Genomic DNA, 72,089 nt, shown 5'->3' with positions numbered 1-72,089 from the left:
TGCAAAGCATGCCCTGTGACCATACAGACTAAAGAATTTATTCATAAACAATTACGAGTCACACTCAAATCGCACACCAACTGCAACACCACCAACGTGGTATACTGCATTATATGTCCATGCGATTTACCTTACGTTGGACAGACACAGCAACGTGCCAAAGTGAGGTTTCTCCAACATTGTAGCAGGATCAAATGTAAGGTACAAGGGGCCCCAATGGTAGAACATTGTACTGAACAAAACCATTTTAGAGCAGGTCAAACTTGGCCCTAGGGGCGGTAGTATAACCCCTGTTCTGAATGTCAGGGAACTGAAATGGATTAATTTCTTCGACTCTGTAAAAAATGGGTTAAATGAGTCTGAGAATACCTTCGCCCAACTGGCCAATCTATGATTCTCATAAAATTCAAAACCTGTTTTCCAGCATTGACTATAAATCTGTGCAGCTGTCATGCATTTAACCGCCCTGTTGGCAGGTTCATGCCGATTAGTAAAATCTTGTCCAAATTCTTTTTAACTGTTTACCTTATCTTTTTCATTCGGACAATTGCAACGTATAATGGTGTAATTGGTGTAGCTGTCATGCATTTAACCGCCTTGTTGGCAGGTTCATGCCGATAAGTGACACCATTTTAACTGTGTATCTTAGCCTTTAGCATTTGGACTATAACAACGTGTGCTTGTGTAATTTGAAATGTTGAGCTATTAATGCAGCCAGGCGATCTAGATTTACCCTTGACTGTTTTCCGTATTAAGATTGGGTTATGCATCTAAACCGCTGTACTGAGTTGGTTCGTGAGTACATTTGCCCACCAGCATTGTTCTTTCAAGCAACTTTCAGAATCCGCTTCACCGTATTGGTATCTGGCTCGCCAACCCGTTTACTTTGTATACCAGGAGGGTTGCCTGGTAACCGTGTTGGAGTCCTTCCTCATTCTCCATTAGCTGCGTATTTAAGGGTCACCACGCCCCCTCCCAGGTTACTTCCTGGTTACGGGAGACGCCATCGACCGCGAGATACCCCGGCCGACTCGGAAAGCCTTGTGCTTACGGGTAAGCCTGTCTACGAATCTCATATTCGTTTTGTGTCCAATTTTGGACGTTTATCTCACTGGCCCTTCAATTCCCTTTCCAGATACGGACTGTTGAATCTGTCCAGCCCGTCCCCCCTCCCGGCCTATTTCCCGATCACAGGAGGCGCTACCTACTTCGAGACACCCTTCACAACAAGGCAGGACCTGTGCCTACGGGTAAGCTTGTCCTGAAAATCAACGTCAGAGCAGCAATCGCTCTGGGACGTTTAACTCATTAGCCCTCCGTGTTTCTTTCCAGATACGGACTTTTGAATTAGCCCAGCCGTTTTTGAAAACAAGGTAGCTCCCTCTCGGACCCTTAATTTGTTGCAACTAAACGACCTCGAGATATCCATCATAACAAGGTAGGACCTGTACCTACGGGTAAGCCTGTCCAGAAAGTCAACGTTAGAGTTGTACTCGTTTTGGGACGCTTAACTCATTAGCCCTTCATGTTTCTTTCCAGATACGGATTGTTTTTGAAAATAAGGTAGCTCCATCTCGGACCCTTAATTTATTGCAACTAAACGACTCTGATATCCTCAGATTGCAACCTACAGTTTGTGTTTGATCATTCCGGTCACACCCCGACCTGCAATACTCAGCAGGTAAATGTCTCACAGATAATATGCTCTCACGGTTAGCCCTCAGTGTTTTTTAACGTTGTTCCCGGGCGGCATTTTCCCGCTACGGTTCTGTTAGGGACGTACAGCCCTGTAATAAGTAATTTTGATTTTTAAATTTTCTCTTTAACCCTAGGAGGTTTGCCCACTCCCCCACCACCCCCACATGTCCTGAAGAAGACCCGCACTGTAAGGATCAACTATCCTACAACACCCTGGGTCGAAACGTAGACTGCTATCTACCCCTCCTCAACTCCTATCACCAGCGTGATTTGTACGGCTTCATAGGAGCTTGACTCTTTTGAAAATTTCCAGACTTTTTGTATATTGTATATGACCCTGTTCAGATAGGGATCATTCAGAATTAATACTTGAATCTCAATGTATGTTTTTTTGTCTTTATTGAATGTAAAGTGAGTCACAACTTTTTTGTTAACTTTACTACTTCCCCTTTCCTTTTCCTTCTCTCTATGGGCACATGAACCAATTACAATCAACTGTGTAATTTGATCTTCCTTATTGAATAACTCGACTATGATGACATGAATGCATGGTGAATAAAACACTGCATTTCTAGAACAATTTTGATTTTTTTCCTTTTGATCTTTTGAAAAACTTCTTGAATTTCCTTGTTCTTCACCTACTCCATATCTGTTGGGGACCCCTCTGTTTATAACAATTAAATGCCCAGGTCCCTTTGACTATTTGGGTTCAACCCTGTTTTGTAATATAAAAATTGACTATGGCAACATTATTTACAACGGAGCCCCTGCTTATGCTCTGCAGCGCCAGCAGTTGGTACAGAACCAGGCTGCCCGCCTGGTTTTTGGCTTATCCAGGTCCCATCATTCGACCCCATTGCTCAGGAGCCTACACTGGCTCCCTATAAAACAACGAGCTAGGTTTAAGTTAGGGTGTCTAACCTTCCAAGCGAGAGCGGGTACTGCCCCTGCCTTCATCAACTCGGCAATTTCTCCCTGTGTTCCCTCTAGGGACCTCCGCTCCTCTAGCCTGGCCTTACTAACTACGCCCCGGTTTAAGAAGAAGCGGGCAGGGGGGCAGAAGTTTGCTGTACTTGCACCTACCTTTTGGAATGACCTCCCTCTATCATTAAGACTCGCCTCCTCCTATATGGAGTTTCGGAGGTCACTAAAAACGCTACTATTCCAGCAGGCCTTTGGTAATTAGTTTTCTTTTTGCTCTCACTCAGGGACCTCACCAGCGCCATGAAACTGACTCAGTGTACGTGCACTTTATAAGTGTTTTTAAATTCAAATTCAAATTAAGTGGAAGAACCTGGAAAGTCCATCTGCATTGGCATGGACAGTCCCTGGTCTGTGTTCCACTATGAAGTCCATTCCCTATAGAGAGATGGACCACCTCAACATTTTAAAATTTTCAGTTTTCATTTGCATTAGTCACTTGAGAGGTCTGTGGTCAGTTTGAACTAGGAAATGAGTGCCAAACAGGTTTGGTCTCAGCTTCTTCAGGGACCAAACCAAAGCAAAGACCTCCCTCTCAATGGCACTCCATTGCTACTCCCTGGGGAGAAGCCTCCTGCTTATAAAAGCAACAGGTTGGTCTTGGCCTTCATCATTGGTCTGGGATAGGACCACTCCTATTCCTATCTCAGAGGCATCAGTCTGCAAAATGAACTGCTTAGTATAGTCTGGTGCTTTGAGAATTGGTGCTGAGCGCAATGCCTCTGTCAGGGTGTCAAAAGCTTTTTGACAGCTAAGTGTCCAGGTTACCTTTTTGGGCATCTTCTTGGAGGTAACTTTTGTGAGAGTAGTCACAATGGACCCATATCCCTTCACAAACCTCATATTGTTCCCAGTCAAGCCAAGGAATGTCCGGACTTGTGTCTGGGTTGTTGGAGCTGCCCAGTCCAGGATGGCCTGGATCTTAGGCTATAAGGGTTGCACTTGGTCTCCACTAACAAGGTGGCCAAAGAATACCACAGTCCCTGTCCTATCTGGAATTTGGATGCCTTGATAGTTAGGCCTGCAGTTTGCAGGGCTTTTAATACCTTCCCCAGGTGGATCAGGTGATCCTGCCAGATGGAGCTAAAGACAGAATATCATCTAGATATGCTGCACCAAAGGACTCCAATAATAATAATACTAATCAAGTTATTAAAGCGCTTGGTTACACTAGGCTAGTGTGTTCCTGCACTACGGTACCAGCAAAAAAGAAGCATATTTCCAACACCACCCCTAAACAGAATAGGTCACCCATTAAAACGAATCAGTGGGGAATAAGAAGGTTTTCAGCTTCTTATGGAAGGTCGTCTCCGAGGCCTCAAGCCGAAGCCCCCACAGGAGTTTGTTTCATTGCTGAGCTGCCATGAAACAAAAGGAGCGACCGCCCTTCCTTGCCCTCCTGACTGCGGGTATATTGACCTGGCCAATTTCCACTTACCGGTTGCTTGTTGCTGGAGACACCTGCTTCTGCCACTGACTCTTTGGGACGCCTGCTTTTGCCGCAAAACCACAGGGGCACTGTTGTGAATGCAAGATGTTTGGTGCACGACGCTGATGGAGAAGAATGTAGGATGAAACAGTGAATTGATGAATGGTATGTGGCCTGAAATGTCATGAAGTTGGACTACTTGTGCACAGAGGAAGTGCCAACAGACATAAAGGAATACAAGATATTATATCAAGGTTTAAAAACTATTTGAGAGTCTCTGAGAGCTGCTTACACGGGCCAAAGACAGACAGGATCTAGGACGTTTCCGCCCTATTCAAAACATTTAAGTGTGAATCTGGAAAGAACCAGGGTGGCTAAAATCAGGATAGGATTGGAGCTTCTTCGCCTCCCTTACAAGATATCTAAGGTAAAAAATCTGTGGTTGTTGCATCACTAGAATCTGGAGAGTTTTGTGAAACCTTTGGAGGGTCATAAACGTAATATGGAAGATCCAACTATGAGTAATTCCAGGGTATAGAGAACATAGAATGACATATCTGGAGGGTCCTGATCAAGGTGGTTTCTATGGCTGTTACCTTCCACCGAAACGCGTTGACCAAGTCCTTTTAAAACCCCACTGACTATAGTGGTTATATATTGGGCAATAGACAAAACATCAACAAAAGTGTTAATGTGTCCAGATGTACGAGTTTGTGATTGCGTATGAGTGAGAGAGAGTGTTGTGTTTGGTTTAGTTCTCTACCTGGTGATATGTGTATTTATATGTGTATTAGTATTGGAATAATGAATTGTGTATTATGATCTATTGACAACAGCAATGTATTTTGTGGTGATTTTTTTTTTTTTTACGGAAAATAATGTTATGAAAAGAGTTGTCCTAAAAAAGAAAAAATTATTTCAATAAAAAAAATGAGAAAGTAAAACAAATGTGTGATTGCAGTATGGTTATGCCCATGTAATTAGAGGTAACCCGAAAAATTAGGAGGTCACAAGGGAGTTGTTTCATTGTGTCTGCTTTCTTTTCCCCTCTTCTCCCTGACCTAAAAGTGATTGCTTTAGAGGGGGTCCCATAAACTTTACTTGACACCTGCTTCTGCCAGTGACTCTTTGGGACGCCTGCTTTTGCAGCAAAACCACAGGGTTACTGTTGTTGACAGGCGCGAGGTGCCTGGGGACTGCCATTGCTGCCCGCCCACCCAGAACTACAACACACGGCATACTGTGCATCGCGCATGTCTCGCACCGCATCGTTGAGCCCCATGAGGCGTTCAAAAGGGGGCAATTTCCACTTACCGGTTGCTCGTTGCTGTAGACACCTGCTTCTGCCACTGACTCTTTGGGATGCCTGCTTTGCTGCAAAACCACATGGCACTGTTTTTGACAGGCGCGAGGCACCTGGGGACTGCCATTGCTGCCCGCCCACCCAGAACTACAACACCCAGCATCCTGTGCGGCGCGCATGTCGCGCACCACATCGTTGAGCGCCAGGAGGTGTTCAAAAGGGGGCCAGGGCTCCCACAGTGCGGGACTCATGCGGGCGTGACCGGGCAAAGCCTGGGCCAAGGACGGGCCCGTCTGAGCCCATCAGAGACTGGCAGAGGCTGGGCTGGGCCACCTTATGTTCATGTGTCCCTCATATTAACTTTTACAAGGTACTGTGTTTTTATAACTGACTTTTGGCGATGCCTCCCGTGGGTGCTGGTTCGATTAGTAAATGCAAGGCTGCGATGGGTGGGGGACGTGGTGGGAACGCTCGATGCTTTCCTGTCAAGGGCAGAATCCGTATTGATCCATGAGATTCAGTTAACTGAAAGTAGGCTTTCCTCAGATCCTCTGCCGCCTTCGTCCAGCAATTGTACGGGTTCTTTTCCCGGCCTAGTACATGCTGATATCTCCCCCGCCCCACCGCCCTCTCCTTTAAGTTAGCCCAGCCAGGGCCCTTGCACTTCACCACCAGACATTCCAACTAGCACAGACCTTAGTTTATGTACATCGATGGTTTCAACCAGGGGGAGGACTGCTAAACATGCAGAGAAAGGGGAACCACCATTGAAGAAAAGGAAAGCCCGGAGACCCACTAAGGCTACCCCACAACCCCCCGGTGAGGTTAAATGGAAGGTAGTCGCAAGGGTAAATGAAGGTAGTAGACAAATCATTATGGCACCAGCCGACTCTGCCAGCCCACCCACATCCATTGAGGAATCACTCCACACACGGATAGTTCAGGGAATCTCTAATCTCCTAGACCCCCTGATGCAAAAATTGAGCCAAATAGAGGAAAGACTCACAAAATTGGAGCAAGCCTTGTCCCTCCCACACCAATCTGTGCTGGAGTATGGTTGGATGTTGGGGCCAGCACCACTCAAGGGGTATGGGGAGAATAGAGGCACGGATTCCCAACTAACCAGCCCGTATTGGTAACCCTTGTGTACCCTTGATCCAGGGAAGCATCAGTACCGAGAGGCTGCAGCAAGATATGAGAGAAACACACACACGTTCTCCCAATTGATCGCGCACCAAAGGTGCTCAGTGTGCCCCTAACTACTTACATCTACCACCGGAAACAGTCCCTTACACTGTAGTTTTAGGTAATGTCCCCGGGCTCGCCCCACAGGCAAATGAGAAATAAGGCACTCCATCTACTGAGTACAAGGATGGGGATCAAGAATCGAATATTTAATTAATTTAAACTGGCCCGTAGAATACCCTGGGTAGTGAAGTCCGGAAAGTCATGCAAGGGTGATTGTGTGGTATTAAGTTTCCGTACTCCTGGCCTAGTACGTCAAATTTTGAAGCGAGCTGGGGATCTTGATGTTAGGGACAAGATCTCTGTTCTCCCCTTGGGTTACTTTTATCGACCATGTAACGCTCCCTGTATGGTTGGAAGGACCGAGTTTTCTCACACATAAGGTCATCCTGTTCACCCTGTTCCCCTTAACAATAGTTTTGATGTTCTAACCTCCTTAGAAGACACTAACTGACTGATCAAGCCCAACTGTTTGGCCCCATCTGGGGCCCTCCTTGTCCAGGGAGTCTGAGGCTGCTGGTAATTGCTCCCCCATATGCATGCCTCCTATCTTGGAATAAGAACTCGGATTGACATGGCAGAGGAGGATGCCCCACATAACAATCTAAGTCACCTCGGAGGAGTTTGCCTCCCACAATTGAAACATAGAATGGAAGGGTGGGATAACTTGGGCGATGTCCATTTGCAGGCCCAGCCATATCCAACTACTATTATGGTCCCGAAGTGCAGGTGGGCAATACAGCCTTTCCCCTTCACTCCCCTTGTGGAAGCCTGCGCCAAGGGCAGGTCATCTCTGTTATGACAGTGGGCTCCTGGAACATACCAGGGCTTCAGCAGAAAACAGTATCCTGCGACTAGGCGGGGTTTATAGATCAGTTTGATCTTTTGGCTTTTCAGGAAACCTGGGCTACTGACCCGGTTCATCCATAGGTGGCCTCACTTGCTGGGTGAGACAGCAACAGGGGTGTAGGTATGAGATGGTGCCTATTGATAGTCCTGACATAATGGCATTACGGCTATGTACGGACCATGACCGGGACACGTTGATAATTAATATCTATGCCAGAGGGCAACCTGGAGGGAGGCGTTCGGACACAGTTGCACTTCTAGACAGCTTCATAGATAGAAAGAGGAATGGGTATAATTTGATTATTTTGGGAGATTTTAATTAAACCTTTGAACCACTTGATCAGGAGGTCAGTAATTTAAGCTCCGATGAGGACTAGAAGTGGCACATTCTTTCCCTAGATCTATGCCCTTTAAAAAAATGGACAGAAGCCGCCCTGCAACTCAAGGGGCTAGGCCTGGAAAGGGGTATGCAAGAGGTTAGTGGGAGATCTCAATCAGCTAGGAATGGGCACATACATTTAATAATGGGCTGAGGAGTAGCCGTATTGATTTTATCATGCTTAATATTGAATCGTGGCATTCCCTTCTCGACATGAAGGTACAGAAACACACAGAAAGTGACCATGACCCCCTTATTATGACAATTAAGGCCCCAGGCACACTAAACATCCCTAATAAGGCAGAGGAAGGCATACGATCTGAAGTCCTGCTTTCTAATGACATGATGAGAGTCAGATGGTCCTGGCTTATTGAGAAGGAAGGGGATCTGGGTACAATGAAGGCTTTGGTAGCCCATTCAATAACATGGCTCCAAAGCTGTTCCTCCCAGGGAGAAATTAACCAGATTATCCCCCAGGTTCACAAAGATCTGTTTGTAAACCTTAAAACCTTTTTCATTAAGTCCAGCAAAAAGAAGGCAAACGAAGGGGTACCGTTGGCCTCTTGGTACAATAAAACCTGTAGAGAGGCGTACCAGCAACTGACGAGGGCTATCAGGTCGAGGGATATGGGAAAAATCAAACATACCAGGGCCAATTATAAATCAACCCAACTGAAAGCAAAAAAGGAGTGGGACAACAACCGCTGGTAAGATCTGCTTTTGGCAAGCAATGATAAAAATATGGCCAATTTTTGGCAGTTAGTGAAGTGGGTAAGTGGTGGGACACCTAGCACACCTACAAATTACGTCCCGCCGGATCAGTGGGCCCAGTTTTTTAAGGCCCAATTCTCTTCGCCCACTAATAATCTGGAAGTTTTCAAGGTCTCCACACCAATACTCACCTTAACATTTAACAAAACGGAGGTTGCGCAGTTCTTTCTCTGGCCTCGATTGGAAGGGCCCCGTGCCTTGACTGTATCCCTGCGGACTTATTTGCCCATGACAAAGACAATTGGGTGATCTATATTACCTACCTTGCAAATGCCATTGCTAGTGGTGGGAGCCTTTCTGATACCTGGTCTGGTGCTATTATAATTCCGGTGTATAAAAAGGGGGACCGTGCACTACCCGGTAACTATAGGCACATTCGCTTCATATACTCTATCCAGAAAATAGTCGCAAGGCTAGTACTCAGCTGAGTGCAGAAGTGGATAGAGGAATTTAACACATTATTTATCACCTATGCAGGCAGGGTTTCGACCCCGTACCAGTACAATCGAACAAGTGCTCAGATTTGTGATGATATTTTGGCGGGTTGTTACTCTAGGTGGGGGTAGGCTATATGCGGCCTTCATCGACTTGAAGTCTGCATTTGACCTTGCCCCTCGAAACAAAATGTGGAGAGCCTTCTTGGAGGTGGGGATGCCAACGGAGGTGCTAGCTATGATAGTTAAATTGCATGATCATAACTATGTTCAGGTCTGATGGGGCACACACGGAGATGTTACAGACAGATTCCCGGTGACTAAGGGTGTGCGACAGGGTTGTGTCCTTACCCCTACCCTGTTTTTCTTTTTTATCGACAGGGTGGTACAGTATTATTCCACATGCACTACCGAAGCTCAACTTTGGGGGACCTGAAAACCCACCTACTCATGTTCGCTGACGACACCCTAATTCTATCTAAGACTCAATCTGGTCTACAGGTAGCCCTGTCACGATTTGAGGAGTTTTGCTGCGACCAAGAGTTGGTGGTCAACGTGGATAAGACAAAGTTTATGGTGCTCCACTCTCAAAAGGTTATGAGGGGCAAGGTCCACATGAATAGCATTTTTCTAGAGCAGACTGATGTATTTAATTACCTGTGGGTAACCTCAAACAGGAAATTGCATTGAAAACCCAAAATTGATGTGCTCGCCCTGAAACACGCACAGCTGGCAGATGCTCTTTTAAAAGAGCACAGGCTTTCCTTTACCAAACTCCTAGCTCCCGCTTTTAAAATATATAATTCTAAGGTCATGAGCGCAATTGTATATGGTGCAGAATTGTGGGGCCAAGAAGACATCACACCTATAATCACTGCCCAAAACAAATTTATGCGGGCACTGACAGGTCTGCCGCAATCCACCTCCTTGGTGCCCTTGTTTTTGGATCTGGGATGTATTAGCATCGAGCACCTGGCCCGATTTAGGCTGATAGCACTGTGGAGAAGGCTGTAGGCCACCCCTGAGCTGTCCTTGTATGCCAATTCCCTATTGGACTTTAGGTGGGGTTGAATGCCTAAGCAAGATCAAGTGGCTAAGGCATATAAAAATACCTTGATAGATATGGGGATGGGTACACTGTGGGAGAACCCAGAAATGTCCCCCCTCCAAACCAAAAAAGAGCTTAAAGCAGCCTACATGGACATGGTGAAGTCCAAGCGGTTTTCCTCCACCACCAGGCCTACCTTGATTAGGGATGTTTTGTCAATCAAACATGAGGTTGGCTTTAAACAATTTTGGGACACCATTTCAAAACCTTTGGCTAGGAAGCTTTACCACCAGTTTAGGGTAGACTCCCGTCCTATCAGATTTTTTTTATAGCAAATGGCTTAGGCCAATGTCTGATCTATGCCCGCTGTGTTTAGGCCAGTCAGAATCAGTTGCCCCCATATTTTATTTGTATGCCCAGGTTATAAGCCACCAAGAATGAAACCCACTTGTTCCAACTTAGGTACGAGAGACCCTGCAGTTGCTCTGAGGATTCTACAGACCTGCAGACAGGAACCTATTGTCATTGTCATGGCAAAATTCTTGAGCTGAGCATAGGTGATACGGGGAAATAAAATCAAGGGCTTATCATCATGACTTATCCTCCTTCGAATCGATTTGTAGTGGGATGTGTGACAGCCCTGTCTACTATGTTGTTGTGTACCGAGGGGGGGGGGGGGGTTGATTCTCGATAAGACCTGGATAGTCCCTTCCCTGGAGTGTAGGTCTCTTGGTTTTATTCTTTCTGCTCCCTCCATGAAATTGCAATTGGGAGGAGATTTTATTCCATAACATTTTAGTTAGATGTTTTAATAATCATCAGTGTTGTGAATTAATGGTTTAATGCTCTTTTTAAATAATTTATTGTGGCGATCTAGTTTTGTGTAATTTCAGTATCGCTCATTAATTATGTTACCAAAGTTTGTATCCACTTACTTTATGATAGTATATCTTTTATGGTTTTATAATCGAAATAAATACTGATGAAACTGAAACTGACCTGCCCCATTCCACTATATCTAAGTTGGCGGTAAGGGGCATACAGAGTCAGAAGGGTATGTAGGTATGTGGGTCCCTTCCTGTGTAGAATCCTATGGCTCACACAAAGAGCCTTAAACAGGATTCGCTCCTTAATTGCGGGACAATACAGGGCGACCGAGACCTTCCTGGAGGAGGCTCTCTTGGGTAGCATTAGAACCAGGCAGTTTGCAGAGTTCTGGATACGTTGAAGCCTCTGTATGCAACTGACATTAGCACCCAGGTAAAGCACATTTCCATAGTCCAGCCTCGATGTTACCAAAGCATGGACAATGGTTTTCTGGTTGCGGTAGGCAGAAGGTCCAAGGTCTTCCGGAGTCTGTGCAAGACTCCAAAACATGTACCTACCACCCACCTTGTATGGTGCTCAAACGAGAGCTTGGGGGTCAAGCCACACTCCGAGGTTCTTAACCTGTTCACTAGGCACAGGGATAGGACCCAGGGACTGAGGCCCCCAAGCCGATGTCCACACAGAAGGTGCTTTACCAACAACCAGCACTTCCGTTTTGCTCCCGTTCAATTTGAGGCAGTTGTTGGCCATCCATAATGCTAGTTCTTGCAGGCATGTATTAAAATGAGTGGCTGTCTTCACATCAGATTGAGTTACGGACACCACCAGTTGCGTGTCATCAGCGCAAGACACAACTTTGACCCCAAACTTTTCGGTGATCTCTGCCACAGGGGTGACATAGAGATTGAATAGGGTCGACCCCTGAGGTACCCCCTGTTTCAGCCGGATGTTCTTAGATAGGTAAGGTCCCTGTGCTACCTAAAAACGGTGGTCCTGCAGGAAAGATTCCATCCATTCCAAAGCCTTACCACCCACTTCTCCCTTTCTGAGACACTGCAGCAACGTATGATGAGCCACAGTGTCAAAGGCGGCAGTCAGATCTAGTAAAATTAAGGCCGCCGTCTGTCCCTCATCGACGTACCTCGCAATGGTCTCAGTGGAGAGGAGCAGAGCCGATCCGGTCGAATACAATGCTCGAAAACCCGATCTGAGTGGGGTGGAGAAGATTATGTTTGCTAATATGAGCAGTCAACTGGATGTTCACTACTTTCTCTGCAATTTTCGCAAAGTAGGTTAGTAAGGAGATAGGACGCAAATTATCTAGCTGGTCCATGCTCGCATATGGCTTCTTTTTCAGCGGTAAGACCACAGCCTCATTCAATTTTTTGGGCACAAAAAAAAGAGAGCTCTAACAAATGCCTGATATAAGGTTCAAAGCACTCAGTACTCCCACTCAGCACCCTGGGCCTTGCAGGGTCTCTGGGAGAACCAGATTTAATGCTACTAGCTATCTTCTTTAAGGTTTCATGGTTAGGGAAACAAAAAATATCCAGACATTCACCTCCCTTTATGTTACTGGGGGCAGCAACATCAGCGCACCCCTCCCTTGCAGAGACCGGGAAGGTGGAATAGATTTTCTCTACCTTCTCAGCGAAAAACTCTGCTACCCGGTTACAGGATTCCACTGAACCTGTGATCGGTGCTGCGATATTGGCCAAGGAGGAGATCTATTTGTGGACGGTAAACAACTCTTTAACCGAGTTCTCAGCTCTCTCGATCCTCTCCTTATAATAGGAAGCTCTTGTTTTCCTAATAAGGGCATGATAGTGCTTGAGACTAACTTTGTATTTATTCATACTTGGAGTCGAGAAATCCCTTCTCCATCGTCTTTCAAGACGTTTACAGGCTGCTTTTGCTGTTCTGAGTTCGTCTCCAAACCAAGGGGCTGATTTTGCTTGCCTTCTGGACGCTTTTGCGGCCCAGGGTTCACTACTGTCGAGCGCTTCTGTAATGCTCCTATCTAAGGCCTCGCAGGCCAAATCAATTTTCCACCGCCTGGGAGCCCGCCCTGTAAAAGGGCCTTGTTAAAATTCTCTTGCGAGAAACTCGCACATCTCCTGTGTTTATTCCTAAGTTCCTCTTTCGCTTGCACCTTTTGAACCAGCATCCGCACCTTAAAAGAGATCACAAAATGATCCGACCAGGCTGGACTGTTCCCATGAGGCACAGGGTCAGACTGATTTGTATGACATTGTTCTGCATTTGTCCATCAACTGTGGTTTTTGCATTTGTCACCCCGAGTGGGATGGGTATGCTCAGACGTGAGTCCCATGAACTCCACACCACTGGTTTCAAGCAAGCCGGGCTGAAGACGGCTAGAATGCCAGAAACCGGTCCTCGGAAGCTTGTTTCCGGTCCAGGGAAGACATGGCTTTGCAGTTCGGGCTGGACTGTTCCCATGAGGCACAGGGTCAGACTGATTTGCATATGGCCATGTCTGAACTGGGGTGGTGTGGAGTGCAAAAAAACGATGGATTTGGGCCCAGATCTCTGTACTGGGGTGTATGTATGACATTGTCCTGCATTCTGTCCATCAACTGTGGTTTTTGCATTTGTCACCCCGAGTGGGATGGGTATGCTCAGAAGTGAGTCCCATGCAGTCCACACCACTGGATTCAAGCAAGCCGGGCTGAAGACGGCTGGAATGCCAGAAACCGGTCCTCGGAAGCTTGTTTCTGGTCCAGGGAAGACATGGCTTGGCAGTTCGGGCTAGACTGTTCCCATGAGGCACAGGGTCAGACTGATTTGCATCTGGCCATGTCTGAACTGGGGTGGTGTGGAGTGCAAAAAAACGATGGATTTGGGCCCAGATCTCTGTACTGGGGTTAATGTATGACATTGTTCTGCATTCTGTCCATCAACTGTGGTTGTTACTTTTAGTAGTTTACATTTCTGTGTGCTATGTGTCTGCCTGCCTGATGTGAATTGCATGTCTGGCTTGTGAGTGACAGGGGCTGGGAGGTATGTGAGGCTCCAGGAGGGGCAGGGTGAGTCAGCACTATGCTGAGTAGGACATTTACATTTGGGGTAGTGGGAGGAGTAATCTCCTGACCCTGAGTGTGCCTGCCCGTACAATGCTGGCTCCGCCCCCCTGTGGTGTGTCTGATCACCTAGCACCCACCTGACGAAGGGGAAGAGGAGCTTGGAAAACAAAGTGCTCCAATTCCCCCCTGAACCAGTTGCATCAGGTTTCCCCATGCCCTGTACTACAGACAAAGGAAAATGTGGTATAAATGTAGGGGCTGTGACAGCATGAAATTGTTCTGTGCTTGTGCTTACTTGGATGATACCCTCTGCAAGGAGGAACAACCGGGGGACCCAGCTGCTGTCTCCTCAGGGTCCTTGCGTGCTGGCCTGCCTGGCTGCGCTGTGCTGTGGTATCCCCAGCACCATGGATTCTTTAGCCTGCCTGCTTGCTAGTGCCCCATGAGCACTTTTATTTTAATTTGCCCAAGAGGAGAGGGCTGGGGCTTTGCAGCGTGGAGCTTCCTTGCATTTAGGGGAAATCCTGAGTTGGGCAATCCCCCGTATTTCTGCCCAACGGAGCGAGTGCCCACCCCGCATTTGTGTGCACCAAGTGGGTGCCCACCCCACATCCTTGTCTTTTTTTTTATATACACATAGCAGGTGCCCACCCTGCAATTGCCTAATTTGAAGGGAGAGCCCACCCAGTGTTTCATTGTACAAAGTCAACGTTGTGGCCCCAGAAGTCAGGCAATTTGCCTGGTTGGGGGAGAGCTTCCCGCAGCCAAGACCCGGAAGCCAGAAGGAGGAAGTCCTGCTGCTGCCGAGGGCCGTCCGGAGCCTGCAGCGTCATGGAGGGGAGAGCCCCGCGTGTCCCTTAAGGCAGGAGGACCAGAGAAGTGAGGAGAGGCCCCAGGAGCAGGAACCCGCTGAGGCACATTGTTGGTGCCTTCCTGCCACTTTGGTCCAGATGGAGCCTGCTTAGCCACTGCTCTGGTGAGTGGGGTCTAAGCGGAGCAGAATGAATGCTCCAGAGGCACGATAGTGCCTGTGCCTGGTCAAGCCCCACAGCTGTCCCCAGAGAGCAGGTAGCTGACGCAAAGGGCACCTGCTGATTCAGAAGTCCCAGAGTGGGGCTTCCGTGGCCCAGTGAGTGCCAGTGATTTGCTACAGCTGCACTGCCCTGATTATGGACATCCCATCTCCTTTTGAGTTTTTTAGGAGCCCCATAATCATGCCTTTCAATGTCTTGTTAAACCTCTCAACAAGACCATTGGTTTGTGGGTGGTAGGGTGTAGTAAACTTGTACTGCACTCCACACTCTTTCCACTTGTGCTTTAGGTAAACAGACATGAAATTTGACCCTCGCTCTGAAACCCCTTCCTTAGGAAATCTTACCCTGGTGAAGACAGCAATGAAGGCTTTGGTTACTACAGGAGCTGCAGTGGTCCTAAGGGGAATTGTCTAAGGATTCCTAGTGGCATGATCCACTACCACTAGTAGGAATTTATTTCCTGATGCTGTGGGAGGTTCAAGTGGACCTACTATGTCCACACTACCCTTTCAAAGAGAACCCCAACCACTGGTAGTGGAATCAAGTGGCCTTTGGGTGTCCACCTGTTTTGCCACTGGCTTGACAGGTGACACAGGAGCTGACAAACTCCTTTACTTTCTGAGACATCTGGGGGTAGTAAATGTGGCTAACTAGCCTTTCCCAGGGTTTGGTTTGGCCCAGATGTCCAGCTAGGAAGATGTCATGAGCTAAAGTTAGTAGGAACCCCCTGTACTTCTGAGGCACTACCACTCTCTCAGTGGCTACATAGTTGGGGTCACTCACCTTAGTATACAGTAACCCCTCCTCCAAATAGACTCTGTGGGTACCACTGACATTTCCCCTTTCCTGAGTAGCAGCTTGCTGCCTCAGGCTTTCAAGAGTCCTGCTGTCCAAGGCACAGCTCTTCCCTAGAGGGTCCCCCTGGGCCTAAGAGTTCAACCTGGCAAGGATCAAGCTCCTTGCGCTCAGTTGCCCCTGGGGTGCCCAAGACCTCTCCTTGAGGAGAGGGGTCCTGATCCTTTTTGCTGTATAGAAACTGGTTCCCAGTCTTCTTACCTACTTTTAGGCCACAAAACACTTTTTTCCACCCTGCTTTCGGCTCTGTGCTCTTGTTTTGACACACAATCTCACAGATGTCCTGCATTGCTGCATGAGTTTTTCATTCTAACTCAGCCCATGCTGAGGTTGCCAGGTAATTCCCAAGCAGGCATGCAGCTGGAAGCTTTGGAGAGACAACTACCTGTTTCAGGCCAGTAACCTCTTCCCCCAGTCTAATGTCACCCTAGCCATTGCATGGTTAGTAGTAACACTGTCAGCATTGGTGACTGTGTACGTTTTCCCAATCAGGTACTGCTCTGGGGAAACTAGTGTATCTTTCACCATAGTAACACTGGCTCCTGTATCCCTCAGGGCTTCTATTCTAGTCCCATTGATCCAAGGGTATTTCAAGTACTTCTATAAGTAGGGTGGCCACACAGCTAAAGTGGAAAATTCAACTGAAATGAAATGAAATTAATGAAACTTATATAGCGCACGACTTACCCTGGGGCATCTCCGCGCTTGCTTAGGGAACCCGTCCTGGTATTCCCCTGTGAGATAACCCTGGCAGGGTATCCACAAGGTGAAAGCCAGGCATCCCACCGCGAGGGGCCGTTGTGGAGATTAAGCAAGCTATTGCCCAGAGTGGCAGAGTGTGAACCCGTGAGTCGGGAAGGCACCGGAGCGAGAATTAACGAGTCCGTGGAATTTTTGAGCCCAAGACCCGCCGAGGTGGGGAATTGAACCCTGGTCCAGGGCCGAACTCAAGCTCCAGGTCTGCCGCCTCTAACCCCTGAGCCACACTTCTCCTTCTGTGACCAGAACTGCTTCAGTGTGTAACCCGATTTGCTCTGGGCACACTGCTGATCCCATATGGAGATTGGCTACACCAGCAGTAGCTGTAGGAAGACTGCGGGGCTTCTTGTAAGGACAGGTAGCATCTCCAGTTAAGTGTCCCAACTATTTACAGTTGTTACAACAGACCTCTAAAGGAAAAAAGGTATTTCCACTGAACCTATTATTCGACTGGGAAGAGTTTTGGTATCCACCCCCCTGTGCAGGTTGTTGGGGCCCTTTTGAAGACTTGTGCTTTTTATCTAGGGATTCTCGCCACCTTTCCCCTGGAGGGGGGGTTTGTAACCCCTTTCTTTTGGTCACCCCCAGTGGCTGTTTTTGTCACCCTTGTAACCTAATATAATATACTCTGAAATTCTAGAATCATGATGAAATTGTCCTGATGAAGACACATTGTATGTGTCGAAACCCGTCGACAGTCAACAGCACTTTTACTAAGTTCTGGGAATCATCAATGCTTTGAAAAAACCTTTTTTCTCTCCCCGAACATTATATATTGTCATGATTGAATAATTGTTTCATGTTTTAACTTATTTTAAAATACAATTTTTGTATGATGTACATGTCCATATCAATTTTTATCATTATAATTAATTACATTTTCTATGTTATCATAATATGTGGTTACTCTTATTACTTTTTTCTTGTGTATGTTTTATTACATCACACTATATTCTTTGCCAGATATTTATGTTGTTTTTGCCTGGGTATTTACCTTTGCCATAAATCAATGTCCTCAGTAGCATCTGATCCACCTGTGTTGAGTCTTGGTCCTGAGAGGCGTATTATTGGAGTCAGGGCCACAGGGGCCCTTCTCTCCCTCAGACAACAGATCCAGGAGCTTTTGTTTAATGGGATGGGGCCCCATGGTTATATTTAAAATGTTGCATAGGGACCTTAACTCCTTGAAAGCTAAGTGGAGGTAAGGGGTGAGATTGAGCTCCTCAATTTGGTCCTCTATGCCATTGTGGTTATCTTCACGAACAGCTGGGTTCTTGTTAAGAAACATTGTTAAAAAAACTTCTAACCCCTCTTATCCCTGGTTAAAGTCAACTTGTATTATCTAAAATTCTAATCAAGGTCCAAAGAAGACTTTTAGTAATTTGGAAAAATGTATCAATTAAAACCAAAATCTGAACTTTAAAGACAATTTAACAGTTCTGTCAGGTTAGGCCAACAAATTCAAAGTTGTATATCCCATTGCTCCACCTATGTAGAAAGCTGGCTCTGTATATGCTATACCAAAGTGAGGTATATGTGCACAGAATCCAGTGGAACACCAAAGGTAGGCAGAGGTAAAAGTAGATAGCATCTTACTCTCTATTTGTGGTAGTGTGGGTGAGCAGTTAGGCTTTATCAGAGGGTAGGGTTAAGCATTTGTTGTACACACTCAATCAGCAACTTATGTCACACACACAAACACTGCATTCAGACCAATTTTGTTTGTATAAAAATTGTGTTAAGTTATTTTATTTCTAGAACCAAGCCAAGTCTGGCACAGGTAAGAGAAATAAATGCTTTCCAAAATGTTTGCAGTGTTTGCAAGTAAATGAAAGTTCAAAGGCAGTTTTTTGAAATACAGGTAAGTCAATGTATTGAAATTACTCAACAGATTACTTTTTTATTACTTTTTAGATTTCTTTTTAAGTTACTTTTTCTACTCAGTGTGATATGCCTAGATATTACTCTGGGACATGTCCTAGAGAAAAGCTAAGTAAAATCAGTTTTGCACATTTGTAATTTTTCAGGTTTCCATACAAATCAACTCCATACAGACAACATTTTTCAGAGAAAACCAATCAATAGGTTCCTAGGGAGAGAAATTAAGTTAACAGTTACCAGGTAAGTGCTCGGTCTATGGGGTTGAGTTTCTGGGGTAAGAACAAGGGTTCCCCTGGGGTCAAGGATGCACTCTTGTTACACCCTCAGTGGCACTAGGGCGCCGTGTGCAGAGTGCTGAGGCCCAATGTTATCCAATGGGGAAAGGAGGCTTCCGATTGGTGGCTGCCTACAAACATTCCACTGGGTTGTGGGAGCAAAGCTCCTGGTGTTAGACTCAGGGCAAAGGGGGATCCTGTTTAGCACAAAAAGTGCAGCAGCGCAGAGGCAGCAGGGTGCTGGATTGGCGTCTGGTGCCCTGTTGATTGCAAAGGGGGTTTTCCCGTTTCAACAAAGACTGCAGGCTCCGGAAGAAGATCTTCTGGAGGTGACCACTGGTTGGAGAGTTAACTTGAGATGCCTGGGGATGCTGGGACACCGTCGGTTGGGCCACCCAATGGTGTATTTAGGCGTCAGGTTTTGCTTACCAGCTTCGGTCGCAGTCAGGGGTAGTCTCCAGAAAGAGGCTGCAGGCTTCGCTTGGAGTTTTGAGGCAGGTCAGAGATCACTAGATCTTGAGTCCGAATCACCGGGGTAACCTCCTTGTGGTGTTTGGCCACTCGAACTCGGGCCGGGGGAGACAGGAGCAGAGTGGTGCAGACTTGCAGATTTTGCCGGAGCTGTAGTCTATGGGTGAACAAATCCGGTGTTCACAGGAGACAAAGTATTTTCTTTGGAAGGCATGGCAGGTCCTCAGTGTTCTCGAGGTTGCTGGCTGCAGGAGGCACCAGAGTTTTGCTTCTGCAGGTTTGCGGTGAGGACAGGCCGGTAGGGCTGGGGCCAAGTCACTGGGTGTCCTCCTCTTCTTAGCTTCGGCACAGCTGCTCGGTCCTTCTTCTTTTCTTCTTGGTCGTTGTTTGTCTGAGGAAGCAAGGTTCAAGGGTGCCCCTAAATTCTAGATTTAGGGGCATTACAGGTAAGTAAAAGGTTGTGACTAATGGGTCCCTTATTTGGGGTGAGTACATCCCCTATTATGCCACCCTCTAATGGGAGGGGGGATATGCCCCACTCTGGTTGGCTGGGTCCCCCATCTGCAAGATGGGGGGACTGAGTGTTGTGCTTCACCTCGCCTCCTCTACCTGAGGTGTGGGGTTGGCAAAGGTGGGCACACCTCCCTTCCTCACTTGGTTTTTCCGCTGGTTCTCTAGCCCAAAGTGGGGTCAGAACCAGTGCGGATCAGTTACTGGAAATAGCAAAGGGCCTGGGGAAGCTCACAAAGTTGGCAAGGCTTTGAAGCTTCCCCTTCGTGGACCCTGCCCATCCTGGGGGAGGAGGCTTGGCACCTTGTCCCTGGATGTGCATTGTTTCAGACCCGCAAGAGCCGCAGGCTCTCAACCCAGGGCTCCAGAAACATGTCTGGTGGTGGCAGCTGGGCAGCATACACTCCGCCTGGACCCTAGTGTTAGGCTATTTTTCAGGGGGCACCTCTGAGATGCCCTGTGTGTACATGTTTCATTGAATCCCACACTGGCACCAGTGTGGGCTTAATGTGCTGTGAAGTTTGATACAAAGCTTCTCAGTTTTCAGTAAAACCATTAGTGACAAACTCACAGTACCATATATTTTTAATGGCATTACTGCACTTACAATGTCTAAGAATTGGCTTAGACACTGTAGGGGTACAGGGCTCATGCATCTGTATCCTCACCACTGGTTTGGTACACCCAGCTAGAGGGGTAGCTGATCTATGCCAGGGCAGTGGGTTGTAGGAATGGCACACAGAGATGTGTGAAAAAATTGAAATAAGCGGTGCACACCAAAATTTGACGTGTGATAAATAAAGATTAAGTGTGTGTTTTTAAAAAAAATAGTGAATGTTCTAAGTGTGCTACACAGTATTTGTGGGCTGCCTGTCCCGCATCTCTATTACCACAGGGATGTGTGCCATGTCAACTCTTCATTTTGTTCTGCACCAAAACATGCAGCCTGGAAAGGCAGTGTGTGAGTGTAACAGTACAGGGCCTCTAAGGGTGGCTCAATAAGTGCTGCAGCCCTTAGAGGCCTTCCCTGGTCACAGTGTCCTGGGTACCTCTTGTACCATTTGCCAGGGGCTGACCTGTGACCAGAGAGTGCCAATTGTGTTTTGTCTTCAATGCAGGTTTAGGGAAAGAACATAGACCCGGGTACCTGATTGGCAGGAGACCAAGGCACACTTCGAACACATCAGCAGTTCAGCAAAACGTGGGGGCAACCATGCAGCAAGTGGGCACTTTCTTACACCCTCCTGGGCAGATTAGGGCCATGTGTCTGCCTCTTTGGGCCAATTTTGGTCCCTGGGACCCTAACCTGCAGACACAGTGCATTTTTTTAGGGTGAAGGTATGTGGTCCCCCTTCCCAGGCTGGTTTTGGCCAGGGTACCCATTCCGAGTCCCACCACTGTAATTATGGGGCAGGGGCATGCAGTCGCCCTCACAGCCCCATTTTGGTCTTGGGGACCCCATCTCCTGGGACCCGGCCATATTGTAAAGGGGGAGGGTTCCACACAGCCTCCAAATCGGCCCTGGGTACCCCATCATCAGATGGCCCGGCTAATTAGTAAATGTGGAGGGGGGCACACAAACTCCCTCCAAAAGGCTGATTACAGTCTGGGACCCCATCCCCCAGTGTCCAGCACCTTTTCAATTGGGGAGGGGGACATGTAGCCCCCCTCCCCAGGCCCCTTGCCCCATGGCCTGGACAATGATTAAAGGGGTGCCACATGGTCCTCCCGGAGCAATTTCAGTACCAGGGACACTATCTCCGGGACGCAGTCAATGATAAAAAAGGGAGTATTGCCGCCACCCCAACCAATTTCAGTCCTTGGGACCCCCCCTCCCTGCGCCTGCACAACCAAGGGTGGGTGTCATGGTGCCCACACCATATCTTATTTTTAGGCCGTCGAGGAAGACTCAAGGACCTCGCGGCCCGAGTTGGCTCACAGCATCCAACGGGATATGGCATTGCTTGCACTAGCAGGGAGTGCTAAATATGCTCTCCCTGTGGGCAGAAACAATATTCAGATCTCTGTTTCCCTGCCCACATCACTGCAGGCCGGGAAACAGATCTGAAGTCAGATCTGGAGCATTTTTAACGCCCCTGCCAGCTGGGAGCAGACTTAGTGTTTGTTCTCCCTTGGTGGGAGCTTTGAAATTGCTCCCACCAAGCAAGAACAAACACAGGTTTCCCTGCTCATGCCATTGCAGGCAGGGAAACCACTATGGCCTGGAAGGCACCCAAGGACATAGCAGGAGCCGACCCTGGGAGATCACCAGGGGCATTATTGGCCTGGGAGGGGTGGGCTCGCGGCCCCTCTCCCTTTTCAAATTGCAGACGCACCCAAGGGGATGGGGTCCCTGAGGCCTACATCATTGTGGGGAAGGAGCCAGCTGGCCCCCCTTCCCATTAAATTGATGGGGGATAGAATCCCCTGGGCCAAAATCAGCCAAGGAGCGGGGCCTCGAAGCCCCATTGCCAATCTTGTATACAGTTGGGTCTTGGGGAATCAGGTCCCCAGGTCAAAATCTGCTTGGGGAGGTCGCCATGCTCACACCCTCCCCTCATTTTATTAATAAATCCACCTCCCAGGATCTGGCTCTCCTAGATGGCATAAAGAAAACAAGCTTGTTTTTTTAAAAAACGTTTACTGTGGATTTATAGGTCCGTCAAGAATTGGCGATAAAAAAAGAAGGAAAAAGTTTTTGGCATCAGGCGGGACCGCCAGTCGTATGGGTCAGAATATTCCTACCCTGCCCTTTCTGTTTTTTTCATTTTTTGGGAACTCAAGCTTAGTCCTGAGTCCCTAAATGGCTGCCACTACTTCTTGGTTGAAGTGGTAGCAGCCAATCAGATCTCATTTTGAGATCTGTCAAATCCGCGGACACACATCTCTAGATATACAACAATATTCTTTCTTTAATACCTTCAAAACTACTGAATGGATTTACACCAAATTGCAAAAAGAGATCTTTTTGGACCAAGATCTAGCTTTATGCCAAATTTGGTGTTATTCAGTTCAGCGATTCAGGCTGTAGTCTTGTCTAAAAACCCTATGGGAAATAGCATTTGGAAAACACGTATTGGACCCTCCCTTTTCTCGGCCCGCTTTAATAAATCATCTCAAAACTTTCCGCACAGCAGCTGAACTAAGTGATAAGCTAGTTTTGAAAATGTTGTTAAGATTTACTAAACTGCGCCAAAGTTATTATCAAAACAAAAAACGATTTTCCTATGAAAAATTCATTCTAACTATAACCACTTACTGGTGTCTGCCAGTAGGTGATATATATTTCACTTCTTTGTAGCTCATTGATGAGTTTATTTGGGAACCACATACTGTAAATGTTAAATGAGTGATGACCCGAGAAATGCATCAAGGAATTTTCTGTGGAGTATTTTATTATAATACATTCTGCTTCCTTTTAAAGTCTGTGACCTGAAACCCTACCTTTAAATCTCCTGACCTGTTTTAAAGCTGCCTTTTAAAGATGCCAAGTGCTTTCCTGAAACCCAATCAAGATGGGATTCACCCTTGATAGATCCACAATGGCCGCCCCATCCAGCAGCATCATTTTCAAGGCCACCAGCATCACAAACTGAGTAGTGATGAAGAATGCAGATACTCCCCCGTGAAACATGTGAAAGTTTTCAAAAGACAGCATAGAACAAGAAATAAGGACATCATTAGACTAGAAGTAAAGAAGAGAAAAAAAGACCAATGACCAAAGCCCTTTTTAGTCAATTGCCAAACTTATGGAATGGAACTATGGAAATGCCACACTGGTGCTTATCATAAAATAATAAAGTTGAAAATTGGGGCGACTCTGATGTCTTGCTGGCCCTTGTCGCACTTAGATGACAAAGCCTTCTTTCTTCTTTCAAGACTATTGTACACAATCATGTCTCATCTCCTCTCCACATTGTACAGTGCTCTGTAGCACAGTGGTTGAGTTCTCACTCTAGAAATACCTTGACTTACTGATATACCTAAGTATTGTAAGTGAAGTATATACAAGTTCTCATTTGACTCGTTACTGAGTTATATGTGTCTGTTTTTAACAAACCATGGTGTGTTGTTGTTCTTTATCAAGTGACTAAAATGGCACTCATCAAACTAGGTGTATGTATAGGACCAGACTGAGAACACAAACCTGCCCTGGCAATTAAGTCGGACTGGCCCTGGAGGGGGTAGTGCTGGTGGGAAACACTGCTGCTGCTTTTGTTACAGGCAGCCGATATTGCAGAACTGCTGCAAAACCGTCCCCCAGGAACAAAAATGGCCACCACCGGTCCAAACTGGCCCCCACCCTTCCGGCCCACTGGGAAGATGGACGGTGTCAACTAAGGCCAGTCTGCTCCTTTTATGTGTCACATTTCAAGGATGTGGCAGCAATTTCGGTGAGCGATAATGTGTTTCTGTTCTTTCTTCCCTGGCTATCAGCTTCTTTTGAATCTGCACATTTTACGTGTGAGAGTGTTAAGCTTACAGACGTAGGAAGTGCTGGAAACAGCTGGCACTCATTACTTAAGACAACTTGAGCCTATAGAGAAATCCCTGGACTCAAACTATATATATCTTCACACCATCCTTCCATTCATCATATTCATTAATTACAGCCTGCATACACTGACCCTATAAAGCCCACAATTATCCCAAGTATATTCTCAAACTAAAATGTAATGCTTACACTATTTTATTTATGCAAATTCTTTTTTGTCTCATAATTTTAAATTTCGGAAAAGATTCCGAAAGGTACAGACAATAAATGTATTAAAAATCTTTAACACATTCCACATTCCACTGTGCGTGGTCATAAAATACTAAAAAACACATTAATAAAAAACACAAAACATGATCATAAAACAATACATCAAATAACACCCCACTAGGAAAACAGTTATAATCGTCTGATTAAACATCAGTCTGATCCAATAGCCCTATGTACTTTAAATGGAACCATTTGTACAGGAATATCCCTTGAATCTGAGGGTCCCCTAGGCTTTTTTCGGATTCCTTGTTTTAGCTCAGGCGTCGACGCGTTTCGGTGGTTGAAACCAATAGATATAGGGCCACCTTCTTCAGGACAAAATTTCATATGGGGTCACTTCTTTCATTGCACAAAGTTATATCTATGTACATAAACAAATGAAAAAAGGAAGTCAGCTATATGTACATATATAGTTTGACTCCAGGGATTTCTCTATAGTCTCAAGTTGTCTAAAGTACCCTGTTCCCTGGAACAAGTGGGGTCATCTCTCTCTTTTTCACACTCATTTCTTAAGCCCCTCATTGGTCGCAAATGTTTTTAGAACTGTATTTATCTTTTTGCATAACATGAAATAGTGTAAATATGGCTTGCTTCACTCCACATTAGATAACAATGCGATGGATTGATAAACACATATGAAAGAAATACAGTGTTTTTCTGGCAAACCAACGTATGAACAAAAGATGGCCTATGATCTTGTAATTATTTCAGTCTTTTTCATCAATTTTGCAATCTTGCTAATTATTTCTATTTAAAGTGAAATGAACATAGATTTGTATTCTGTGTGGAGTAGTTCCAGTCTCATTACAAATGCCTGGATAATTTCCAATAAGTATCTGTTAGCACAAATATCGGACTTATGAATTTTGTGTGTTTTTATTGCACCTGGCACATGCTCCCTCAAAAGGAGATACAGGGCCATTTGGATTTTGGTGCAGTGAATACCAAAATCTGCATTTATGCCTAAATTTAGGAGAAAAAACTTGGAATATGTGTATTTACTGTACCTGGTAAATAATGTACCTTATGGTGAGGATGTAATGCCGGCCCCTTCAACCCCTGTGGCCCAGGTAGGCCTCCAACCCACCAGGGGATCGCAATCATTCAAGGTGGTTCCCATTCAGCTCAAGGTCAATGAATATGATATGGGAGACTAAGAGTGCTTTATCGTGTTCTGTTGGGGGGGCGTGTCATTAGGCGTGAGGCCATTGTCTTCGGTTGTACCTTACATCAGGCGACTCATAATGAGGAACTAAGCATGCTCAATAGCTGGATTCATACACCATAAATATCACAAATCGAATGCTACTGGGAAGTCATTCTTCAGTGAGTGAGACCAAGTTTAGATCAGTACCACAGGCTGTGTTTCTGATTTTTAATGTTAAAACCAAAAGATATGTTCCTTAGTGCTATTTTCAATGAAGAGCTGGGAGGAATGACGAAGAACCAAATAGCTAATATCAAGTCAACAAATCCACGTCTCCATGACCACTTGTGCAGAACAGTAATGATGAAGCTGGCAATCAGAGATGTAGTGGGTCATTCTTGAGTTAGTAGTCGACTGAATGGCGCAGTGAAAATTTACTGAAGAAATGAGTATCTGCTTATTTTATCCTGATTCTTGTGTCATTTACGAAGACTTGTAGACCTGAGTTTGCACCAAAATGGTGCACCTATCCTTCCTCGGTGTAATGAGGAGAAATATCTTTATTTCTCGTTACTTCCTCTTTCCATGCTTGCTGCATTCTACAGCACAAATAGAAAGATGAATATGCCTTGTAGGGTTGTTTTGTGCAGGAAAGTGTAGTCTCTGGCACAAAAACAATCTTGCCCATAACACAGGCACCATTGCTCTATGGTGAAAGGATGCCTGCATTGGTGCTAGGCTGCACATAGTGCAGCAGTGCAAGGAGAGAGCAGAGATGTGCTATATGTTTGTAAATATGAAGCATTTCTGCTCTCTCCCTTGCACGCAACTCAAAGCAGCTGTGTTCCATGAAATAATAGTAAATGTACCCCTTACTTTTGAAAACACCATCCCCAAGCACATGGAGGATTTCCTTTCCAAGCTTTGTGTGCAAAACCTCGTAGGAGACCAGAGTTCATACCGGGTATGAACGGAACAGCGAACTAGTTCTTATCAGTGCTTTTAGTATTGCCCTTTCGTCACAGGATGTAAATCATCGTATTACAAAGTCCAAATTAAATAGAGGGGGGGGCAATGGGCAGATTCATGTTCTATCATGGCGGGCGCCAGAATTTTACAACTGTCTTGATACAATTGGCGGCAAGATGTCGACAAAAGGAAGAGTGAGAGATAACAACCCATGCAACACCTGCCGCCAAGGGAAGCCAGTTCATTTACGTTTATATTCCCTTCCCTTTCTCCCGCCAAACCCTCGACACCTGGCAGGTCATCACTACAGTGACGCTAACGTATGCCAAAAACTGTACATTGGCACTGCCAGTCATGTCCTGCAGAGCAATGAATCGGCAAGGAGTCCTTATCTTGCAAATGCCTTCCTTGTACGTGAACTCACGCAACCCCCTGATGTTTTCAGACTAAAAAGGTAGATGAGTTATGAGTCATGAGGCACGGAAAGAGAAACTCTCGCACCCTATGGAATCGATACAAGTCAACACGGAGCACTGCTCGAATGGGACAAAGGCGTCAATGAAACGCTCCCGTGTGGTGTCAATTACACAGAACTGCAGAGAAGGCACAGCCTCAGCTGCGACTATGCAATTCTTCTTTAAACAGCCTGAAAGAGACGGTAGTCCACTTTGGTCCAGATTTAAGTTAGAATTCTCATTCTAGATTATATTGTACTGTATTTATATAGCGCTTACTACCCCTGACGAGGCGTCGAATCGCTTTTTTGGCGAGTAGCACGCTACTATGGAACCAATAAAGGATTAGAAGTGAAAAAGTATAGTGAAAAATGAGAGTAGTTTGAGTGCAGATTGCTTGGTCAGTTATTTGGATGGAGAAGGATAACGGAGGGATAGAAGAGGGAAAAAGGTTTGAATTCATATAGCGCTTGCTACACCTGATGGGGAGTTGAAGCGCTTTTTCGGCGAGTAGCACGCTACTACAGAGCCCATAAAGGATTAGTGGTGAATTAGTATAGTGAAATATGAAAATGTGGCTCCTCAACCCTTTAAAAAATCATGGCAAATTCAACAACCACTGGCAATGCTAATAGGTTCTGCTTATTATAGGAAGTACTTTTTGTGCCATTAATGGCTTAAGGCACTCAAACAGTCCTCATACTTGCACTCTGTCACTCACATTTGCACTCACACATCTATCCATTCATTCATTCATTCATTCCTGAATTCGCCTTCTCACATAACTGCGATAAAACACACGCAAACTCAAAAACCTATGCAAGATGAATTCAAATTATGCAAATCTTCTGCCATCTAAACACAATGAGCATGTGCTTGTGACATCGAAACTAAACATATCAGAGGGCGTCCATCTTGCATAGGTATTGTAAATAGTCTGTCATTGTTTTAAAGGTCCAGCATGGCCGGCACAATTTTGAACCAATGTTTTGTCAATCTTAGAATGGTAAAACAATGATACACTATAGACACCATCATTCCATACCCAGAAAGCTATAGTATCCTCTTAAAAAAACATTAAAATGAAAAGAGGAGAAGCAATGAAATTAAAGGGGAAATATAAACTGAGAACATTGAAAACTACAGGACTGGACAACCATTGATGAGACTGAAGTCAACTCATTTTCATGTGGATTTATGCATGATCAGTAAATGATGTCACAGGGCAAAAGAGCCACTGACTGATGTGGTGGAAATACAAACCCATGTAATACGCTCTCATAGATGGAAGCTTGGCGTAAATGACACTCAGACAATAACAGAACAGAGCTGACCCAAAGGCTCTCTATGGGTATATGATTATATATATGGATGGATACATTATTTCTTGATTTTTGTTACAAGGTCCTGGCACACAGCTTCAAGGAGATTCTAGCAAGAATTATTACAGTGCACATCTTCTACCACAAGGGTTTGTCAGAGGCAGGAACCACTATGGTAGCCTGTGCCATTTCATATAACAAAGTACCTATCTGTAGGCTTTTATTCAGAGAAATACCAATCCACCCTTAAATTCCCATGGACTTCAACATATGCTTTTCACAATCAATATTTCTAGCATACTGATTTCATCACAACTTCTCATTAGAAACAGATCAGACCTATGGCATCACAAATATAGTTTGTCTAGTGAACCAACTTATTACCATTTCCAATTGAGGCCTGCTGATCAGGCATACTCTCATAAAATGTCTTAATATATAAAATTATAGCTGGCAAAGCAAACTACTATCTCTCCTAAGAGGGCCTAACAACGATCATGTAAGGGGCCAATCTTAAATACTCATTGTTTGTCAGAAGGGGTAACCAGAAATAAAACCCTTATCGACTACAGTAATCTGTGATATTCCACAAATCAAGTTCCTATCTATAGGCTTTAATGCAGAGCAATAACAATCTATCCTTTAATGCCTATTTACTTAAACATATCCATTTCACTATCAATATGTATGGCTTACTGCTTTTATCAGGCCTACAACATTTACCTTTTACTTGCCACCATGTTCCACTCAGACTCACTGTGTTGATCATACACTTTTTCACAAGGCAAATGTCAGGTATTGTCAGGTCCGCAGTGGCTGCAACTTATAATGCGAACACTAGAGTAAAGGTAAAACCACATTTAAAAGAAAAGGCTAGATACCTGCGATGGAGAAGAAAACACATTATTTCTTTATTAATTCTAAAACAATGCTTGTCCGTGTTGAGGAGACCCTGGGTGTTAAATGGCGGAGCTGGGTAGACACAACTGAGGTCAGGTTACCGTTCTAGCGTCTCAGGGCACGAGAGCGGCAGATCAAACGAGGTGCGTGTTCCACAGGTGAACTGCGCACTTCAACTGTAACACCTAAACTCACCTGGTGTAATCAGAGCCGTGAGGGGAACGGCGACGCAGCAGAACGCGCTGCAGAACGCCGGGAGGCAGCGCGACCAGCGGACCACACTCCCCAGCAGCCCCTGGGGCGGGAGCACGCCGGTGACGACCGAGGAGCGCCCGGAGGCGCCTGTAAAAGGCTGACCCCCCGGGAGCTCAGTGGGGGAACACCTAAACTCACCTGGTGTAATCAGAGCCGTGAGGGGAACGGCGACGCAGCAGAACGCGCTGCAGAACGCCGGGAGGCAGCGCGACCAGCGGACCACACTCCCCAGCAGCCCCTGGGGCGGAAGCACGCCGGTGACGACCGAGGAGCGCCCGGAGGCGCCTGTAAAAGGCTGACCCCCCGGGAGCTCAGTGGGGGAACACCTAAACTCACCTGGTGTAATCAGAGCCGTGAGGGGAACGGCGACGCAGCAGAATGCGCTGCAGAATGCCGGGAGGCAGCGCGACCAGCGGACCACACTCCCCAGCAGCCCCTGGGGCGGAAGCACGCCGGTGACGACCGAGGAGCGCCCGGAGGCGCCTGTAAAAGGCTGACCCCCCGGGAGCTCAGTGGGGGAACACCTAAACTCACCTGGTGTAATCAGAGCCGTGAGGGGAACGGCGACGCAGCAGAACGCGCTGCAGAACGCCGGGAGGCAGCGCGACCAGCGGACCACACTCCCCAGCAGCCCCTGGGGCGGAAGCACGCCGGTGACGACCGAGGAGCACCCGGAGGCGCCTGTAAAAGGCTGACCCCCCGGGAGCTCAGTGGGAGAACACCTAAACTCACCTGGTGTAATCAGAGCCGTGAGGGGAACGGCGACGCAGCAGAACGCGCTGCAGAATACCGGGAGGCAGCGCGACCAGCGGACCACACTCCCCAGCAGCCCCTGGGGCGGAAGCACGCCGGTGACGACCGAGGAGCGCCCGGAGGCGCCTGTAAAAGGCTGACCCCCCGGGAGCTCAGTGGGGGAACACCTAAACTCACCTGGTGTAATCAGAGCCGTGAGGGGAACGGCGACGCAGCAGAACGCGCTGCAGAACGCCGGGAGGCAGCGCGACCAGCGGACCACACTCCCCAGCAGCCCCTGGGGCGGAAGCACGCGGGTGACGACCGAGGAGCGCTCAGAGGCGCCTGTAAAAGGCTGACACCCCCTATCGCTTCCTTCACAAGGTACTCTCTTTTGACTTATCGGTCCACTTTACTGTTTTGTCACCCCCAATTTAGGGACTGTTGATACTGTAAATACTGTTGTTCACTGCGGTTGGGACTATCTGCCCGCTGTCTCTAACAAATCTTGCTCGCCGTACTGTGTAGTTACCCATTCTCTTGAATAAGGGTAAGCAATTTTCAGCATGTCTCCAAGGGGTACTCGCAGTAAAACAGCCGCCACTGGGGCTGGCCCTGTGACCGGCCCCATTGACCATTTCATAACTAAGGCCAATGATGCCATCAATCAGGGCATTTGCCTCTTAGAACGCAGGGTATCACAAGATCTGGCTCACGCCAAACGCTCTTCACTTGGCCTTATTGCCGCTGCCACTACACCTGCACAGGCTATGCCAAATAACATCAGACCCCTACTTAATGTATGTGCTGACATTCACACCATTCCTAGTGAGGTTAACCTCTCAGCTTCCATTCCCCTGTTAGATTCAGACACTGATATCAGCACGGATTTAGAAAAAACCCCAGATCTACCCATCAACCGCTCCCCTAAAGCAATATCTGCTGACAACACCAGGCAATTGAGAGGCAGACGCGAGGGTGCAGTTCAAAAACAAAAATTACATGCACCGAAGTCCCGGATTACAAAGGTCAGGAAATATGGCCGGGTACAAAGAAAGTCTGGGAAAAACACCAACTCTGTCCCTAACCACAATGCGAGCAGGGTCACGGTAATCTCTCAAGGGGATGAAAGTGAAATGGTTCAGCAGGGCAGAACAATGGATACCAATGATAACACTGACAATGCACACGACTCTATGTTGGAAAGGTTGGGGGAACTATTAAGTATTTATTTATCCCCCATTGAAAGTAGGCTTACTTGAATAGAAAAACAATTAGCCGAACTGAGTATCCCTATTAAGAATTTTCTGAAGGAAGGTCCTGCAAAGAGTATAAATAATAGCAATACCACTAAAACAGCAGGCACCAAATCTAATATTCCTCAGGCACCTCCAACAAACACAAACATTGTACACAAAGCTTCACCTGCCATATTGGTTAATTCAAATGGTCCAACCACTAGTCAGAAAAAAACATCAACATTGCATACCAATAATGCAGCCTCAGACAAAAGGAAGGACCCTGGCACTAATACCAATATTAACACCAAACCTCCACATGGGACTACCATAGGTCAGTCTGCAATTTCCACAAGTAGCCCTACCACGGCCCAACCAATATTAAAAACAGTTAGGCAAGTCCCTGCCCGCATTAACCTTCCACCGGAATGCGGCGCATATGTATTAGTGTTAGTAAACGTTACCAAGTTAAGGAAGGATCAGGACGAAAATCCGACATCTCTCAAAAATAAAACCTTGCACTGGCTAATTGCCAACTGCAATTACCCTATTGATGGTGCAAGGGAGATTATTAACACCCAGCGAGTGAGTTGGATAGGCCCACTCAGGAAAAAATTTGAGGGCGACTGTGTCACCATAAGCTTCAGAAATCCACAATGGGCAGAGAAAACTCTTGCCAGTGCCCCTTTACCATCGCCCTGGGAATTTAACACCACACTCCTTCCCTTAGGATACTTTTACAGACATCTGATACCCCCTGAACAAGTCAAGGCTAATCTCCCCACAAATTCTTACCAAGATCTGAACTTTGGAGCAAGGATCAAATCACCCCTTTTTATCCAGAATCAGAATCCCAACGCCATCCACTCTAACAGCCGTAACTGGCATCCTCAACCCCCAATGCCAATCCCAACTCCCAACCCCCCGCACTACTTTCAAGCTCCAACCATGCATTAGAACAATTACAGAGACAGGCCTTACCCAGTCTCTAACCCGTTCCAGTTTACACCGAAGACTGAAATTAGGCCAATGTATAACATCCCCACTTACAATCGGTTCGATTTTCTATCTACTCTAGATGAACAGGACTGACTGAGTATATCGGCCAATAATGAAATGTACAACGATGTGAAAGCTTGTAATTCAGAGGGTCTCACAACTCCAGCTGTACTGTACCAGGACCAGATTGGTTCTACAGAAACTATATCGTCTGACAGTATTCTGCCCACTTCCAATGAACTACCTCACTACGATAATGGGAATACTGGGAACAGACTTGTTAAACATGGAACCAAACACGGCTTATCAATCCTAAACTGGAACGTTGCAGGTTTAGAATCCAAGCTCTCGGACCCTGCATGGATTGAACTAATTAATGATGCGGACATACTTATGTTTCAAGAAACCTGGGCTGTTGATAATCTGTACATTGAAGGCTACCACTGCTTTAGCCTGACGTCAGCAAAACCTAGCTCCGGTCGAGCAGTGGGTGGTCTTTTTATGGGGATTAGAATCCTGGTTGGCGGTATAATCAGAGATCTGAAGCTAGACAACCTTGCCAATCCCAATATTCAAATCCTGGAATATAAACTAAAATCAAAGACCACGATTTATTTAATTAATTTTTACAACAATGATTTTTATGGTGTACCGAACAAAAACTTTGTTGCATTATCTAAGGTTCTAAATATGATTGATTGTTCCATATCAGTAGATACTAAGACTGGCATTCTGATAGGGGGTGATTTCAACGTGAAACTTATAGAGAACTATGGATCTACTAACTCTGTTTATTGTGATGACCGCAGGGGATTGGAACTGATTAGAATACTATCTGATTTTGATCTTGTTGATGTAATGAGTGTAGGGTATGATATGAATTTTCCTTATGCCCCCACGTTCAAGGGCAGGGATAACGGTTCAATTATCGATTACATATTTACATCACCACTGCTAACAGATTGTATAACTAAAACTTCTGTGGTTCAAACGTCTTTCAGCGATCACAATCCATTGTTAGCTACTTTTAATTTTGTACCCAGTCCAATTTTTATGAATCTAAATGGGGCAAGGGACATTACACCTTCAATTGATGCCTTCGCCTAAAATGGAGGGGAATTGATTGTGGGGCCACTATAGATACTGTTCAGGAGACATATCCCGATTTGTTGAAATCTCTCTCATCCCCAAGTACAAATAACGAAAAATTGATTGTAGACTTTGAAGCTTTATGCTCAAATATTAAAACCCTCCTGTCAGTCCCACTTCCTAATGAATGCAAAGAGCCACGGTGGTTTGATTCATCTTGCTCCGTGGCCAACAGAGATTTAAGAAAGGCCCTCTCTGCCAAACCTAGGTGCAAAGATGTAGTTCGAGCCGCAAGGAAAAACTACAAAGATAAAATATCGGAAAGGAAGGCAAACTTGCTCTCCGATCACTGGGAAAAGCTGGTCATTAGCGCCAACCTGGGTGGCAGCGGCCCATTTTGGTCGGCTGTCAGGAGAACGAGGGAAATGGGCAAAGAGCTTACACAAATCAGCTGCAATATAACAAGTGCTGCCTGGGAGACCCATTTTTCTCAAATTTATGCCGCCCCCTCTGATGAGCATTCTCTCCCTAATACAGGTCAATCAGAAGGGTTACAGATTTTGGATCAAGAAGTCAGGAAAGCCATAAAAGAGAGCCTAGGCAACAAGGCACCCGGACCAGACGGTCTCCCTATCGATATTATCAAACACAATGTCGAGCTATGGTCACCAATACTCCTTAACATCTTTAACAGTCTCCCAAAAGTAGCCATGCCTGCCACCTGGGCTACTAGTATCATCGTTCCTATTTACAAAAAGGGAGACAGATCAGACCCAGCAAATTATCGTCCCATTTCCCTTCTGGATAATACTTTAAAAATACTAGGACGTATAATTTATAATAGGGTATTGGAATGGGCGGCTGATACTGACTTTTTAGATCCCTGTCAGATGGGGTTCAGGAGCGGGGTAGGAACAGTGGAGCAATGTTTAAATCTCAAATTGATAATCGACAAATATTGCATTGCCCGCTCATCCCCTGTCTACCTAGCTTTTATGGATCTCTCATCCGCATTTGATCTTGTGAACAGATCTAAGCTTTGGTCAATCCTCCTGTCCAATGGCCTTGATGCCACTCTCGTTAGATTTTTAGCCTATCTCCATACTGACCTGAAAGCACGGGTACGTATCGGGATGGGCGGAGAGGTATCAGGAGCTATTGAGATAGGGAGGGGGGTGAGACAGGGGTGCGTTTTAGCACCCCTGTTGTTTATTATTTACATCAATGGCCTGTCCAACTGTCTAAAGAAAGCCACCCCTGATGTCCCAACAATTCTAGGCAATCCCCTACCTGTGCTTTTATATGCAGACAATGCTGTCCTTATGGCACGCACACCTAACGCCCTACGTCTGCTTGTACATAGTTTTGTAAATTTTATGGAGGGACTGGACCTGAAAGTTAATTTTAAAAAGTCTTTTATTATGTCCTGTGGGCCGGGCAAAAGGAAACTCAGTACAATTCGAATTGGAACAGATAAACTAGAATCTGTTCATAAGTTTCCTTATTTGGGGTTGGTTTTCGCTGCGAACAGCTCGTGGAGTGGGCATTTGGCCCACGCCACGAGCAAGTTCTCGAAAGCCAACAATTCTGTTCTGAGTCTCCCCCGCCCAAAGAAAATTGGTGCCTCAAAGGCTATTGTCAGGATTTTTAAATTTACAGTGTTCTCCTGTCGCTACGTATGGAGCTGAAGTTTGGGGATCGGATAGTAGCATCTGTATCCAAAGAGAGGAAAATCGTTTCTGTAGAAAAGTGCTGGGTGCACCGATTTCCTCTTCTGATTTTATTTGCCATAATGAACTTAACCTCCCCTATATAAGTGATTTTATCAAAGCAAGACCAGCTCTCTTCTGGATCGGAATCTGGAGGAATGATGCTGCTGTCCTTACACAAAATATCATCAAGGACTGCCTAAATTGTGAATATGGTATGCAGATTCCCTGGTTTAAAGAAGTTCTTAAATCACTTAACGAAATTGGTAGAGACATTTTGTTCACTGACCCAATGGCAATTGAACCAAAGGATAAATTCGAGGTACAAAAAGCACTTTATGCACTTTATCGCAATGGGCGCATAGGAAGAGAATCCCAGAAATCAAGGGTCAAGAAATACATAGGAAATGGTCTCTGTATGCAAATTATGCCGCCCTACCTTTCCCTCCCTATGTCAAACTGGGAGCGATCTTTATTGTTTCGTTTAAGGGCTGGAACTGTGACATTTCTGCTGTCTTTTCCTTTGGGGTACCAACATAGCACAGACCTTACTTCTTGCCCTTGCGATGGTATAAGTACTCAAGATGACCTGCACTTTCTATTTTTCTGTAAATTTTATGTGAGATATATCAAATGGTTTTTAACCCCATATTTTAGAAAACATAGACCTCTCACACTCCAAGAATCTTATATGTTGCTGCTTACCCTGGATACCGATGAACTGACCTTTCGCACTAGCACTTTTTTAAGACTAGCCATACGTGCACGTAAGACAATGGAAAGTCCCTGAAATCAGAAACTAGTCATAATGATACTACTGTAAAAATGTTATAAGAAAATGAAATTTACTGCTCAATCACTGTATGAATTACTTTGTTATCATGGAATGCTATTTATATAATTGTTTTGTATTACATGTATATGTGTGTTTTTGCTGTGTTCGGTACTTTTATGAATTTTATGAAATTCGAATAAAGGTCTTTTTGAAATTGAACTTGAACTGTAACCTTTCCCGAGTGAAGAAGTGTCTTCTCTTCACGCATGGAACTCAATGCTGTTGCGGTTATAGAAGACTTCGGAGAATTTTGAGAAAGAAATACGCATGCGCAACGTGGGATGCACCTTGTACAGAGGTACAAAAGACGTTTCCGAGTGAAGTTAACTAGGAAGGTGTTTGTCGTCATTCAACGGTACGGAATGCTGAACTTGTTAGAAGCAATGTAAATGACTAATGCATGGCGCATAACTTTGTTCATCAGAAAATATCGTTTCGGTTCAAGTTTACTCATAGCTAGGGTTAATTCATATTACGAGTGAGACCAACTCCACAGTACCAGAGGTTCCAGTTGAAGCAATTCAAGTCACGTTAGATAACAGTATCAGGTAATGAGAGAAACTTAGAGGGTCAGGGAGAACTAGATATTGGTTTCAGAGTTATTGACTGTCTTTGTGTTTATTGCAGGCTCTGTTATCAGAATACTACCATTCAATAAGAGGGTAGCTATAGCCTAGGTCTCAAGGGGTAAGAATCATTTAGTAAATTCAAGAACAATATTAGGTATAGTGTGAAAGTTGTTTGTTATATTATGTCTTCTTTCCAGGTGCAAACTCTACAGAACCCCAAGAGACCATTGCAGAAGAAGCCGCTACACTTCTGAGCAGAGGCTGTCTCTCCTTCTCTTCCACTTCCCCTTTCCCCCCTGCTTTAGACGACACTTCGAATTTACTTCGAGTGGCGGTTGAGGCGGAGGGGCAGTGGGACCATCGTCGACTCCTGTGGATTATCTTCGGCATCTTGACAGGTATATTCTAATACAAGTACAAATATGTACAAGATACAGTTATCAAAACAATATACGATACCTACTAATAGAGCCTGTTAAGGGTTACCACAGTGCACATTGTTTATCTGCAATTTGTTCAGCTTGGTAATCAACACCAAATCCTTTCCATCCTATGGCAATCTATGAGATTCCACATAACAAAATACCTGCCTACAACATTACCTCATGTGATAACAATCCATCCTTAAAAGTCTACTGTCTTTAGCACGTGTTGGGATGAAAAATCCCTTGCCTGGTGATGTTTGTGCACCCCTGCCCTGAGCGCCCCACTGTGCTGATGTCTGGATCTCTAATGCTAATTTTTGTTGTCATGTGTGAACATGGATCATGCATGTGCACCATGATGTAGGTTTGTCTCACAGATTGCTGTCTTGTTAGACTATAGAGACACCCAAAGCACCACCGTCATAGCGATGAAAGGCTACTGCCTTAACCAGGAGTTAAGCAGCACGAGCACAGTGGTAGCAGCAGACCACTTAGTGATCAGTAAGAGTGAACTGGGCATTTTTACCTGGTTCACTGGAGGCTACAGACTCACTCATTGAGAATATTGGAAAACGTGACCTATGACCAGCACAATCAATTTTTGGTCACAATAGACATTGAATTGTTGTATACAAGCATCCCCCTAGAAGAACCCTGGTGGCAGCAGCGCTCGCCCTGGGGGAATGCGAGTGGTTCTATGACACACCACAAACATTTGTGTTGCAATGCATAGAAATTGCCCTGACTCAAGAATTCTTTGCTTTTAAGGACCAAATGTACTTACACGTCTCTGGTACCTCGATGGGGGCTACATTCACTCGTAGTCTGGCCTGCATCTATGTAGGCCAGTTTGAGGCACACTACATCAATCACAACACCAATCACTTCTAGAGGAACATTGTCCTCTGGAAGAGATATATTGATGATGTGCTGTGCATCTGGACAGGCTCGGAAACTAGACTGAATGAGTTCCTAGAGTGGCTTAACAATCTAGATGATTGTTTGAGGTTTACATGGACAATCAGTAGATCTACAGCAACCTCTTCAGACCTTGACATTCGAGCAGAGAACAACAAGCTGGTGACCAATGTTCACCAAAAACCCACCGATAAAAATTCACTCTTACACTACAGACAATACCTTCCCAGAGCCCTCCGTGACAATTTGCCGGTAGGTCAATTTTTGCGATGCAGCTGGAATTGTTCATCATTAGAAGAGTTTACTAAACAAGCCCAGGACCTCTCTATGAAACTGGAAGAATGTGCTTACCCTAGGAAGGTCATCAAACAGGCAAGGAAACAAGCACTCAACACTCCACGTGCTGCTCTGTTAGAGAGGACACCCAAGAGCAGTGAAGACTGTATCCCAGTGGTCACCACCTTTGGACCATTGTCCACTGAAATCAGACAGATTATTAGAAGGCACTGGCACCCACTGACTACGAAAAGCATGAAAATGCCCCAACCTCGCTTTGCGTTCAAGCGATCAGCCAAACTGCATAACCGCTTAGTTCATACACGGCCGAAACAAGAATCACGGAAGACCAATGTGCCACTGGGACACTTCGCATGTGGAAGCTGCTCGGTGTGTGAGCTCACAGCACCGGTTAAATGTGTGATCCTTGCAGGGAACAAAGTCTGGTTTCTGAACAAGTTCAGTAACTGCAATACCACCAACCTCATCTACAGATTTGCGTGTCCGTGTGACCTACATTATATTGATCCCACGATACGCAAAGTCAAAATCAGGATACAAGAACACCTGAGTACTCTACGCACAGGGAAATGAACAACTAAACTGGTGCAGCATTTTCAGGCACTAAAGCACACCCGAGAGATATTCGGAGGGTAGTGCTTGAGAAGGTGGTGGGCGACCATTACAATATCGAAAGCAGATTGAGCACAAGGGAAGCACGTTGGATCTACCAAGAGGGGGTGGACCAAAAGGGGCTGAACAACCTCATTGAATGGGATAAAGTCAATTCCTAACCCAGTATACCAGACAGCCTAATTCGTCAGCCCTTGTTTACATGGCGTAAATGCACAGGCTATACTGGTCCAAGCAGGTGTTATGGAGTTGCCTCCTAAAAACCACAAATCGGTAGGAGGAGGGCCTGATCATCACCCTTTAGGAGATCACAGCATATTTGTTTATAATACCTTTATAAAATATGAGTCCAAGATTATATAAAACCTGTACAATGCATGCCATTTATCCGGAGAGTGGCAGACCTCTGAATGGCACGGTGTCCACGATGGACTCAATAAAGTTATTGACTATCAACTGGTAGCTGCTCACTGACAATAGGAATTATTGGTTGTTGAGGTTGAGAGGTTATATACCAGCAACACGGCAACTGGAAAATATACTGAGAACACAGAGTTTTATGTAGTTCCAAACAGTGATTTGCACGGACCATTGAGAGAGAATAATATTGTGAATATTGTGAATCTCCCTACATGATTTATTGAGATCAATAACAATGAGTAAAAACAAACACTTTTTGCTCCTCGTTTGTGTGCCGATATATGTGTCTGTGTTGCAGTCTTTACTAAACACGGCGTCTGTTGCACATTGTAAGATGGTGCCCGCACTCATACCTATAGGCGGGAGTGATAGCAAGGAGCACATGACTTGAGTGATGATGCGGCACATCCGCATCTATACAAACTCTCGCCGTGTACTGGATCCATCAGGTGCTGAGATAATGCTACACACTGATGAGATCACGGTAAGCGCAGGCTTTCCAGCAGGACTGAGATGAAATAGCACTATATGTAAAGCCATGGCGGTGGACAGGCCAAGATGAACAATTACGATATCAGGCATGCACAGTATTTTAATGGGAACCGGGGTCCTTTTAGAGCCTATGGCTGCGGGTGACATACTTCACTAGTGGTAGTAAACGAATCACCATCAGCGATAAAGCTAGTTATGTAACAAAAAACAGAATGAATTCTGGCATTCCACTGTAAATAGTGTGCGTGTTTGTACCACAAAGGGTAATTGTAGAACAGTTTGTGGATTCGAGTAAAAATTCGGGGATGGTGTGTAGCATGATTTTAACCTTAAGGTTACAGCGTAAGAATTTCCTTAATTATAAAAAGTGTAAGAATCAGCACAATATGACACACAAAGAGTGATACATGCCATACAACATATATGTTGGTTAAAATACTATTGTGATGGACCATAACACACTATGTTTTACAGACTGACGGTGGCAGTGAACGTGACAGCCAGTGAGACAATGACTAAGCACATACTCACTTGTGCATGAGGTTACAGGTATGCCCTTAAGGGGCTTTATCCCGTTAAATGTTTATGACAACCTGTGGTTTTTAATGATAATGACAATACCGTTTTTTTAGTGATCAGGTGCCAACTGATGACATTGCGTTGTTTTCTACTTTTGTCTCCCATAGGAACACTAAAATAAATATTAATGAGTGCAGGGTGGAGTGACAGACCCACGCACTGAAGAAATTGCTGTGAGTTTTCCTTGGGCAATGAAACATGTCGTCTTTTAAATGAGCAGACACACAGCACTGAATAAAAGTCCAATAGCCAGTGTGATCTAGCTTGGTTTTCCCAGGACAGGCGGAGCTATGGTCCAGGCCCCGTAGTCCTCGTTGTGGGGTTGATCCTGCGGTGCATTGGATTTTCTACTGATGTACAGGCAGTGTTTGACATCCTAGCACCAGTGTTCACTTTCTTTTCTTTTTCACATTCACCACATTTGGTGGTTGCTGATGATGAGAACCTGAGGTAGCCAGCGAGTACCTTCCTGCTTATCCCCATGGTGTTACTCCCGTGAGACATCAACAGCCCTCTCACACATTTTTCTCTTTTTTCATATCTTCTCACTCACTTGAAGAATTTTCTTCACAAAAGGGGAGGGAGTGATCGGGGTGACACCAGTTGGAATCAACGCAAAAGGTTACATTTTAAATTTTGTTTTAAAGTGGTGACCCAGATCCGTAAAGTACAGACGGTATAATCTGAATCGCTGCCCCAACAGAGATCACAATAGATGGGTGGGGATCTGAGGAGGACATTCACTGTGTGAACAGGTCCGATGTTGTGTATGAGATTATGAGTGGGGGATGACCTGTTCTCTACACCTATGGCTCCTGTGTGTATACGGTCACTCATTTAAAGCTCTGCTGCTGTGTGCTTAACTCACACTTAGCCTATGTAGGCCTGGTGTGTGGTGGTGCACAGTTCATGTGTGACATGTGCTGGGTGTATGTGTGTCTCTGAATGGTACAATACGGGGATAATGCAGTACTGTGCAGTGCATGTATCTTATATGCATTTTGTGCTGTGTGTATGTTTGCCTGTGAGTGGCACAATACATATAGGATGTAGTGCTGTGCAGTGAGGGCATGCGTATGAATGTGATTAGTGTATTTGTGACTGTGAATGATACAATACATTGAACATTCAGGGATCCTTGCTGGGAAGACCAGGACTGATTGAAGAAACATGAGGAGAGGAGGTAGAGAAATCCCCCAGACAGATCTTTGTATTGCTGCATTCCTGTAAGCTGGGTGAGACACACTGGAGAACAGGAGAGTCAGGCTCTCCAGTACATTTCTAAGGGTCCTCTTTAATTCAGAGACAGGTCAATGGGAAGGCTACTAAGCACATCTCAGGAAATATATTGGGCTCATATTGTTATATAACATTTTAGGACCCTATTGTAATTTTCCAGATTCATGCCCTTATATAGGTATAAATCACCATATCCTTATATGGGCATAAGAATCATAACTATATTTAGACATAGCTCATGCAGTCCAAATACGGCAGGGCTACTTCCTCTAGCTCCAAAAATCTACAATGATTTCTTGGAAAAATCGGCTTCAGCAGCTAGGGACTTCCCCTTGCTCGAAAACTTACTTGTCCAAGAACTCAGGAGTTTTCAAAGAACTGAGACTCTTTGATGACGTTATTATGTCCACCTTTACGTCAAACTCGGTACCTTCAAGGTATAAATATGCCCACACTTGTCATAGCAAGCACATGGTGGTTTGGAGCAGTTCAACTATCTACTTGCCCGACGCATCCTGCTGCAGCAAGTGCCGAAGGAAGCCGACCCTCCAGCAGATGGACTGAGAGAGACGCTGTCTTTTCTCTTGCCAAGAAATCCAGGTCCAGTGTTCCCAAGGTACCCTTGCGGGTTGTTCGGAAATCGAGTCCTGAACCTGACCTTCTTCATTCCAAATCAAGGTACGGAGCTGATTAGACCCTGAGAGAAATCTTGGATAGATTCTTGGCAAAGAATATTACATTTATGCTACACCTCACTTACTTCTTCCCTCGTACTAAGCTTAGGTTAGGTACATAGGGGTAGGCGTATTTTAGAAGCACCAGTTGAATACCTTTAGCCTCTGTTATCTATGTATGTATCTATGGTCTAGGCACCATACAATGCTCTTACAGTATTATCTTAATCTACTCTTTTTACTGTATGCATTATATTTTGCAACCAGTTTTACGATTCTAGCAGTTCATTTCTTATGCTGGAGAAAGAAGACTGTTCAATAAATCCTTTTATTGAAAACGCCCGTTTCTCTATTTCTATGCACCTCTGGTGAAACGAAGCATGCACGATTGACTAAGTGAAATATCTATCTATTGTTTCCGTGACTCTGAAGATCAGTTTTATCTTGGCGAAACAAAGTTGTCATGTTTATGCGGTTGTCAGAAACGAATCCCTTCTTGTTCATTCGAGAAAGTTTCTAGTGACCTCTGAGCTAGCTGGCACTCACAATTAAGTCTAATATAACCAATAGAGACCTAGTCGACCTCAGTCCTAGGTCTAATCTATAGGATATATTATTCCAATGCGCAGAGCATATTGGGAATATAGGAACTACACTAAAATAAGAGAATCTTAAAGCATAGAGGTGAGGCCCTGGGTAATCTATCGATACACATATCGCTGTGGCTGACATCCAGGTATAAATCTCTAGTAACTCCCATGGCCTGTGTTGTGGAGCTATCAGATTTGGAGTCACTCTTGCTGCGACAGACTAGTTTCTGGAGGAAGAGAGAACAGAGGACGGGGTACTTTAGAAGGAAGCAGACCCATAACATAAAGGCCAAAGAGTAAGACTCTAAATTACATTTTGTGTCTGGAAATAAACTATTAGAAGCTGAAATTGAGACCCCAAAAATTGTCAACTGTCAAGCAGTCAGCCGGGTTGTGCGAGGAGAAGCACTACAAGGCAACTGCCTGTGACCAGGTCTGGTGGCCAATGCTTGTTAGTCTTCCTACTGAGTGAGGGGACATTACCCAGGGACTCCAAGACCACCTGCTCTCGAGCTTGTACCAGCAATGCCTGCCTGCTTGCCATGGCCAGTGTGTCCTGTGTGGAAGAGGAGAGAATTGGAGGAAGTGAGGCCAAGTAGGGAATCCTGGCGAGTGAATCCCCGTAGTGAGGTGTGAGGAGGCAGCTACTGCACCGATCGTGTCATTGCCCATGTGCAGGGAAAAGTCGGCAACCTCAAATGTCAGGGGAGGAATGCCGTGAAGTGAACCATGACTGTTGCTGCACCAACTGGGTCATTATCCATGTGCAGAGTTAGGTCGGCAAACCCATATAACCAGGTGGAGCCACAGTAAAGATTACTGCCATGCCAATGTGTCCATAGCCCGTATGCGATATCAAGTTGCTGACCCTATATGCAAAGTGGAACCACTGTGAAGATTGCTGTGCTGCCGATCGGGGCAGTGCCCATGCACAGAGGAGGAGGAATGATGACACTGTATGGAAGCGGGGGCCACCAGAACCAAGCAAGAAGTGTGGTCTGAAAGAACATCAGTGGAAGAAAGAGGCCACCTTGGTGACCTTAGCGGACGTGAGCTGTGACTGAAGACCAGTACCAGGATTGTTGCATTCCCCCTACCTGCGGGAGGAACTGAGGTACTTGCCCAGCACTGGAGGCGCATCAAGATCTCCCTCCCCAGCTACTGCAAGACAGCGTGTGAAGGAACTTGAGGACAGCCTACTGAAGGTCGGCTTATACGGGTACAGGGAAGACTCAACTGAGATTGTCGTAGCTCATCAATGCCATAAATGTATACAGCCGACATATGTCTAGACAATGTCCTCACCACATAGGGAAAGTGTCAGTCAATAGACATCTGATATACATATCGCAATCTTTAATTTTCTCCTCTCCAGGTCCTATGTTGCCGAACCCTCTACCACCTGCCAATACCTCCTCTGCTGTTGCCCTGTCTGGTCTGTCCTATGTAATGTCCTCTGACACAAGACGGTTGTTAGAGCCTAGCATCTCTATCTCCACATCAATCAGGAATATTTTGGGCATGGCTCACTCTGCACCCGTGTGAGAACAGTAAGAATGTGATTCAATGATACACTAATAAGGCCATGATCAGCATGTCTCATCAACAGTCATAATGGGTGGAGACACAGGTTTGATGTCTGTGTCCTTTCTGCACAACGTACTTATATGAATCCTGCTACTTCATTGGCAATTGTTTGTACAGGTTTCATGTCACACACTCAATGCACCCATGTCCTATCTAAGGCCACTGTAGCTACCACTGTCTCACTTCACATGACTGTCTGCCTCAAACTGATCCCACTTTCTTAGCAGTCACCCAAGGTATAATTCTGTGGATGTTTAATCACTGGCTAACTCTGACATGTGTGCCAGGGTGAGTGGCCAATCAACCCAGCACTTTTTGTTTTTCTGCAAATTCTACATGAAATATAGCAAGTGACTTATTTTCCCGTTCTTCATTAGGAGCATGCCTATTTGTTTGGCTAGTGCTTATTCAAGCATGCTTGCCCTGCAAGATGAAGAGTTGGTTTTTCGCTTAAGCACATTCCTGAGAATTGCCAGTAGGGCGCGTAAGTCAATGTTCATGGACTGAGTTTTTAATTATGCAAAGACAATTCCTAATTATTGAATGGATTGGTTTAATACATTAGTGATTTATTTAAGATGACTGTATTGTTTTAACTTGCCATCTAAACATTTTCATGCTATTCTCTCCATACAACTGTAATCTCTGCCACTCATATTGTTAATTCTTATTGTTATTTTTAATTACTCTGGCACTTTTATGGATACGTTGTCTATCCGAATAAGGTTTGTGAACTGAACTGACATGTTTCCACACCCAAATACTGCTTTTGTTGTTATACTTTAGTGATCTATATGTTTATTTCGCCACAGCTGCAGTGACACAAAGGCCGCTAGTGACTACACAATGGGCCACCCTTCCAACCACATGAGGGCACATCATGCAAGCACCAATTCATCACCATTTCCTCTGTTGCTGAGATAAGCTTGAGGACCTATCCCTATCTACTACAATCTACACCCATCTACAACTCCTTAACCTCACTATGTCTTCTCAAACAAATGTCTGTTCAATTATTAAGTTGTCAATGTGTACAGAACATGCTATATCCTCTGTGACATTTATCAGCATTGGCACAAATTGTCACACCTATCATAGTCATACCCTCATGAGTCTAATGTCACTCATTATTATTTTCTTTAGCTGCTGCATCAATGAACACATGTTCACAGCCACCTGCAGGAAGTTTTTGTTGGCACCAGGACATCACATGGTCCATCTAGACAGCAAGCCTCTATGGCACTGCCAGGTAATACACAATCCTATTCAGATGGTCTAGTACTTTAAGATGTCAATGGGCCCACACCAAATAGGATACCAGTACATACAAAGGTAATGCCCCATCTGTGTATGTTGAAAGGTAATCTCTAAATTTAAGTTGCATAAGAGCATGTCATGCTTTATGACAGTAGGCTTTGCCGCCTTTACAAATGTTAAAATACCAACTGACTTTTCCCCTCCATTACTGAACCTGGGAATAATAAGCTTGACAATGACAGTATTCCATACATAAGCAGAGGACAGCATGTAATCCTGGGAAACAATCTACTGCTCTGGCAAGCTTCCTCCGCGACGGCCTTCAACACTGCAAAGGTTTTTGACCATATTCAGCATTTATTTATTTATTTTATTTATTTTTGTAATTTATTAAGCGCGGCGAATACCCGTGGGCGTCTCGGCGATGAATCACATACCACCTCACGGCCAGCCAGCAGTCACCTTCATTGTGCAGTCTTCCAGACTGTAAGTTTCCAGGGACATAAAAAAGGTCACAGATGCTAATCTTGCCTATGCAGGACTAACCTGTTTACACAGGACTAACCTCATCTCACCTCCAGGTACCCCAGTTGTCTCCATAGTATCATCTATCCACCCAGCTGCAACTCAAGGCTATTCCCCATCTTCCAACACAAGAAAATCACAAGTGAAGCAATGGTCTGCCCCATTGTTCTAAGCCAACTCCACAACTTCTTGGTAACCGATCTTCAAAATGGAGGATAACCAGGTGGCTGTGTGGGATAGCCACCCATGCATATGGGGTTTTCATGGGCACGAGTTGTCACTATGGGCTAGGTTTTTTAACAAAAGTCCCCTGTGGGGTCTTAGATCCATGAAATGGAGGTGACCATGCTCACCATCCCCTTACACTTGGAGAAGATTGCCAACCACCACCACAAACTCCCACGATGGATGGAGAGACAGACCCAAGTCTTGAAGAACCTACATATACGGCTCTAGGACCTCGTTTAGTTGCACCAAGGACATCTCCTGGTGAAAATGAAGGAAGATGTATGGTACCCTGCTGAAGCCATGCAGCTCCTACCGGCCCTTCTTAACTGGGTCGTCAGAGAGCTAGTGGCCAAAATACACTTGCAGGGCCCACTAGTCCACCTGCCTCACAACCTGGTCCACAAACCAATGTTAAGTCCATTTTTGTATTTCTGAGATTATCGACAAAGTTTCTGTAGGTATGGATAGTAACCACCACGCCCATGCACTGGAATCACTATTCTTTCCTCTGTCCTTACATACACCATGCTACATGTTTGATGACTCATGCTGTAAAATGTTATTGATACCTTCCCTGTACTCACTTGGGAAATACATACCTTTTGCATCTACCCTTTGGCTGTTTGTCATCTCATGAGTACCTGCGTCTAAAGCCTTTTGCTTAGTAATGCAATGCGAGGACACATCTTTGTCATGTGCCTTTTTCCCTCATTCCATCACACACACACATTCATCAACAAGCTTGCCCAGAGATAATATAGCTAATAAAAATATAGCACAAAAAAAATATTCATGTTGTATAAAATATTTTTTTTTAAATAAAACAAAAGGTAAAATATTAAATCAAGTGTCATACGGCCTATAGACAGGAGGGAGGGGTTGACTGAAAACTGTGCTTAAGGAGGGAAATGCCTAACTAAAATAGTTCATTAGGTCAGGTAGGGAAACTAAACTTCCCCCTAACCTTTAATGTATCTCACACGTTATTTTCACTACACTCTAAGATGGCCGCCACCGTACCGTATCGGTACCAGTCCCTCGTTTATTTCATTCTTTCACCCCACGTCACAGCCCTTAGCGATATTTATCAGCGCACACTCGCCGGCACCCCGCGTAGCGTTTCTCACCAGCGTATGGACGGCATACCTTGCCACCCGACTCTATGAAGTAAGTCTCCGCTCACCTTGGCTGCACGCCAACTAGCACGCTGTCAGTCATACGCGCGTTTATGAACCACACGCGTTAACTTCCCCCTCACAACCCCTACCCTCACGTAGTACAACGAGCACCAGTGTACTTATCTACAGTCTGTGTAGCAGCACTATCACCCCTTGAGCATTTATTAGATCGATATTTCGACCCAAAGCACCCCACTTACCTAGTCCACTTTGCCTTCCTCCACAGCGCTCCGTGATCAAGGGCCCTCGCCCGAAATGCATTGGAGATGATTGTTCATAGAATTACCTGTATGGAGTACATGTCGCCAATTGATATGCAACTAATATCAAACTGAACATATTTTTGCTCAATAAAAGCATCGAAAGTCCAACAAGTTTATGAATCAATTCATTGATCGCCCCCGGAGTGCCTAATCAGGGGATGTATTGGCAGATTCCTGAATTTTTTTATTGGTACATTCAATTATACGTTTTCCAAGCGATTCAGTCGTCATCTTTGGATTGACATTATTTTCGATCAAGTAAACAAACATAGCATGTTTATACCCCCTACGTTCTGACGGTGAACGCCTGGAAATGTAAACAATGCTAAACTCCCTGCCTCGATCTCGTTCTCTTTAATTTTCCCTTTTTTCAAACTTAATTAGAAATCTAATCCCCAAACGGTCAATCTTAAAATAACTAAGAATACATACTATAAAAGTGAATCGCTAAATAGACTAAAACAAAATCATACATTCACTGCAACTCCTGAAAATCAGAAACTGCAGTGAACACAGGCATATTCACAATCTTAAACTTTTGAACAAACTCAGTCAAACATATCTTTTTTATCACACATCTAGTAAATGCTAAAGGCACTTATCTTGCCTGGAGCCGCAATTAAAAGAGTAGGAATGTTCAGGACCAGGGTTATTTATGGACTGCTGTGTTCTATTCTAGTGTTTGTGATGTGTTGTAGTTCTCTAAAGGTGCTGCGGAGTGGCAATTAAAGGTTAATATGCATAGTGGTAGCCCCCGGTCTTGAAATAAAATCAATTATGTTATATAGAAATATCCCAAATATCATCCCTAAGAACCAGACCCTTGATATGGGTCAACATTTAGAATTCATAACATGTCAAGAACAATATAATTGCCTTTAGAATAAGTCATATCATCCATAGATAAACATCAATCTGTTCCTCACGCTACCCTTCACCCACAATACTTTTATGTCACCTTTAATTGATCGCACATAAATCCTATTAAACATTTATACCGTAGCCCATTCTAAATTCTGTGATTCATGTGCCTGCAATGTTTTCCAACAGTTTCTGTTTTCGATAGTCGGTCAGTTTGACTCATTGTGCTATTTGGAAACACATTTTATGTAAATGTAACATCCACACTACTGTTCCGTGATCATTTTCTAAGACATCTTCCCTTGTTTCTTAAATAATGGCAAACGGTCATTCAGTGTATATATGATTTTCTCATAATATACCAGGTTAAATATATCATCTAACCACGTTGCCTTCCTTCAGTGAAACAGAACAGCTACCTACAAATTCAATGGAAAACCATCTCCTGACATGGAAAGGAATTGTCAGTAGATCTGAGGCATCACGAATAATGACCCTCTAGCAGTCTGGGATGAAGTAATGTCTATCTCTGCCTTAATCTTTCCCCATATTTATTCCAGCGGTTTGTCAGACATGTTTCTTCCCCTTCGATATGGATTATATCACATCCAGGTGTTTTGCATCGTTAACATCTGGAGCATAGGCATAGTTTTGTCTTTTTCAATTTGATTGGTTGCCGGTGTAATTGTTGAAGAATTTTAGGAGTTATATCATCAAGAAAATGCTGCAGTCTTTTCTTTGAGAATTGCACTGCCAGTCATTCTTTACACCACTGACTAAAATCTGATAAGTTTAGGTAAGGTTATCAACTATGGTCGAGTATAGACCCGCCACAGTACTTTTGAATTCATTCCATGACTGAATTTAGTGAAGAACAGTGAATGTTGGAGTTCGGCAACTGCTGTTCCTAGTAGCTATTTTTGACACGGCACAGCTGAATACATCAGCAGTATTGGAAGTGGCGAAGAGCATATTTCCATCCCAGGATATAATGATAAATCAATTAGAAATGATCTGCGCAATTGCTTAGCTCCTTTCCACCACTCACTTTCATCGTATTCCACCAAATAGGCAGGGCAGGTTTGAGTGTAGACTCTCTGTGACAGTGAGTAGTTTATTTGCTGTTTATTATGCATCTGCTAAGCAGTCAATTATTGGGTTGTTTTTGGTTACTTCTTGTGGGCACCTGGTATAGTACTTTTCTAATTTCATAAATCCCTTGATTATGCTCATTTCCATGTGTATCCATGTTGAGGTTTATCTATATGGCTATAGCATGTGCTCTTTAGGGTTATTTGATGTGCCAGCTAATATTATTCTGTATGTGGGAGAAGAAGGCCTCCAACAAGAGTTGTTGTTTTTCTCTCCACATATGAATGATTAATTTCTGTTTTTTATTGTCTATGGTATATCGTTAAATCATTACAAATATATGGTTAAAACTGGGGCAACATTATGTTTAGTATCTGTGTCCACCCCCAAATGACATCTATAATTTAGACAATCTTTAGGAGTTGGATGACATTTTCACTAATGATAAAGAAATGCTATCTCGCAAAAAAAATCTAAGCTCCTATTGACATAAGTTTCAAAATGTTTTAGGTGTGACTTCGTCCATTTAAAAGGCTTGCCTCTTAGTGAGGCACTCCTCGGTAGCACATCACGTTTGTACTAGTTTATCCTAACCCTGAGAACTTTGAGAATGAGTCTATTAGTAATATGTGGTTCAAAAGGGGGTGGTGATGGACGGAGCATCTGAACCAATCAAACACTCACACCCAGTCAACAGATCTGGGTTTAATCCATCACCGTTCTTTAGCCCACTCTGCCACCCCAGTTCAGACACTGCCATATGCAAATCAGGCTGACCCTGTGCCTCATGGGAACAGTCCAGCCCGAACTGCCAAGTCATGCCTTACCTGGACCAGAAACAAGCTTCCTAGGACCGGTTTCTGGCATTCCAGCCGTCTTCAGCCAGGCTTGCTTGAATTCAGTGGCAAATTGAGCAAGGGGCTCACGTCTGAGCATACCCTGCCAACTTATGGCGAACAAAGCGGTACAAAAGGGGGTGGTGATTGAGGAGCATCTGAACCAATCAAACACTCACACCCAGTCAACAGATCTGGGTTTAATCCATCACCGTTCTTTAGCTCACTCTGCCACCCTGGTTCAGAAATGGCCATATGCAAACCACCCCCTTTTGTACCTCTATTAAGAATATGAGGGCTGGGACTGAGGTATGTTGGATTTGAGAGTGCTACTGGCATAATACACTGTAACATGTTCTCCTGCCACAGCCAATAATTCAAGAGCTGTATGGAATAAAAGAGGTGATCGGCATTGTGATAGTGCCTATCCCTGCCTGACTCCAAAATGGTGGCGGTAATTTCCCCGATCATGTCCCTTCAATCAACACTGTAACGGCTCCCAACTCACAGTGCAGACCGTTGCTGCAGACTGGGGAGCTGGTAGATGCCCAGTGCCGTAAAATCTTGGGCCTGTGCCATCGCTGCCATGAGGAGCACCCGACGTTCAGCTGAACCTTCAGCGTCCACAGTGAGTACCTGTTACACCTTCGGATTCTTGACCCAACGACCTGCTGGACTTTGGTCCACGTCTCCTGCTGGAAAGGTTACTGTGATTTCTTGCCCTCATCCTTTAACAATGTTTTCATATTAGGCGGAGGTGGAGTTTGCTGCAGTGCCTGTCCCCAAGATGGCGACTGGGGCCAGTCCTGACTACCGCCGCCGGGGACTCCTGAGGTACCGGGGCACTCCCAATCTGAGCTGATGGGACGTTCCACAGGGTCAAATATCTTTCCTGATCTAAAATCATTGGACATTGTCCTGTTCTAGATCAGCCCTCACCCGACTCCGCTCCTGCTCATCCTCCATGACACTTGACTCGGAGATATTTCCATCAGCAGCTGAGACCTAGACATTTTGACTGACGCCCGGTAGAGCTACCTCGCTAGCTAAAGGGGATATGGGCTATGGATTTCCCTCCTTGACCATCACCTACCCAGCTGGTCTTTGAGCAAACTCTCCTGCGTCTCTCTAATCAACTTTTATCCCTTCTCCTCTTCACCATACCCCCTACCCCTCTCCGCTCTACTCTTCTCCTCTTTCCAGCCATTGACATTTGCCCTCACCCGTCCTTGCCCGTAGTTCCCACCCTGTCTATCCACTGGACTTTTTTCTGTGAACTTTCCCTCCTCAGCTGAGACCTAGCATCTGACTGATGCCCGATGGAGCTACCTGTTTAGCTTTGGGATGATGGGCTGTGGATTCCCTTCTCGGACGTCACCTACCCAGTCGGTCTTTGGGTAGACTTCCTTTCTTCTCTCCTGCCATCTTTTCCTTCATCCTACCCCTTCACACTCCCCCCCTTCCCCCTCCTCCCAATTTGTCTCACCTTTCTTTTCTCTCCCAATGTGTATTTGTTTTCATTCTCGGTAACATTGTGTAGCCTAATGTGAAGCGCTCTGATACCTATGGGTTTAGCCAGCACTATATATAACTCATAAATAACGTTTCTCTGAACTTCTGATAGACCTCTGACAACGGCTCATGGGCATCAAAACTGTTTTTAATCACCTGGATATACGAGCAACCTTGGCCGATGACCAGTGGAGCTGTCATATGCAGCTAAAGAGGAGTCTGGCCCTTGTTTCACCCCCTCGGCCGTCACCTATCCAGCCGGACATTTGTAATTGTTTTCCTCGTTTTTCCCCTTGTGTATTCCCTCCCTCCCACCCTCCTCCCCCTGTGACTCTTTGATTTAAGTGATGTAACTATGTAACTTGTAACTCGCTGTAACTCATGTAAAACGCTCTTATACCTCCGGGTCTAGTAGTGCTATATAAAGCTTTTCAAATAAAAAAAAAAAAAAATAAGATCAGGCCCCTCACAGTTCACGCTTGCAACTGGTTTGTTGTATAATCGTCTGACTGTTTTAACTAAGCCTTACCTATCCCTAACTTTACCATTATACAGAATAAATATGTCTATTCCACATAATCGAATGCCTTATTGCCATCTGATACGGTCACTCCATTTAATCATCTTTATCATCATTAACCTGACAAATGAGCTGCAGCAGTGTGCATCGGGGATTTGATGGGTGAGTGTCCTGGTAATTATCCGATCTGGCTCCAGTGGCAGGCCAAAATCCACATATATATATACTTATGGGAGTAGTTGGAACACTTGATTAGGTCTCTGTCAGGTTTGTCAGCCAATGAGATCCTGAATTCTTCTGAAAGATTTCATTTCTTAGATGCTTCTTAAAATGTTATTGCTAATAATAGGATTACCAAAGATGTGTAACATTTTAAGAAGCCAGAAAATAGATTCTGTACATCCTTCCCAGGCATCTTACTGATGACCATTTCATCTATTGTTTCGCCAATTTTGTCCCCAGACATATCCCATGTAATCCCCTCCCAAGTGTATCGCTGTGTTCTTTATTCAGATATGGCAAGGCAAGAACCTATTTTTAACACACACTTATATCTGCCGTGTTTGAACTATGTTGTTATATATTTTATAATGATATATTATTATATTTATAGAATGTGGCAACATCATCCATAATTGACTATTGGATTCATTTAACCATTGTTGCTGAAATCGTCACTTTTTTCAGATAGGAGATGTGTTTTCAGTCTAGCAAGGGTGAGTCCAGCATGTGTTGTGAACAGTGCATGAAGTTCATATTTAGTTTCACTCAGAGCCCTCAAAGTGGCTTGTGTTGGTGTCACATTGTATGAGGAAGTGAGCCTTCCAATCAGCAGGTCAAATTGGTGCTTCTTAATCCTGGCTTACTTCCTAGAGATCGTAGCATCTCTCATAAGCTCTTCCATGACTTATGACCTTATCTGCTGCCCATGAGATCTTGGGAGAGTTGATAGATCTTTTGTAAGAATCCACACAGGCTTTTCGAAAGCAGCATAATTTTTCTCCATTTTCCAGTGTTTTATATTTGGCTGCATTAATTAAGCCAGTATCACAAGAGTGGACTTAATAAGTCCAGTTCTGTATGGGATGATTGAGCCTGATAGGAGGTATCTTTACAGTGCTGAATGGAGTAAAATTAAGTCTATTCTGGAGTGCGTCCTGAGTGCCCAAAAGATAAAGATATGGGGCCTGATTACGGTCTTGGCGGACAGGGTTACTCCATCACAAATCCTACTGATATCCCGTCTGCCAAAGTACAATTCCATTATATCCTATGGAACTTGGAATACAACGGATGGGATATCCGTCACATTTGTGAAGGAGTATCCCTTCCGGAACGATCGATCGTAATCAGGCCCATAGTCTGTAGTTGCAAGGAATTGATCAATATGTTATCTGACATAATATCTCTGAGAGCATGTCTCTCCCTGAAATGTCTGATGTCTGTTCATATGTCCTGCCTAATAGCAAATGATTGGCTAAATTCCAACAGCCATCCATTAGCACCTTGGTTTTACCAAAGGATGTTATTGTGGGGATAGAGTTATGAAAAAAAAGTCTTGTCACCCAATAGTGCATATATTGTCCAAATTATCAGCTTTGTATGTTGTAACTTGAGTTTTGCAATTACATATTGGCCTACATCATCCATCTGTATCTGCTTGAAATGAGTGAGTCCATTCACATTGAGCGAGAGGACTGACAAATGTTTTGATGTCATCATGTGAGAGGATGTGACATGCAGATGTAGGGATCAAGGAACAGAAATGAATTGATCTGTTAAGTCTCACTGTAAGTACATAGAGGGTTGGACTGAAGATAGTAGTAAAGTTTACTGGTGTGTGGCAAACTGGGAATGTATTATTCCCAATTTCATTTGTAAAATGTATGTTTTACAGTGTTTTCATAACCAATTGAAGATGCATTCATTTGTATCTTTGTTGATGTGAATCATATACCAAATTAATTAACAGTGCAATGATACAACCAATTGAGTCTGTTCGGTTTTTTGATTCACCAGTTCATGGCAGGTTTGAAGTTTTTCGAGGTTCATTTCTAATCAAACTTGTTTGGTCATCACCACATATGCATGCCCTATACACAGCTGACAACTGGCCTCTTTGTAAAAGAAAAGGAAGAGGAATTGACGCACATTGGGTTTTGCCCCATACTTAACCACGGTGAGATCACCATCATGTAGCTAAAATCTCCCTATGGTAATGTAAAGGCAAAGTAAGAAAGTTTATATTTATTTAAAATATAGAACACAATAACAAAGTTACAGCTTTAATTACTTGATTTAAATTTAAAATGTAATTATTTTGAATACATATCACTAAATTGAAATTGATTACAATTATTGTTCTGAAGTTTAAATAAAAGAAACCACTTAAAGTACAAAAAAAATGGTATTATGTATTAATCACTATCAAAAGTGTATCCAATTAATTAAAAACAGTAATATTAAAATGAACGAAGGTTAATAAAATCTTAAAAAATAAATTAAAAATATAGTTTATTTGTAGGTACATTTTTAAGATAAAATAAATGTTTTCTTTGTTATTAATATTTTAAATTTTTTAATTCATTTAACATTATTTCCCATTGGGTTTTATTTTAAGTCCCTTCCTCCATTTTTTTCTCGGGAGGGTGTTGCAGTGTTGCAATACCAGTGTTTGGCCATGAGTGGTGCTAGACTTACTCCAGCTCTAGCTGGAGTACAGTTTCCTCTGCTTTGCCTCCTTTTGGCTTTAGCAACTTTAGAAGGTCTGTTTATGAATAGCTATGGGCTTACTATTTTGTGGGTGGCAACATGTCTCTCCCTAAAGTCGTCCCTAACCCTACCTTAAATAATTCCTTACTCCACCAAACCCCTCTCTTTAAGTAGTGAATATTCCCCACTCCTCTCTGCACCTACCACATTTACTACTAAAATGTATATTTACGTATACAGAGACTCCGCAGGTGGGGACGGAGATCTCTGCACAAAAATAGATATGAGAGGAAGAAAGAGGCAAACCCACGCATGTAGGTTTTTGAACAGCATTTTGTGGTATGTTATTAGTATTATTGTCGTACAACTACATGCATCACAAAAGTAGTAGACTCATAATGTATGTAAGGTACCCAAAACAGACTAATTGACTGTTGCTTAGTATTTGAGCCATCTCCTCATGCCTGATGTAATTCTCTCTTCCTTAAGTTCTTCCCCACTCCACTGCCCACAAACCTTAATCATGGCACAATCCAAGCATTCCGATGCTGTCATTTTTTTTTTAGACTTTTCTGAATTGTATACAGGCAAGACCTACACAAATATCCTGTATGAGGTGTCTTCATATAGACACATAGGTTAATGGCTGAAATAATTGTGTCTCTGCCAAATTAATACACATATGTTGTTTATATTCACCTTGACATGCCTGCATCTTTCTCACAGTCAAACCCTGCACACCTTTCAATCGAGAATGAAATGCAAGAACAATAGACCATCTGCCACATATGATGCAACACGGCTCGTGGTGACCATGGGTCAGATACACAAACGTTTTTTGTAATTATAAATTGAATTTGGTTCGAATTTTTATAACATAAATGTCCCTAAAATACGATTGTTTGGAATTGTATATTTGCAGAGTGAAATAGGGAATGAGGAAATTCCTTTCAGTATGGTGGTCTTGACACATATGCAAGTTTAATGTATGGGGTGGAATAATTGGTGTTTCAGGGTGGGAACTCTACATAAGTAGTTGAGTGCCTAAAAACTATGAACTCAGCTTAGTTCACTGAAAATGCATGCAAATGTATTCATATAAAGGTCAAAATAAGCCTTTCCAGTGTGTTAAGGAGAAAGGAAAGGGTGCCTTTCCAAGGAAAAGTTTTAACATGGTGGAAAAAAAGTTTGTTGTGATAATGCCTATTTGTGTTTCATCCACACAAGTAGAAATTTACAGCTGGTGGAAATTCAACATTTGCAAGGTTTACATATTGGGGTACTCCAGGGAATCATGTCTACTGCAATTTTTTGCTGGGATGATTCTATAATTCTTTATGAATCCCTAAAAAGTGGGATAGTATCTTGAATTCCAACAAAAGGAATGGCCCAGAAGGAGCAGATTTTAGTTCAAAGGAGGGGATTCTATAAGCCTCAGAGGTGGCGAGTTTGGGATTCTGGCTATTGGTTCTCATTTAGATTATCTGAAGAAAGTGTTTGGCTGACAAGCGTATGACCTATTTTCAGCGTATGCCCTATGGAAAATTATGAGACTGTTGAACTATAGTGTGAGTTTATCATCTGAAAGATTAATTAATCTGACTGATATTCCAAAATGTCTATTCTGTGCTAAATTCTTTACATTTTCAAATGAAAGAAATTTCGTGCTCAGACACAACTATTGCAATTTGGTTAGTCAACATTCCAGATTATTTTACTTAGTAGTAAATGATACATTTCATCCTGACGTTAAAGCGATGAATCAGAATATGTCATGTCTTCTAATTATGCAATATGTCAGTGTGTCTGCCGGATATGAAAATCGAAAAGAAAGATAAAGACACTCCCTCCACATATAAATGGTACTGTCATGGTATTTCCACATACTGTATTTTATATATCAAATCATGTTAACTGAGATATTTTGACTGATGGCCACATTGAGCATAGACTTTCAATTTAGCTTTCAAATGTTCATTACTTTCTAATAGGTTTGTTTAAATCCTTATCACCATCTAATGGAGTGCATGAAATGAACTTTAAAAAACATTCATGTCGCTAATCATTAACATGGACCTTGCATAGAGTACTGCATATGTAAATCTAGTTCTGTCTTGAAGATTTTTGCAACTGCGGTCACTTTCAAGTGGTTGCACTATGGACCTGGATTAAACTCTGGAGAAAGAAGGTAGTGTTGTCTGTTTACCATGTACCTGCCCCATCACAGGGCTGCCAATTTCAAGAGAATGGCGGAGGCTGGCATACTATAATCACCACCACCAGCATTCCGTAGAGCCTGCAGCATGTCAGAATCAGGTGGCGTCATTTGATACCCAATTCTGAGATGGTCTGATAGTTCAAAAGAATGGAAGTGAATGTAGTTCGGTCTGCCACGGATTGCATCTGGCATCCCCTATCTCCTTTTCATCCATTAACCCTTAGAGCCGGGTGAAGCGTCTTAGAGCAGGGGGCCAATCTTTTCGGTATCTTGCTGCTAAATTATGGAATTCCCTCCCTTTGCAGATCCGCCGTCTAGACTGCCTACTGTCCTTTCGTAAAGCTATCAAAACTTTTTTCTTTTCCAGGGCCTAGCTTCCACTCCTAGGGCCTAGCTTCTGTACTCTGTTGGCTTGACTACAAGCGCCGGGACGCCTCTTCGATGAAGCATCTGTCGCGCTATATAAGATTTCCAAATAAATAAAAAAATCAGGGTGAGGAAATCCAAAGAGATTCCCTCATTGGTTTGTCCCATGTCTTGTTTCTGGGGAAATCCCCAGGCACTCCTTCAGCCTTGGGGTGGGGAGTAGAAGAAGTAGGTTCCTCTCACACTTCCACTGCCTGGTGGTTTGGCAATTCTTCTTTCTTATCACAGGGTGTGCACATAACAAAGGTAACATAATCCTTGGGATTACCACTGTCATTGGGACTCCTGGTCCTTGGAGAGTCCCTGGGGATTCCTTTGCCAGTATTGCCTACACTCATAGTTCTGGTAAGGCGACGCCTGTTGAAAACACATATCCCTGAGAGGCACAGATGCCACAAGGAAGCCCAGCAGGGCTGCCTATGGAAATGGTGCTTGTATAAGCTACAGTACTGACTTCCCCTGGTTATGACCAAGCCATCCCTGTAATATGTAACTATAACCACTGATGAGCACTGCAGGAGGAGGGTGGGGTAGTGGTGGTCCAGACTGGGCTGAGGTGCAGTTAATTGAAAGTTAGTTTCCTGATACATAAAATTCATTGGATTCTGTGGAACTGCAAGCCAATGGTTTGGTGCTAATTGAGATCCATGCCACATTTTTAAATAAAAATCTGCATATCTTAAGACCCTGCCTTGATCCTGTCTAGTTCCCACCAAAAGCTTCCTCCCTCATTGACACAATATCATCATTTCGTTTAGTCTATCAATCTGATATCTAAGACTTCTCTTTTGATTCCACTGCAGAATCACTCCAGGCTCCTTGGCTGGGCTGACTTTTTGCCACCGACACTGCATACCCACATGCTGCTTAATGGGCAACCCCATCAGTACCAGGCTGATCTATTTCCACTCATCCACTACATCCTAAATCACTGCCCACCCCTCTTCCAACACTCCAATTAACATTCCATTGTTCACAGACATTTAGGGACAGATGTATCAAAATACCTATTTGTGATTCTCAATTAGCGATTTTTTGAGAATCGCTATTTGAGAATTGCAAAATGGTATGTATATAAAACAATCACAACTTTTTAGCGATTTCTTAAAATTCCTTAATTGTGATTAGCAAATTGCATGGAATGCCAACCTGGGGAAGAGTAATGAAAGGCAATGATTTGTGATGCCTTGTGTTACTCCAGATTTACCAAGCTATGCAGCGCCACACAAGGAGGCCTTGTGTGGCTTGGCAAATCTCATTCTAGCTTTAGCATCGACCTTGCTCCTCATTGCGTGGTGCAAGAGTGACGCAAAACATTTGATAAATATGGCTCATAGTGCAACTACTGTATATTGCATGATGTGCTACTGATATTTTTTTAGAAAATAGCTCTCACCACCCTCTATTATGAACTCTGACTTACAGTTCCAATTTAGAGCTATGTTCCCAGTCACATAGCCTCCTTCCAGCATCCCTGGTCAAGATGCTCAGCTAATAAATACATAGATACTAAATATAAATATACGATTTAGGCTCATCAAATTTATTAACACAGTTTCTGCATGAATCCCGATTATTGGGTCTTGTATAACTGACATAATTTTTCTTTTTTGACTAGAGACTGGTTTGCTAGATGACTACTCAATACGTAAAACAGGTATCTTTTGTGTTTTTTGCACCTGAGGACATACTATGAGTACAATTTGTATACGGACAACCACCGAATACATTGAGCAGGTATATCTTCTCAGATTAATATTTGAAAGCATACCTCCAGCACCATTTTTGCACATACTGCAGTATCTTGCTTGTCTTTTGAATGTCAGGGTAGAGCTTGTGTGCAACATTGTTGTAATCAAAGTCTGGTAGCTGAGTGTACTTTAGGATAATTTATTAAGATTAAGGGGCTGATTCCGATGCAGGAAGGACCCGAGTCCATACGGCATCACTCTGGAACTGGAACCGGTTCATTCCAGAAATTAGGGTTCAGTCGCAATCCTATACTTTGCTATGGGAGCATGCATTATGAATGGAATGCATGCTCTCATAGCAAAATGCTAAGATGCAGTTCATCCCTGCACCCCGAGGCAGGCACTTCAAGGTCCCTGCCACCGGGAGCAGGGATCAACAGGGGGGCACCATAGGTGCCCCCTAGGCCGCCATTCGGCTGCCTTGCACCCAAAGGGGCGGTTCTGGGGTCCCCAAAGCTGTTTCCCAATGCCTTTTGAGCCGGAAAGGCAAGCACAAAAAGACAGTGGGAAACTGCCATCGTAATCCCTCAGCCGGAGCGAGCCGTCCTGGAGATTACTGTGGGCCTTTCAGACTGGCTCTCTGACCCCATTGTAACCCATTCGGAAGACTGATTCAGATTCCCTTACGACCAAGCACATCGAAATGACTCGGTCAGAAGGGAATCCAAATCTGTGTTTACGATGTTCCGATGGTCAGAGCCCTTCCTGCCCGCATCATAATCTGGCCCGAAATTGTAGGTTGGTAGATCCATGTACAGCAGCCCCACCAGGATCAGCCTGCCTGCTGCTCAGCCAATACTCCAACTGTCACACCTCAACACACAGGCAACCCAGCATTCCATTCATCATCACCACGCCCACATTCCACTCAGAACACTCACACTGTATGAGAAGCCAGGACCTAAGGTAACAGGAGAGATGCATGAATACATAAGCAAGATATAACAAACTTTTACGCAGACAATTGCACAAGTGTGATCTGAGTAATTGTCGCAGAAATGATACAGCATTACACAATTTTACTTGCTCCTACTAACAAAACACATGAGCATGTTGAGGGATGCCACAGACAACTTTACCATACAAAACATCATCGTATGCCACTGAATACTATTCATATTTAGAACAAAAGTTCAAATAAAATAGTTTCATGCCATGTGTAAACTAGCAAAGTGATGGGGTGCATGTCATAAAACAGATGCAGCCTAAAAACCTTTTATCTCCATTCACACATCTAGAAAATCAAATGCAAGGGTAGGACCAGATTTAAGCTAAACTAAAGTAGCTTATTCAGTAAATTAAACGTAAGTGGCTTATTCAGTACCACAGTATTGCTGAGTTCCTGCTTCATGATAAGGTACCTGGGGCCAGAAGTTTGTACTTACAGGTCGCAAATACGTTTTGCAACTAGTATTTTGTGCCCAGAAAGATGTTTGTGCCCACTCAGCTCTGTACTAATAGGTCATTTCACAAATAGGGATTAGGATTAGGTTACAATCTACCTGATTAATATTCATGAGGTAGTCCACAAACTGTAACTCACTGCTATTGGAGACCATAACAGGGGTAGACTGCTAGGGTCAGTAGACTACCATGTCTGTAAATGTGTCTCAATAACAGAAGCTTTTTTCAAGTATAGCCCCTTTACCTTAAAGGAAATCTTGGTGTGTTTAACCCTTCCAGGGCATGGGAGAGGGTTTAAAAGCAGTCACGGCAGGCTTTTATTGCGGGTGGGTTGGCAGGGGGTTAATTTAATATTAAATAAAAAAGGTACCTGTCCGCCGCCCAGGTCCTGCTTTTTCTCGGTGCCTGATCCTGCTCTCCTGCTTCCTACAGGAACCGGAAGCAGACAGCCTCCCTCCCCTTTGCTAAGCCAATCACAACAAAGCAATGGCAGCGTTGTGATCGATGTGGATGTCGCCCATACAGGGGCTTACGGGGAGGCCACGTTCTCCATGTAGGCTGCATTGCAGCCTGCATGGAGAAAGAGCAGAGTGCACATGACTGGTTTGACTGGCCCCAAAGGGCCAATCAAAAAGACGTTGCGCCCTCTGGAGTGGGCACATCACTCCTTCCCTATTCGCAGAGCAGCCTCACCCACCTGCAACTAAACATAAAATGATAATAACAGGTAATTATTATTATTGTATGTTTCTGCTTCTCGCACTGCGAGAAAGCGGGGGGTGACGCTCCTCCACACTAATGGAGAAGCAGCCCCTGTTTTAAGTTTTGAGGTTGGGCTGCAGGAGAAGACCACCAGCGATTAGTTATTTAAAAACAATAGGGGTGAGGGCATGGCCAAGTCCCGACGCAAAAGAGGGTAAAGCAGTCTTTCTGCATTACCATGGGGCTGGATTGGAGGTTTGCTCCAATCTGCCACCCTTGGGGGTTGGGGCCGATAGCTCACTAGACAAAATGGAATAGTTATGACCATGCCCCTATTCCAAGAAGAATGTAAAACAAGGGGATTGTACCTATGCCTCCAGGATGTATTACTAAATCACTCAGTAAGACAATAGATAAAGCTAAATGAATTAGTTTTACCAAGACAATTTATTTTGTCAGTATGTTTAGAATCAGTTTTTTAGATGATTATTTTTTAGGCAAGAGAATCAACATTATCAACTCAACCTCTAGCGACTAAATTTTCACAAAAGACTAATATACAAATAACATACAAAAAACATTGAATTAATCATCAATAGACCTTAACAAAAAAGGACTAATGTACATTTGACATACAAAGAACATTAAAACAACATATATCATTTCATTCCAATTATCAAAAAACAGTTAATCATGGACAGAAAGAGTTTGCCAATATTAAATATGCATTCAGTTTCCACAATGTGGTGCACTATTTCTTTTTAGAACCACATGAGTCAAAGTATAAACATTCCTTTTAAACTTGAACATTCATATTAAATGTATTAACAAGAATTTTATGCGAACTAGTCATCACCACAGATGACATCAGGACCCTGCTAGACAACGGAGAAACAGCAGCCCTCATCCTCCTGGACCTGTCAGCTGCCTTCGACACAGTCTGCCACCGCACCCTACGCACATGCCTACACAACGCCGAATTCCAAGGGAAGGCCCTGGACTGGACCACATCCCTCCTCTCCGGCAGAACCCAGAGCGTCCGCCTCCCCCCCTTCCACTCCAATGCCAGCGAGGTCCTCTGCAGCGTACCCCAGGGCTCGTCCCTCAGCACAATGCTGTTCAACATCTACATGGCACCCCTCGCCCACGTCGCCTGTCAACATGACCTGAACATCATCTCCTACGCTGACGACACCCAGCTGATCATCTCCCTCACCAAAGACCCTCACACAGCCAAAACCAACCTGCAAGATGGAATGAAGGCCATCGCCGACTCGATAAGGACCAGCCGACTGAAGCTGAACTCGGACAAAACGGAGGTCCTCATCCTTGGGTCCACCCCTTCGGCCTGGGATGACTCCTGGTGGCCGACAGCGTTGGGAACCGCTACGACACCCACAGACCACGCACACAATCTGGGGGTCATCCTCAACTCCACACTCACCATGACTAAGCAGGTCATCGTCATCTCCTCCTCTTGCTTCAACTCCTTCCGAATGCTACACAGGATCCTCAAATGGATCCCCACTGAAACAAGAAGAACAGTCACCCAGGCCCTCGTCACCAGCAGGCTAGACTACGGTAACGCGCTCTACGCAGGAGCATCGGCCAAACTCCTAAGACGGCTGCAACGCATCCAAAACGCCTCGGCACGTCTGATCCTCAACATCCCACGCTGCAGCCACATCACTCCCCACCTGAGAGGCCTACACTGGCTCCCCGTCAACAAGAGGATAACCTTCAAACTCCTCATTCACACACACGGCCCAGCGTACCTCAACAGACAACTCAGCTTCTACACCCCCAAACGCAAGCTCCGGTCTGCCAACCTCGTCCTCGCCGCTGTCCCCCGCATCTGAAGAACAACAGCCGGAGGCAGATCCTTCTCCCACCTCACCGTCAAGACCTGGAACACCCTCCCCACCAACCTACGGCAGACCCAAGACCTACTGGCCTTCAAAAGAATACTTATGACCTGGCTCTTCGGTCAGTAGCAGCGGGTATGTAGTGCGCTTTACAAGTGTCCTGATTGATTGATTGATTGATTGGATTCCTGCTGATTCTGGAAGGTTACTTCACAGAAATATCAGTAAAATGCATGATTTTAGGCAATGTTTGAGGTTTACCAGGCATCGTGGGTAAGAAAACCTTGTGGGATCCACTCAAGGTGCACACCACACTGACATTCTCTGAGTGTCTAGCTTTCCCAAAAATCTGTGCTGTATAGGTTTTCATGGATGGCGGCTGAGCACGGCCCCAAATACCGTAACTACCAGTATTGCTTATTTCCCTACATAGTGTTTTAAGACCTTTTGGGTCGCGGCTTCATGGCCCACCCAAGTGGGGAACTGTTATTGGGAGATATGTGGGAAATCTGGATGGTACAAATCTGTGGATCCTCACAGATTCCAGAAGTTTTCTGCCCAGATATTTAGCAGCTCAGAAAGCCATAGGTGCTCGGATAAAGAACCAAATTCTGTTTGCTTCAGATTCTTTAGGTTAAATAGTCACTAGCAAGTCAAACACCAACAGGGCATTTTCAACTTTCTAATTGATCATAACCCAGATGCCATGTTCCTAACGGAAACCTGGCTGAATTACAAGACATTATTGCGGCTCTCCCGGCTGATATTGAATCTCTTCAGTAGACCGTTCAGACAGAAAGGGAGATGGCATTGCAATCATTTTTTTTTTTTTAAACCTTTATTGATAAAATACACAATAAACAGCGTCTGCCTACAACCCCTCGGGGCCGGCCGCTATGACATAGGACGAAAGGATAAAAAGGAGATAAGAGGACAGTACGCCGTTAAAGCAATCTCTGAGCGTACATTACCGTGTGGAACATAGAGCAATAACAAAAGGATAAAAAAGGTTTAATTTTATGATTTTGTCAAAGAAAAAACAACAACACACAAACACATGGTATCATACTGGCAAGGGTCATAGGAGGGGGGGAAAGGGAGAAAGGAGTGATTGAATAGATGACGCATCTGGTAAGTGGGGGGCGAGCATGAAGGAAAAAGGGAACAGATAATACGAAAAACAGGGAACGGAACGTCAATCATGGGGAGGAGGGGATAGTCAAGTGGAGGGGAGCAAATATCTCCACGGTACGAATTCCACTGAGCCCAGACCCTGGACCATTTCTTGGGACGCCCCCGTGCCTCATACACCGTTTTTTCTCGAAACATGCACCAGTCCATGTTCTCCTTCCAGGCACTGAGCGACGGTGGTCTGGCGGAGCCCCAGAGCTGAGCTATATCCCTCTTCGCAACCATGTTGCCCAGAGTGACCCAAAACGTCTGAGCAACATTACAGTCCGAGGGCTCCCACACATTAAGCAGGCAACGTCGTGCCTCGGGAAGGAGAGGGACTCCGGTGACACGTCCCATAACGTCATGTACTCTAGACCAGAAGGCCGAGACCATCGGGCATTCCCAAAAAACATGGAGAAAAGTACCATCCATACCGCACCCACGTCTGCATCGTCCATCCGAGACTAGTCCCATTCGCACCAGACGCATACCAGTCACATACACACGGTGGAGGATCTTCAGCTGGACAAAACGAAGTCGAGCCGGAATAGCCACCTCCTTCGGGGAGGACACAGCGGACTGCCAGTCTTCGTCGTCTAGTTCAAGCCCGTCGGCTGTCCAAGAAGCACGAAGTTTCTCCAGCTGGTCAGCCCTGTTGGTAATGAGCTTCTTATATATTAAGGAAATCGTGCTATCGATGACAGGGCCGTCTAGGATACGGTCCTCCAAAGGGGAGGATTGCGGAATATCAGTACCGGGGGGAAAGACTGAGGACAAGGCATGTCGAACCTGCATATATCGAAAGTGCTCCTTGTCTTCGAGCCGGTATTCCAGTTTCAGGACTGCAAAGGACTTCACTGCGCCCCGTGCCCATAGATCCTCCACCTTACTGATCCCAATCATGTCCCACTTATCGAACCCTTTCGTCTTCCACAGGTTGCCCACTCGATCCGAGTCATACAGTGGCGTCATACACGTCAGCTTACCACCCCAGCCCGTAGCCACTGTTGCATCCCTCCAGGCCCGCACCGCACACTTCGTAGGACCCGTAAGGAGACGGAATGGGGACTTTGAGTACAAAGCCCTATTAAAGTTGCCACCGGGCAATAAAATGTTATCCAAGGCAAAGGCGGGAGCTGGTTCCGATGAGTACGTCGCATGATTAATAGCGCTCAGGTGTGAGGCCCAGTAATAGCGTCTGATATCCGGCAAAGCAATACCACCATCGTACCAGGAAAGGGTGAGCTTGGACAATGCAATACGGGCACGACCATCCCAAATTAGTTGTCGCTGTAAACTCTCGACCTCGCGAAAGTAGCGAGCAGGGACTGGGTCAAAGAAATTCTGCAAGGCGTACAGAAATCGGGGGAGCGACATCATTTTAAAAAGCGCCGCTCGGCCCAGTGGGGATAGGGGCAATTCACGCCACCGTTTCACATCTTGTTTGAGTCGGCGGAGCAGAGCGTACAAGTTTCGCTCATAGCGGACTGAGGAAACCGTAGAGACATAGATCCCCAAATATTTGAAGCCGTCCGTAGCCATCAAAATTGGGAACCTGCGAGGCAGAGGCGGCAGAACCCCGGCTATAACATACACACAGGACTTAGTCCAGTTGATGACCAATCCAGAGTTTTTACCGAAGGATGTAAGAACGTCGAAGAGGACGTTCAAGGACCTTTGAGGGGAAGTGAAATAAAGAAGGATATCATCGGCATACAGTGAGACGCGATCCTCTAGATCTGGCGCCCACCGGATCCCCTTAATCGAGGGTTCCCACGGAAGCCACGCCGCAAGGGGCTCAAGAGCCAGAGCGAATAGAAGCGGGGAAAGCGGACAGCCCTGGCAGGTGCCGCGGCCTAATGGGAAGGGATCAGAGCATCTACCATTTACTACAACCTGAGCCAGTGGTTTTTCATAGAGGAGCCTGACCCAGGCAATGAAGTTAGGACCAAAGCCAAACTTGGAGAGGGCCGCCCATAGATAGGGCCATTCAATGGTGTCGAAAGCCATAGTAGCGTCTAGGGAGGCCACCACCGCCGGCTCCGTGAGAGTTGCAGCTCTCGCGAGAACACCATGGAGCCTACGCAGATTAAGGGCCGTGTTCCTGTGCGGTATGAAACCGGATTGATCCGGGTGGACCAAGTCACAAATCACCTTCAACAACCGATTGGCCAGGACCTTGGCCAGGATTTTAGGTTCCGCGTTTAGCAGGGAAATGGGGCGGTAGGAGGTACAGCGGTCACGAGGCTTGCCATCCTTATAAATGACCACTATAGTAGCTAAGCGCTGTTCAAGAGGAAGGATTCCAGCCTCGGACGCATCGAGAAACATGTTGCGTAGATGGGTGGCCATCTTGTCCGGGCGAAGTTTGTAAAGTTCGATGGGCAAACCGTTCGGGCCCATCGCCTTACCCGAGCGTAAAGATCGGATAGCAAGGGCAATCTCATCCACCGTAAAGGGAGCCTCAAGAGCAAGTCCCTCTTCTTCCGAAACAGTAGGAAGAGCTATATCACGCAACAACAGCCTGGAGTCAGCCTCATCACGATCACTCACCGGGGTATAAACATTCCGGAAGTGGTCAACAAAGCAATCAACAATTTTGCCGGGGTCGGACACACTCTCACCAGATTCGCGAACAATAACAGGCACAACTCGACTCGTCCGTTCAGCCTTATCCAGCCATGCCAGGAGTTTGCTAGCCTTATCACCCACATCATACAGCCGGCCCAATTGATTCGCTCGCATCAATTTAGCAGCATCGGTAACACAAGCCCTGTAATCTGCCTGTTTCAGTTCCAGAGTGTGTAACAGCGCAGGCGTGTCGTCCCCACCCAGCTCACTTTCAAGCGCCGTGATTTCAGTCTCAAGGGCTAGAACGGCCTCCCTCTTAGCCCTCCGCTCAGCAGCAATGAGAGAGAGCGCAGAACCTCGTATAACCGTTTTAAAGGCCTCCCAAAGAACCGTAGGGGAGGTGACCGTGCCCACATTTTCATCAAAATAACAGTCAATAGCCTTCACCATATCTGAGCGGAGCCGGGTGTTCCGGAAGTGCCAGGGAGGAACAGGGGGAATCCTGTTACCAAGCAGACCACCTACAGAAATCTTAATCATCAAGGGGGAAAGGTCCGAGATGCCCCGAGGTAGATGGCGGACCTCTCGGACCAAGGATAGAGTAGAAGCCAGCATAAAGAAATAATCTATACGAGAGAGGCTGCCATGTGCACCAGAGTGAAAGGTATACTGCGTCAGGGCAGGGTGTAGCGAACGCCAAACATCCACCAGATCAAAAGTATCAGCCATCTCATAGAGCCACATCTGGGATTGCGGCAAAACTCTAGGGGGCAGCCGATCACATTCGCCAGACATAACAGAGTTAAAGTCTCCGCCTATGATCAACAGACCGTCAGGGAGACCAAGAAGAGTCTTACCAAGATCAGCGTAGGTGGTAGCCTGCAGCCCAGGGGGAACATACACAACCAGTAATACAATTTGCTTACCCTCCCACCTCCCAGAGACAGCAGCATACCGCCCCGATCATCCAGTATAACATCATCAATCGCAAGGGCTAGGGAGGATTTCACCAATATACCCACTCCCCGGGACCCGGAGGTGAAACCAGCATGGGCGACCAGGCGATAGCCCCTACGGTCGAGGGCCCTGCAGGCATTACCTATCAAGTGCGTCTCTTGAAGGAAAACAACATCAGGAGCATGGCGCCTCAGAAACTGTAACACAATGCCACGTTTAATTCTGTCACCCAAACCGTTGACGTTCCAGGAAAGAACCTGCATCTCACCCCCCCCCATCCCAGAAAAGGAGACCCGATCCGTCCCCCCCCCACAACCCCAAATCCAGATTATTGGCAATCAGTGACATACCATGAAAAAGAAAAAATAACAAAGAACATGAAACACAACATAGTCCCCAAAAACCACCCCCCAACCATGAACCCGTTACAACGCCCCCCACCCTGCACCCCTGCTGACTAAAAAGCCAACCCCTACTGCAGTGTGCCTGTTGCCCCATCTGATCTACACAAAGAACCCCCCGAGGAGGAAGGGAGAAATCACCCGCACCCGCACCACCACGGGCATAGTCATAAACCATACAATAAATTTACTCTGTAGAGTTCATAGTCTCAAGTCGGACCTCCGGGGGCCCTCGTTACTCCTGTGCCGATGCACCACCTTCCGCACCACCAGGGCCTCCGCTCTCAGTGTCGTCTCTCGGCAACGAGTCCAACCAGTCACCAGCACGGTCCGGCTGATCGAAAAAATAAGCTCGTTCTCTGAACTCAATCCGCAAGTGAGCCGGAAACAACATGGCGTATTTCAGTCCCCGATCTCTCAGACGACGCTTCACTCTGAGGAACCCAGATCGTTGTCGTTGCACTTGGGGAGTGAAATCAGGATAGATAGAGACAGAGTTATTATCGTACTTCAACGGGCCGTGTTTACGAGCGGCCTGAAGGATAGCGTCTCTGTCCCGATAGTGAAACAGTCTGGCAATGATAGGCCTCGGCGGGCCTCCTGGCTTCACCCGACCCCCCGGGAAGCGGTAGGCGCGCTCCACGGCAAAGAACTTGCTGAGTCCTGCAGGAGCGAGTTTAGCGACAATAAGTTCCTTGACCAGTAGATCGATCGAGGTAGCACCATCGCATTCCGGCACTCCAACCAAGCGTATGTTGTTCCGCCTGGCCCTATTGTCATAGTCTTCCATGCGTTTAAGCAATAGGTCGTGTGAGGAACGCAGATTCCCTATCTCGGACTGCGCCTCCGCCATGTCAGTCACCAAACTCGATGCCTTTAAGTCCAATGCCTTCACTCTCTCGTTCGTCTTGGCCAGGTCGGCTCGAATAAGAGTAACATCCACCGCCACCATGTCTATCTTGGAAACTATGGCTTCGTATTGCTGACTCATATCGGCCTTGAGTCCAGAGATGGCGGCCAAAAGGTCTTGAAGTGACACTTCAGAGGAAGACGACATGTCGGTCCTCGGGTCTTCCGAGCCAGCACTGGTGACACCAGGGGAGCCACTCGGCTGGGTATAGCATTCGATCATATTGGACTGGATCGACCCCCCCCCCCCCCCGAGTTACAGTCTTCCTGCGTTTCTCCGCCTCAGGTTTTGTCGCCATGTTGCATTCAGCGGCGGCCGGAGACACCCAAGTGCAGCGGTACGGTGATAAGTCCAGAAACTCAAAAGTGTAGTTTTAAGAGAGGATGTCACGGGCCTCCTTGCCAGTCCAAAGAAGGAGAGCGTTCACCGTGAGAGTGGCAGTCCAAGACAAAGTAGGAGGTCCCAAGGAGTCAGAGACGAGAAGGCCGGAAACCGAAAGTGAAAGTGGCACACCACCGGTGGGCCAGATGCCAGGCAGCCGTTGTTGTTGCATTACAGCTCGGCCATAGTAGGCAGTTGAGACCCCGGTTGCATCCGGGGTAAGGCCAGAAAGTTGGAGACGATAGAAAAATGGTCCCCAAGGTCCGATTTCGACCAAAAAAGGATCGACAGCATCAGTGAGAGTAGCACTTCAAAAGCCCGTCGAAGTGACCAGGATATATGCAGGATAGATAAAGAAGGGCGGCGCGGGTCTCGGGGGCTCTCTGCTCACGCGACCATCTTGGATGCCCGCGTAGCTCCTCCCCCATTGCAATCAGTTTTAAAGGTAAATTAGTATGTAAGACAGAGAAGCTTAACATCCCAATTTGCAAGGCATTGCTTTTTTTCCATATTTATAGCTGAAAAGTTTACGATGTATGGAGCTCTAATCTATCATTCTCCTGGTACTGTTGGTAATTGGTGTACTAGTATTATTTAATGGCTTGCTCCATCTATTCTTAAATATGCTAATTTCACTGTTCTTGGAGATCTTAATATACACCTGAAGGACAAAACTTGTAATCCTGCTATATCTTTGATAGATAACTTTCTAGCCTTAGACATCCAGCTGATTAAAAATCCCCCCATCCACAAAGCTGGATATCTGCTAGATCTGGTTCTTACAAATTTAAGAAACACAGACAGATCTGTCTTTATCATTGATATGGTCTGACCATTTTGCTGTCTCCCACTCATTTTTAATAGAGTTAAAGATACAGCCAAGAAATGTATTCTGTCTCCTCTAGTAGGAGTTGGGAAGCATTGTATGTCCCTGAGTGGAGAGCTACTCCAGAGGCTAATCCCCCTCTGCTATGTAGTTCAGTGGTGATAGATACACCGACTATTGATAATTGGCTTAGATCCTCAATAAACACCTTCATACCCATTGCTACTGAAAACCACCACAGAACTCTTCCACTGGCCCCATGGTTAATGGCTCTCTATATGAAGAGAAAAAATCATTTAAACATTTAGACAGAGTATGGTGTAAAATTTATAACAATGAACACAAGACAAATTAAAAAAATGCCCTAAAATCTTACAGTAAAACCTGTCATGTGCCAAAGTCGAGTTTTTTTTAGCAAAATTACTGCAACCCAAAATTGCCCTAAGACTATCTTTTAGGTAGTGAGAGCCCTTTCTGACCTGACAAACAATACACCAGTAACTCTTCTTCCTCAAATACAGTCTGGAGAAATAGTCAAATGTTTTATTAAAAAGGTGGCAGTTATATCAGACTACCTTCACCAGCATAGAAGTTACTAATACCCAAATAAGTGTCCCTAAGGTAGACAGTATACTGCAGGGGTTTCAGCTCTTGGATGTGCATCCTTTAAAGCCATCTTTGTGTCTTATACATCAGGATCCTCATTGGATCCCTGTTCCCCTGATGCTCTTGGGAAGCTCTCACACCTAGTTGTGGAGAAGATTACACAACTACTAAATCAGTCATGGGTGGAGGGAGTGGTTCCAAAAATCTGGGATAATGCTTTGGTCACCCCTTCACTAAAAAAACCTAATGTGAACCCCTCTCACATGGTCTAACTATAGGCCTATATCTCTGTTGCCCTCTCGC

Source organism: Lissotriton vulgaris, chromosome 3_1 (genome assembly GCF_964263255.1).
Source record: "Lissotriton vulgaris chromosome 3_1, aLisVul1.2, whole genome shotgun sequence".
Taxonomy (NCBI): Eukaryota; Metazoa; Chordata; class Amphibia; order Caudata; family Salamandridae; genus Lissotriton; species Lissotriton vulgaris.
Note: the sequence above shows the minus strand (reverse complement) of the source record.